This window comes from Papaver somniferum, unplaced genomic scaffold, assembly GCF_003573695.1.
Source record: "Papaver somniferum cultivar HN1 unplaced genomic scaffold, ASM357369v1 unplaced-scaffold_11, whole genome shotgun sequence".
Taxonomy (NCBI): Eukaryota; Viridiplantae; Streptophyta; class Magnoliopsida; order Ranunculales; family Papaveraceae; genus Papaver; species Papaver somniferum.
In genome coordinates this window covers 1,414,523-1,486,321 of record NW_020619936.1, presented here as the reverse complement: position 1 = coordinate 1,486,321, position 71,799 = coordinate 1,414,523, and the positions used below count along the sequence as shown (strand labels likewise).

The window sequence follows — 71,799 nt, the reverse complement described above, 5'->3', positions numbered from 1 at the left end:
AGGAAGGATCACTTTACCCTTCCTTTTATCGACCAAATGCTAGAGAGATTAGCTGGATATAGTTTCTATTGCTTTTTAGATGGCTTTTCCGGATATAATCTGATCGTTATTTCCCCAGAAGACCAAGAGAAAACCACTTTTACCTGTCCCTTCGGTACATTAGCGTATAGACGCATGCCTTTCGGGCTGTGTAATGCCCCTGCGACTTTTCATCGTTGTATGATGAGCATATTTTCTGATATGGTAGAATGGTTTTTAGAGTTCTTTACTTAGCCACACTTTCTGTATGATGAGCATATTTTATCCTTCATAAATGCGTCTATCTTCAGTTAGCCACACTTTCTGTATGATGAGCATATTTTATCCTTCATAAATGCGTCTATCTTCAGTTAGCCACACTTTCTGTAACAGTGAACTCTATAACGCCAATACACCGTTGCACATTCACTGAATCATATCATCTCTTCAAAAACCGTAAAAGACATTAGGTCATTCCTAGGGAATGCAGGTTTTTACCGTCGATTCATTAAGGATTTTAGCTTGATTTATAGACCTCTTTGCAGTTTGCTTGCAAAAGATGTTAAGTTTTTCTTTGATGATGCTTGTTTATAGGCTTTTGAGAAGCTTAAAAATTTACTCACTACCGCTCCCATAGTCCAGACACCCAACTGGAACCTACCCTTTGAGATTATGTGTGATGCTTCAGATTATGCTATAAGCGTTGTGTTAGGTCAACGAGTAGACAAATTACTTCATGTGATTTACTATGCTAGCAAAACTCTGAATGATTCCCAATTGAACTATACAACTACCGAGAAGGAACAGTTATCCATCGTGTTTGCCTTGGATAAGTTTAGATCCTACCTTTTAGGTTCTAAGATCGTAATATATACTGATCATGCTGCTTTGAAATACCTTTTGTCTAAGAAGGACACCAAACCTAGACTGATTAGGTGGATCCTATTGTTACAAGAATTTTCTCCAGACATTAGAGACAAAAAGGGTGCTGAAAATGTAGTAGCAGACCACTTATCCAGGTTAGTTGTTAGTTCCCCTAGTGATGCCCTTCCTATAAGGGATAGCTTTCCTGATGAACAATTGTTCTCTGTTTCCCAATCACCTTGGTATGCAAATATAGTGAATTATCTTGTTACTGGCCGTACCCCTCAACATTGGGGTAAACAAGATCGTTCTAGGTTTTTAGCCGAGGTTAAGCATTTCTTTTGGGACGATCCATATTTGTTTAAGTATTGTCCCGACCAGATTATTAGGAGATGTGTACCTGAGAGTGACCAGTCCAGTATTCTCTCCTTTTGTCATGAACATGCTTGTGGGGGTCATTTTAGTGCTAAGAAGACTGCTGCTAAGATATTGCAGTGTGGATTTATTGGCCTTCATTGTTTAAAGACTCCCATAGTCATTGTGTTTCTTGTGATCGTTGCCAGAGGTTAGGAACCATTTCCCGTCGAAATATGATGCCTTTGAACCCTATTTTAGTGGTTGAGGTCTTTGATGTGTGGGGCATTCATTTTATGGGTCCATTTCCTATTTCTTTGGGATATCTTTACATACTTGTCGCTGTAGACTATGTGTCTAAGTGGGTTGAGGCGGTTCCGTGTAAAAAAAATGACCATAGGGTCGTAGTTCAGTTTTTGAAAGAGAATATACTTACACGTTTTGGTACACCGCGAGCCATAATTAGTGATGGAGGTTCACACTTTTGTAATAGACCGTTTTCTCTTTTAATGAAACAATATGGTATTACCCATAAAGTAGCTACCCCATATCACCCTCAGACTAGTGGTCCGGTAGAGGTATCCAATAGGGAAATTAAGCCTATATTAGAAAAAACAGTTAATCCCAATAGGAAAAACTGGTCGTCGAGGCTTACTGATGCCTTATGGGCTTACCGTACTGCGTTTAAGACACCCATTGGAATGTCTCCTTATCGTCTAGTATTTGGCAAGGCATGTCACTTACCTGTCGAGTTAGAGCATAGAGCCTATTGGGCTGTTAAGAGCTTAAACTTTTCACTTGACGAGGCAGGAGTTCATAAAAAGCTCCAGCTCAATGAGTTGGATGAGATTCGTAGAGATGCATACGATATTGCTAAGGAGTATAAGAAAAAAATGAAACTTGTGCATGATAAGAATATTTTACGAAAGTCATTTTCTCCAGGTCAAAAAGTTCTTCTGTATGACACTCGTTTGCATCTATTCCTCGGGAAGTTGCGCTCTCGGTGGACCGGTCCTTTTGTGGTCTGTACTGTTTTTCCTCAAAGGTTAACGGTCAGCGATTGAGACACCAGATGGTAGTAGTTCTTCAAAGGTTAACGGTCAGCGATTGAAGCCCTTTTTAGAGCCTTTCCCTACAGGTGATGTTGAGGAGGTCCCTCTGGAGGACCCTGTTTACCTTGATTGACCATCAAGGCGGTTTGTATGTTGTATGTTGTATATTATTTTTGTAGGTTTTTGGTTACACTTCACCCAGGTACTATCTTTCCAACTTCTCTCTTTACAAATTCCTCATGTTATTTATAATTTATTGTGCTTTCATTAGAAACATTGAGGACAATGTTAGATTTAGGTTTGCGGGTGGGGATGAAACATTTTGTTATTTTTTTTTCGTTTTAGTTGCATTAATAAATTCCAGAGCCTAGAAATTTATGTTTATTAAGGATGGCACTAACCAATCTAAGTGGATGGAAGCATTTTGATTGTAGGAGTTGAGGAACCAATCTGATTAGATGGCAACATCTAGAAGAGTCTATTCATAAAAGCACAGAGCTCAGGTGTTAGAAATAACATGATAGTTTCACCATATCTCGTTGAGTCCTTTTCACTTCTATTTTTATTTTATTTTGTTTTAAAACTATGTTTCTCTAAGTGATAGGTGGGACCTACGATTCAAGTTGTTACCAATGCTAGGGTGAATTAGAGTGATTGAGATACCATGAAAAAAAAAGTTGAAAAAGAAAAAGAGAAAAAAAAAAGAGATAAAAAAAATGGTAATTACCAAAAAGTTGAGGAAAAAAAAAAGAAATTTTTTTTTGAGACCAGACCATTTGACCAAAAGGAAAAAATTCAATAAAATCGACCACTGGTACGTTTGTATATGCCAGTTGTGTTGACCTAGAGTTAGGTTATCGATCACTGGTTCCCTTGTATATGCCAGTGTGTTGATATTAGTCAGACTAATATCTCAATCCATTAGGATAGGTTCATTTTGGCGGAGGCCTTCAGACAGATATGGGGAAACGCCGTTCACTTAGTAAACATCAAAACCATCTATGTTTTTCTATATCCATCTTCTTGATCTATCCATGTGATTAGTTTTGACTCCGGATATTGATGTCCATAGTGCAACTATTTGAGTAGAGCTCTGTCACTTTATATGAATTTTAGTATGCTTGATTGCAAACTCGTGTACATTAATTGGAATTTCGCATCAGGGTACTTCTTCATGTAGTCAATAAGTATGCCAACCAAGGAGATTCTTTAGTGCCTTCCAAGGTTCTGCGTAGATAGCTAAGGTCTGGAGTAAAGGTTTTGGGGGTATATCTCTTGTAAGCCCTCCGGAGACAACACTCCGCCACTAGGGACACTTAGGGGTTTAAAGGCTTATTTGATGAGTGCCAAATATTGTATATATTTATCCCTTTTTGTTGGCATTTAACTCATCTTTTGCGCATTAATTCTACAATTTATCCCATATTCTGTATTTTCATTGTTTTCAAGAATAAATATTTTTCTTACTTAATTTTGCATTTTTAGGTAATAAATAAAGTCTGGATAACTTGCGGAGCGGAATAGAGCAGAAAAGCGGTGAAAAGCCGGGAAGAATTACGCAAGGAAGCCGCAAAGAATGGAGCGCACGTCCAAAAAGCTAGGAATGGGCTCAAGAAGGAAGAATTGTTCTTAAAGAAGATATGGGCTTGGCATACCCAAGGCCCAAAACCCTTACCCAAACCCATTTTCTATAACCAAAACCGCCTCCATCTTCAGCCGTCGGATTGGATCCATCTCATCATCCGATGGTCGCTCCTTCATCGCGCATCAAAATCTGAAGCTCCTATCAAACACCACAGCGCCTAAATTCCAAGCCTTCAGATTAGATTGTAGTTGAATCCAACGATCGCTTCTAGGCCTGTGCATCAAATCCCGATGATTCCGCTCAACACTACAACACCTAACCTAATCTCGCACCGTAGACTTCGTTGTATTTTACATCCTACGGTCGATACAAGCTTTTTTTTCTTAGCCGTCTGATCCACCTACCATCTCCATATCCAGCGGCTTCAGCTCGCGGTACACCCATCTTGATACACCCGCCTAACACACTAATACTCGAACCCTATACCCTTCAGCCAAACGCACCTTACCCAAATTCTCATCTTCCTCCTTCGAGCAGTCGAGCTCTGCTCCTGCCATGTCCGCCACCTTACCCTGCCCCGTTCAACCACCACCTCAACCACCACCATCTCCTCTCAAATCAACCAAACACCATAACCCATCTCCACTACCATCATTACAACCTATCTAGCCACCTAATTTCCCATTTTTATACACGTTTTTCTCAAAACCCTAACGTGTGAAAAATTGGTAAATTAGGTGAGTTAGGAGAGCAATTGGAGGTATGGGAAGCAAGAGAAGACTAATTCTAAGCATGGGTTGAAGTTTGATTGGAGTCAGAGATTAGGTAAATTTCTAATTTTAATTTCTAAAACCCTAATTTTTCTGATTTGGGAATTTTTTGGGGGAAATCAATTGAATGTTAAATTGAGGTATGGGTTAGTCTATTAGGGTTGTTATCAACATTAGGTAGGATTATTGTGCTTTAATTTTGATTTTCACCAAACCCTAATGGGGACTGTTTTGGTCCTGTTTTGGGGGAATTGATTGTAACTATAAAAAGGGGACTGTGGGTGTGATGTGAAGTTATGCTGGACTAGCCAGTGTCCAGAACTTTGTTCTGTTAATGTTCACTTTTTTGCTGTTCATATTAAGTTTTGTTCTGAGTTTCTCCATTTTGTTCTCTGTTCCTGTTAATGTGTGCTGTTAATGTTTAAATGTTCATGTATTGTTCTGTTGCCGTCTATCTTGTTGTTCACTGTGATGTTTAGTTTCTTCAATTTTCCTAGTGCATGTTCCTGTTGATGTTTGTGTTCCATGTAATGTTAATATACCTGTCATGTGATACATGTTTTGTGAAGTGATGGAATGTTAGGCTAGAAGCCTTGAAGCATTGTGTTGATTGAGCATTGGGGAGAAACTAGTGCTCACTAGTGACTGTGAGCAAACTAGTTCTCTTCCCACTCTAGTAGTATGCCTAGGCTCACCTTCACCATTTCACCTTCACCATCTCCCCTGCCCTTGGCTTAGGCCTTGGTTTACTTCCATTGTTCTTGTAGTTTCATTGTACTTTCATATTTACTTCACTGTTACATTGTGTTTACTTTTCCTCATTCCTTCACTGCCACTGTTTTACTTTCACTTGTCCTTCATTTTGTTTGCTATTTTCTCCTGCTGCTGTGCACTGCTTTTGCTGCTGCTGTGCATTGCTTCTGCTGTTGCTGCTTTCTTTCCCCTGCTGTGCAGTACTGCTGCTGCTTTCTTTTCCTTGCTGCTGCTGCTGCTACCTCAACCAGCTTTGCTACTGCAGCTGTCTGCTTCCACTGCCCTGCAACCCTGTTGCTGCTGCTGCTTTCCTTTCTCTTGCTACTGCTGCTGCTACTTCTTCTCCTGTTGCTGCTCCCAGCTCCTGTTGCCTTCACTTCTCCAGCCTTGCTGTGCTCCTGCCAGGCCCAGCCTTGTTTGCTGCTACTGCTCCAAACACAGCACAAGCCCAGTTCAGTTCACAGCTAAGCCCAAAGGCCTAGCTAAATCAAAGCTCAAGTTCAGTCCACTAAAGGCCTAGTTCTCTGTCAAGGGTACTCAAAGCCCATTGACACTCAAAGCCCAGTTTATTGTTTAAAAGTTTAGTAGGTTAAGGGCCCAGTCCACATTTACTTCTTGGGTTAGGCTAAGAGTTCATAAGCCCAACATAAGGTTTTGAGACCAATAGAACATATTTTCATGTTCTCAACCTTAAGACCATAGTCCATTTCAAGGCCCAATAGCAATTTAGAGCCCAAATAGCTAAACACTACAAAACACACCCAGTCTCTGTGGATCGACCCGTACTTGCACGAGCTACAACTGACGACCGTGCACTTGCGGTATTACTGTAGGCCCGTTTCATTTCGCTTAATTTTATACGCTTTCCCGGGCACACCATTATTGCATACGCTAAATCCAATCGACGATGCCTGCGACAGTGAGTTAGGATTTTATTTTGTAGTTTTGATTTGCTCGGGACTAGCAAATAATAAGTTTGGGGATATTTGATAGACGCATTTATGTGTCTATTTTCATCTCTATTGTGTATATTGTTAGTACCCATTTTGTACTTATTTCGGTATGTTATCTCTTTGTAGGTGTTTTTAGAGAAATAAGCTTTTGCGGCGAAATTGGCTCGAAAAGTTGTTAAAGGCACCTGGGAGGACACTTTTTATTCGGACTCTCGCTTTGGATAAGGGGTAACCCATTTCTAGACAGTTGATAAAGGGACACCGGAACTGGATAGGGGGACACCCTTCTTCTTCACGTTTAAAACGGTTTTTGGCAGGAAAAATGCATGCAGACGCTGTTGATTTTGGATTAAAGATTTGAACGAGTTTCAGGGTGATTCAACACTGGAAATCGATTGGGCTGGACTTGATAGAGCAAAACAGGTTTAATAAATGCGTTTGGATCGATCGAATTGGGCTGGAATTTCCGGAAAAAGGAAACACGGCCCCTGTCGAGTTTGTTTTTGGACATTCAGAGAGATTAAAGGCAATAAATTCGTTCCAAAAATACATATTCTATCTAAGGAGGAGTTTTATATAATGGGGAAAGCTCAGAAACACGTAAAACAATTTCTGAAAGGAATTATTGCCGTGACTGCCAATGAAGGAAAGAAGAGATTTCGAAGCGATTTGGGAGAGATTTAATCGCCCTGTGGTGTATAAATAGGTTTCCTAGGGTCTCAAGAAGGGGTGTCGAGAGTTTGGGGTCGATAGGAGAGCTCAGGAGGAGAGAATCAGAGATTACAGGAAGCCTGTCTCTGCTGCTGCTGTTGCTGCTGAAGAACAAGCGTTGCAACGAAGACAGCGTCTCAAATTCGCAACAGTGCTACAATATTCTCTCTATAACTGCTGAACAACCACATTTATCTTCAGTTAGCCACACCTCCTGTAACAGTGAACTCTGTAACGCCATCGTTGCATATTCACTGAATCATATCATCTCTTCAATAAAAACAACTTTTGAGCCATGATTTATTCTTTTGAGCCTGTTTTTGATATGAGGAGCTAAACCCCAACACTGGGATGATGGAGGAAGCCATATTTCACAATCACTTGGTAACTATAATTGATTTTTTTATGACTTTTACACTTGTTTTAATCGATTTATGATTTTTATTGATTAGTTGTGATTTTGTTTGATGTCGCATGCTGGGTTTTACGAACTTTTGATGCGTCATGCTTGTGATTTACATCTAACTTATAAAATCTACTTTTGGCAAAGAAAATAGTCAACAAAAGAGCTAGAATTGTTACGAGTCATTATATGAACCAATTGAATGTGATTAGTGGTGAAATCCTAAGTCTCAGTACCTCTCGATATTTGTGACAACCTTGTGAATATATTTTTAGTATTTTTATTCTTAGTTCTTAAATCAAACCTTTACACAATCCGAATTGAACGAACTTTACTACCACTTTCAAAACTTCATCATAGCACTGCTCGTTATAATTAGGAATATACTAGGAGTCACTTTCCTTTCAGGAATTATGAGTTTAAGTAATATTAAGGGTGGATAGTGTTCACCTTTGAATGCCAAGATGGGTTATCTCACCGTTCAACCTGGAGACTCATATAGATTTGGTCTCTTTAAGGATTAGATACTAATCATTATTCAATAAGTCGACATGAACTGAATAACACATTATTAGTTAACAAGATTCAACTCACAGAATTTTACTGATAATAGGGGTTTTGTACAACATCTAAAATAGCATCGCTAGTTTTCTTATGCAAAATGAAACTAGTTCAATAATAAATAGTACTTCCCCAGTTCCCCCTACAGTGGTAATTTTAATTTCTGCACAGCTGCATTATCTAAAACGTTCAGTACTTCAGTGCCTCCGACAGCGCCTCAGATAGGCGCTAGCCAGTATCACTTTACGGCCCTCTTTTGGGTGGGAGAATGGCCAGTAGCACTTTATGGCCCTCTTCTGGGTGGAAAAGGGCCCAAATTTTGATTTCCACCAAACAGATCATTTCTTCTGCCACCATGAGAACAGTTTAAACCACCTACGCTTCTGAAAGTTGAACCAGGATACTCAAGTTTATACCTCAAGTAAAAGATTTTAAACTCTCTAAATATTTCAACGCCAATGATTATAGGGACTATGGTTGACAATGCGCATTGCTCAACGTATGCCCAAAGTGCGGTCGTTTACAGATTGAAATGTTAATTATTAATTTACAAATAGAAATGAAGCGACTGCTAAAAAAAAGTTGGTTAACCATAAAATACCTTACGATCAATTCCTGTATTGTTCTGACCTTCAGGTCGAGACTCTTCCCCTTGTGTCGAACTTGCAGAAGAAGATATTGTTGTTGGTAAGCTAGTTTCTTGAGGACTCAGGTTTTGAGTATTAGACTCTTCTAAATTGTCTCTATCGAGGAAGATAATGTTTGCCCTGACATCAATGCATTCCTCGACAGTTGGAATTTGCTCCCTTTGTTTTTCGAAGTTGATTGGCAACGGTTTGCCAGTGCTATCATACTACAATGATTTATGAAAATAAAATCAGCAAATACATCAATATACACTTGGTGTTTTGCAACAAGTGACCAACCAGGATGATGTAATGTATGAAAATTAACGTAAAATTGGTTAAAAAGATCAAAATCAACAATTTCTTGGTGAAAAGGACATTTAGATTTTGATAACGCGTAAATGGACAAAAGTGTAAAAATAGTTAAGATGTAAACAACTTCATCCTATCATTTCAAATACTTTTTCTTATTTTTAATTTACATCAGGATGCATCTAGTTTCATCATTGCTATTTTTTAAGTTTAAGTCAAGACGAATTCAGTTTCGGAAAATTACAAATGACCCATTTTCCGGAAAATTAACTAATGTAACAGACAGGGTTTCAATCATATCCTGAGCTACGTATGGCTATTTGGTGTCTTTTTGAAATCTAAAGTCAATTCAAGAGAAGAACATTTCATATAAATCTTATTTCAAGATCTTCAAAGCACGAGGATGAACCTAAATTTACATTTAGAGAAGGGGAGAATTAAGCATTTTTCAAAGAACTCAAGGATTAGGCCTCTGTTTTTAGCTTCCGGTCCAATCCTTTCATCCGTCGCAGGACCAATAACTTAGATTTAGTGAATTAGTCTTAACAAAGTATTCTAAGTCGTGATGATTAAACTAAAACTGCAAATCATGCTTACTGTTCATAATACTCATCATATGCAAGTATATCAGATGATTGAAACACGTCAATAGTAAATGTTTGCACATCTAATCAACCTTATACTCAAAGAACAACAAAAACACATGAATACATGATGATTAACACAAAACTAATCAGTGTATATGAGATAATACTATAAACCAATATAGAAGTTTCGTAAGGAACATCGTTACCCTAGAGTTGCCACTGCCTTCTTGTTCTTGACTTACAGGACCAGACATTTCCGATGGCATGCTAACCACTTTTCCTCTTCCACTTTTTTCTTCAACTGAAACTGTGCGCTTGCTAACTCTAGGTGGTGTGGGATCAATTTTCTGCATCATAAAGTAGATGAATTCCAATTCAAGGCATATGGCGTATTAGACATTTTGCAGTGAATATCTTTACCTTAGGGATGACAACGCCGGTATCTACAGAAAGATTCAATTTAATCATATCGCTAACCACTTTTCTTTTTCCACTTTTTTCTTGAGTTGAAACTGCTTTTCCCTTACCGCGTTTGCTAATACTGGATGATGTCGGAGTTTCTGTAATATGCTGCATCAGAAACAACGCTAAGTTTCCAATTCGAACAACAAATTAACTCTATGAATATGTTTGGGTCCAGAAACCAAGAGAGGCATCATTTCTTGGTCATGTAACCTTTGGAAAAAATACGTACGTAAAACACTTAGTTCTAACTGACACTATACCATTAGTTACTGCCCTCTGCAATGCAAACAGATGCTCGGTTTGGTTACCAGAGGCTAAGGATGGTATTAATATTACATATTACATTTGACATGTATGTTACCTTTGAGGTTGCAGAGGTATTAATATTATCTGACAGTATTGCACTAATCCACCATTCATTAATGGCCATGTGTGCAAGGGAAAAACTATTGAACCAAATAATTGTCGCCTTTCGGACTAGAAGAGCCTTCAAGATGCAGTATATTTTTATGCAAATAATAAATGATGCAACAAAAATGAAGTAAGAATCTCAAAGAGACATTCAGAGTAATTTACCATATGCCAAGAGTTGCCATTTATCTTACCGTCAGTCCTTCAATCCCTTTTGGGCTAAGGCTACTCGACGTCTGCTCCTGTCTCTCTTGGTTTCTATGCTCCTGGAACCATAAGTATACATCCATAACTTTGATGTTCCCATACTTAATGAGCTGATCAGTTATCTTGTTGATTTGTATCGCGGTTGGGGAACGCAATCCACCGCTATAAAGCATTTCCAGGATTCTTGTCTGCTCCGGTGAAGGACTCCATTGGGTGCCATCAAACTGAAATTCCACCAAGAATCATGAGTAAAGTAACACTAACAGGATAAAACTGATAAACATGATGTCCCAAGATGACCAACTAGATCTCATAAGATGCAGAGATGAAAGAATATTCCTATAAGATAGCAATATTAGTACATGAAAAGACCCTCCACCAGAATCCGACACCAACAACGGGAAATGAGCCGATGGATCATTAGCCGAGTCGAGCATCTCTTGTATCCAATTAGTTGACCAAGGAAGATGGGTCTTCTTTTCTTTCTCAAGCATCTCCTTTGCATCTATCACAACCTCATGTCTTGATGGTTCCGGCTTCTGCTGATACGAACAAACATCACTACATCAGCTTTAATTATCAAAACTTTGACCTATCATAATTTCGGAAGGACAAGTTTCAGCAATTTCCTTAACAAGCTAAAATTAACAAAACTCACTTCATCAATGGGATCTTCCTCGGTTGTATATCCATCATGAGACTCTACAGTGATAAATCAAACAATTAAACTGATCGGAAATTATCAAGTACAGAACTTTCAGTACTAACAAACAAATAATGAGAATGAGAAATGATACCATCACGATCATCAGCATCACCAGAAGGAACATTTGGAGGTCCAAGCTCCGGAAACTCCATCGAATTAAATTTTTGTTGCAGTAAAACTCAAATGCTAAGTTTCATAGAAATCGTTGAACACCAAACTTCAGTGGGAGAGAGAGAATTGAGTCCTAGTGCACTTTTTTTTTTTTTTTTTTTTTTTTTTTCCTTTTTATATGTTTACGCGTGACAATTCTCCATTTCCAAAAGTCTATAAAATTTGTTGCATATTTACGCGTATGGCCATCGGGTACAAATGAAAAACCGACCGATTACAGCCAGAACACGTGATCTCCGGAAGGAGAAGGAAACTCCAAGAAGCTGCCTGCAGTTTTTAGATCATTTCTTCTCTCTTTCCCTTATCTTGTGTTTTTTTTAATCAGAAGGTTCAGAACCCAACCTTAACCATTGATTTGTGTTTTGAAGAAAGTCGGAGGAAAATCAAAAGTTTGGAATCGTATAATTTTGTAGGTTTTGTTTCTTCCACATCATCGAGAATGCGACTGAAACCAATTCAAAATCTGGGTAACTAAAAACAAAAACAATTCGGGAAATTCATTTTTTATTTATATTTTGAATCGATATAACTAGAAGACATTGTTCAGGTCTTTTTGCAAGACCTCCTCAGGACTTCAACCCAGACTGGGATTGGGTTTTACTCATTGAATCTAAGTTGACAAGCATCTTTTGGCTTACTTATATGAGCCACATTATTAGCATTCATAGGTCCAAAAGTGCATGTTCAACTATCGAAACTAACAAATAAAGCAATAGACTTTTCGCATTACTCTTCTCATTGATAGCAAACACAATTCCCTTCTAGATGAATACCCTTTTTTCAATTGTCTTTGAAGCAGCTGCAGCTTCGGCCTATTTTGCATGATCTAAATTGACCACAACTAATGAAACAAATTCAATCATCCAGATATTAGATGGGCAAATTAATAAAGTGTCCTGCTTCAAACCATATAATTAATAAACCGGCCAAACTTTTAAATTTTTTTAGAAACTGGCCTTTCTGTTAGAGTTGACACCTAGGCCCACCAGATCGGTCAGCTGCGTTGAATAAATCAAACTCGGTAGGAGAATTTACGACTGTGCCCTTGCCCATTTAAAGACCCGTGTGGTGTAATCTCTCACCACACTTTCTCTTTCTCCCTCGTTCTCTTCTCACTCGTTCTCTTCTCCCTCGTTCTGAAACTAGGGTTAGGTATTGAAGCTGTTTGAAGCTGATGTTATTGAAGTTGTTTTTGCTGAAGACATAGATGTTAGCAGAAAGACCAGAGTGTATTTGGAAGAAAAGTTATACATATTTAGGGATTCAGAGATAGTGGTGATACAGTGAAGATGAGGTACAAACCGGGATTGAAACAGTCTGAATCAAGGTAAGATTAACGAAACCCGTGACTTAATATATGATGAAAATCATTGTATTGATAGTTAATTAATTTAATTGATCGATTGATTTTTAGGGTTTCTGTTTTTTTTCCTTTGTATTTAGGGTTTATTTGAAACCAAAATTTTATTGTTTAATTGGGGTTTAATTTTCGTGATTGGGTGTTTGATTTTAAGTAATATTGCTTAATTAGGTTTTCATTGGGTTTTCATAGGTTTATATCTGATTTTGTTTCATTTGTGTTGCAGTCAGTTCAAATTTAGGAATATCAGTGTATATGCGGAGCCAAAGAATGACTTTGGTATTTCCTGATTGCCATAGAGATGAAACAGACTTGATGACACTTAAGTATATGGTGTATAAGGGTTTGTCTATGGATGTTAAAGAGAAGTTTAATTTATATTGGTTTAAGGAAGAATGTCTGCCACTGCCATTGTTAAACAATGATGATTTGATAATTTTTGGGAGGATTATTTTGTAAATGAGGATGGATGTATATGTTTGTGGATGGGGATGAAAGACACAGTGTTTGGGACTCCAAAGACTACACCAAAGAAGAAGACAGTTAGTAAGGGAACCACCCCTAGAAGATCCCCAAGGCTAAATAGTGTGGATAAATCAGTTGAAGGTGCATCAAGAAAGCTGAGTTTCATCGATGTGCCCATGTCCAAACATTCTCAGGCTAGTAGCAGTGGTTGCAGTCAGTCAAAAGCTACAAATGAAGTTAAGTTTGTTGAAGATGTGGACAATATTCAGCTGGAAAACACCAAAGAAGATGAATGTCACCCAATTGAGAATCCAGAAGCTCCTCCAGTATATGACAGTGATGAAGACATTGAGTATGGGTCAGATGAAGAAGAACAAGAAGAGAAAGAAGAAGAAGAAGAGAAGAAGAAGGAGAAAAAGAAGGCAAAGAAAAAGGTATATTTCATTTATAACTGATTTCATTTATTATAATTTGTAACTTATTATATGGTACTGATGTTGATCTTGAATGTGAAGGTAAGGATGTGGATGAAAGACCTGCTTACATGGATGACTTTGATGATGATTTTGGTCAGTACATGAAGGGTGAGCATGATGTAGATCTTTTCCCTGAAGAAGAAGTTTTTACTCCAGTAGATCCTAGCAAAATGGAGGTAAAAACTAGATTTGCAAATAAGGAAGCATTTAAGAAACATCTCAGGGGTTATTGTGTTCTTAATAAGTGTCAATATATTTTGGATAGAAGTGCTCCCTTTAGAATTAAGGCTGAGTGTAGGTTTAAAACATAACATGATTGTCCTTGGTTTGTGTATGCTAGCAAGAAAGAGGGTGAGAAGACTTTTGTTCTTAGGAAAGTGAATTTGGAACATAAGTGTGAAGGGGATCCCCAAAATAGGAATAGATCTGCTGATCCTCATTTTGTAAAGGATTTTGTTCTTGATCAGATGAAGAATAAGCCTAAAAAAGTTGTTCCAGACCCTTATAAAATCAAGGAAGACTTCTTAGCTGAAAAGAGAGTAAATATACCATATCAGTGTGCATGGAAGGCTAGGAATCTAGTTTTAGAGTCATTATATGGGTAAGACCCTCCTCACAGTAGGAAACCAGGAAGACCCAAGAGCAAGAGGGTAAGAAGTTATGATGAACCTCGTGTTGAGAAGACAAAAAGGAGGTGTGGGAAATGTGGAAATGTTACTAACCACAACAAAAGAACATGTGCTGGTGGTGAAGTGGGATCTAATCCAACTGCAAAGAGGCAAAGGACTGAATGTGATGCACAAAGCTTCACCTTCAGCAACATAGAGCCAAGTCAGACCACCGGAGTTAGGGGTGTAGCTAAGTCAAACAAGAAGAAGAGAACGGCATCATTTGTTGGTGAATGTTTTACAGGGCCTGGCAGTCAGCCTTTGGCAACACCATCTTCTACTCCAGCTTCCACAACACCTATGAGTCTGCCATCTATAGCACCATCTTCTACTCCACCCTCTACAATAAATAACCTTTATCAGAACTTCTTTGGCATTGGATCTGTATCTCAGAATATAAAACAAGGAAAGGGAAGAGGAAATGGAAAGGCTAAGAAGAAATGATTTGAGATCCGTTTTCTGATTTTTGTGTTTAAGAAGACAATATTTTTTCTTTTGTAGACTTGAATTAATGCTGAATCAAAAGTGGATGGTTGTTTATTAGTACATTTGCAGGTTACATTTTCAGATTGTTGAGTTCCTTACATATAGCATTAAGTTGTAAACTTGAATGCATAATTCTGTTTTTGCAGCAATGAAGACTTCATCTGAGACCCATTTAAAACCGTCACAATCTGTACAAGTGAGGTATGCTATGTTCTTGTTGTGTTCATTCTTGCAAAATTTCATCTCCATTTTTGATTTGCAGTGATCTTTGTTGCAGGTTTGATTTTGCAGTGGGCAGTTTTTGAAGCAATGACCAGATTCTCCGCAAGCGTAACAACCATTCTCTACTGGTAATTTCACCATCTTGCATTTGACAGGATCGATGGCATCGTCAAACCATTCAAAGTACTGACAGGTTGGAATTGAACACTTCAAAAACATTTTTTCGTTTGTTTCTTTTGCTTTTGAATACAATAGTTGCCTTATACCATTACATGGTATATATTTGCACCTGGAATAAATCCAAGGACATACCTTTGGATCATGAATTCCCTGTGCACAGATAGAACATGAAATTAGGGGTTGTTTTAATCTTAATCTTACCTTGCTGCTGCTACTGCTGCCTGGAGAGTTTACTTCATTTTGGCTCATGTCTTATTTATTTTTTTTTTTTTGATCTGTTGAGTATGACAAATACTATGGTTCTTCTCTGCAGGGCCTAATTTATATGAATGAAGCTGAATCTGACCGTTACAAATCCAACCGTTACAAATCCGACCGTTGCAATGAGTCACCGAGTTGACTCGATACTGGTTTGGTAACGAACTCAGACGAGGGTTAAGTTGTCTTTTACCTAGCAGGTTAACTGCCACGTAGCCAGTTAACTACCTAAATCCGTTTTTTGAAAAAAACGGGATGGAAAATGTCAATATCGGCCAGTTTATATAAAGATTCAAAAAAACGGCCAGTTTCTTAAATATGGTTCAAAAAGGTGGTTACTTTATTAAAAAGCCCATATTAGATTACATATCAAACATATATATCTGAATCTTTTTTGGCATGGGTCATTCTCTTTGAAGGAAAATGTCTTCAGAGTTGGTCAGGGAGAGGTTTCAGTTCCATTTTTGCAAGGTACTTTCTATACTTTTCTGTGTTTAATTGCTAATTTGAAGCTGTTCCCTTGTAGTGCCCAGCGTTTTCCCCTTGATTAAATTTCATTGTAATATCCAACTGTCAAGCATTTCTTCTCCTTTTCTTTTCCCAAAATTGTCTGCAGAAAAATCCCATCCCTCGTCCTCAAAAAATAATATTTTAGCTACTTTTCCTGTAGAAGTCCTAGACATCGAGCTCATGGTCTTAAGTAACATGTATGATATTCTTAATTGTAGACCTTTATGGACATTAATTACATATTACTCCTCTTTCTAGTTCTACTTCTCTTTACGCCGCATATAACTCATGCTGATATCCACTTTTCGAGCCCAAAACCTTTAGAACCATGTGTGCTCGTGTGACCTTGGGCTATGGTCGTCTGATTGCTAACACCATATTAAGCTGTAAAATTGTGACAACTTTTGTAGTAAATGATAGATAGCCCGTCAATTCACATTATCAATGGGATTTTCCTTGGTTTGTTTTTCAGCATCCGACTCTGTGATAAACCAAACATTAACGATCAGAAAATGACTATAAATTTTTTAAATAGCATAGAGAGATCGAGTAATGAGTGCCATTAAAATGTTCCTTTCAGTAGGAACTCAAGGAAATGTTTCATAGATTCGCTAGAATTCATCATACTGAGAGGAGAGCAATTGACGAGTAATTGAATTTGGGACTGAGATGATAATAACATTTCTGAAATTCGGCTTCCTATGATAACTGAATAGAGTCAAGACTCAAGAGACCAAAACCATGCTAAATATGATTGATGGGTTTATGTTAACTGGTAGAAGAACAAACTAGTGAAAACCTGGGCTTCACAATACTGGCTGTTCCATCATTCCTAACTAATGTTGCACATGAGCAAAAGAAAGACAATTATACTCATGCACGACTCATGAGCAAAAGATGGGGGCATTACACATTATTGGCTCACTCCTTTTTTACAGTTTTTGTTTTTTTTTTTTCCTTTCTAAATTTGCAGATAACCTACAATGAAGGACCGTAAGACAAGATGAGGACATAGTTCAGGCCTACTTCTAGAACAGAAGAAGGTTTAAAGCGAGCATGAAGTGACTGAAAGATACCAGTTACCAAAAAGAGTCGTACCCATTAGGAAAAGCTAGCTAGCATTTAAGCTCCACCTACAAAGGCGATTTTTCCGGTCAAGGTCGCCACAAAAATCTGTATCATTTAGACACAAACAAAGTACAGAGTAGACTCCTCCAGGATGTTGTAGTCAGCAAGGGTACAACCATTATCCAATTGCTTTCCAATTCCAGGAATTATCAACCTCTGCGGGTGTGGTAGGACACTTTCCTTATCCTGGATCTTTGCCTAGACAGTCGGTGGTTTAAGCATTTTTCTCAACAAAAGAAATCTGCTCTCTTTGTTTTTCAAAGTTTACTGGCGAAAGTTGGCCAATCAACTTCGAAAAACAAAGAGAGTAATTTCTTATATACTCCCAAAGTTGCTGGTGTCAACTCTGCAAAACAATAAAGAACAAACAACTATTTATTCAAGGAACTAACAAATTAACCATAGAAACTCCAAGTTGCTGTTGTTTTCATTGTTGTATTTTGCAACAAATGAACTACTTCATATGACTTATGATTTGGTTTGAAGGAACAGGTAAGCCATTTTAGGATCTATAAGAAGAAAAAAATGTTGAAGCAATTCCTACAAATAGCACAGTATTATGTAAATACTAATCTAAAAGTTATACATGGTTTCAGTTCTAAATGGCGTGCTGAGTACTGAATGGCCACCCAAGTGCTTACGTACACTATTCCGACATTTGAGGCTATACATAAGAAAATAACAAAATATAAAATTGTCAGAGTTGGTGGAAACCAGTGGGGGGTATTACAGGCAGCAAAAAAACATTCTGCTTTAGTTGCAAAGCGGGTCCCCACGTTGCTTTTTCAATGATAAAAGTATGGCAACATGCAACCAAATCATACAGAGTTATGTACATGCGCAATACCAGAGATCAATGGAAGGCCGGTTGGAATGAGTGAACAATGTTAAATCAACAATGCACTGCTACAGAAAGTCGAGTCAGATTCCTATAAGTTTTGTATATATCATCTTGGAAGAAAATATTTACTACCCTAATTAGCTCAGCCAGCATCAAGTTTAAAAGAGAAATGCTTCAACTGTAACTAACATCAAGTTATGCTTCAAAAAAAAAAAAAAAAAACTAACATCAAGTTTAAAAAAGAAATGCTTCAAATGTAACTAAATACCAACAGAGAATTTTCTTCCCAATTCTGGATAACATAAATCTATGACTAACACATCTATCACGTGATTGTAGGGCTGATATGCTTAGCACGTGGGACGCATGGGCTTCGTATTTAGAATTTCAGCCTACAATCAAGTTGTAGACAGTACAACTAGCAACACTCATAAGCCTATGTTCTAAGCAAACCCTGTGGTAGTGGTTCCTACCCCACATCCCCACATTGTAAGGAACGGGCAACCATACTTCTACACAATAGTAGTCGGCTTTTCGCTACAATGTAGGGATCTGGTGTAGCAATCGTTACCATAGTGCTTGCTTTGAAACACAGAATATTCTCAACTTCAGTGGAATCTCTAATACAGAGTTTTTTTGTGAATCAAGAGATAAAGTTTTAAAGCTTTCTAGCTACATTTCAGATACAAAACCAATAGTAACAAGTTCTACAAACAAACACATGGTCATTAGATTATCAAATCGAAGTTTGTACGCCATTGGAATTTCAAAGCAGCCTAACTGGGAATTCCGAGCCTACAACTATCGACTCAAAGAACTAACAAATCATTTATACAAAGTCCAAATTGCTGTTGTTTTTTAATGGTGTATTTCGTAACAAATGATGCTACGTCATACAAAGCCGACAAACTGGCAATTCCAAACTTTTGAAGTGTCTACATCTGCAGTCTGCACAACCATGAAGAACCTACAAACTATCGATTCAAAGAACGTAAAAATAATTCGTATAAACTTCAAGTCGCTATGTAAGATTTTGCAACAAATGAAGCTACTTTATACAACTTTACATCAAACAAAGGTTGTAACACACAGACTGGCCAGTTTTAGGTTTTACAAGTTGAATTAAATGTTTATATGATTCCTGCTATAGCTAAAAGCCCAGCAGAAAAAGAAAAAAACACTCTAGTTCCTACCAACACTCTAGTGCAAGCTTCTTAAGTTGCCAAAAAATAAATTCAAGTAAGAAAATGAAAACTCAAAACTCCCGAAAGTTTTGATCAACACTTCAAATAAGCTAGTTCTAAGAAAGAAAAAAAAATCAAAGAAGTAAATCATGAAATGGTATATAAGAAAAGGAAAAACATGAAAGAATGGTGGTGGTTGGGTGCCGCAAGTCAATCATAGTCCCTTCTAGAATTGTTAGAAGAAATGTGTGAGGACTTAGGACACAGACATTCTTCATCGCAGTGAAGCAAGACTGTACTTATCAAGGCAAACCAATAGAGAATACACTACCTGAGCACCTGCGAAGGTGGCAACAAAGTCATTACTGCCAATAGAGCAGCGACGGATTCAAAAGGAAAGAACTTTAAACTAACCAATGTCACCATATATGGTTGTGAGACAGAGTATATGGTCATTGTTGCTCAAGAAGACCCAAAATGCAATATAGCTTATAGGTTGTAATACTAGTCCTTTATAGAGAAAGAAAAAGTATATATGCTTACAAAAATTATACAAGGTTTCAGTCCTAAAGGGCAGTGTTTAAAATAGCGAAAGCTCAAAGCGATGCACTCACTTAGTAAAGCGTAAAGCGCTATTAAAAAGTGTTAGTAAAGCGCTGCACCCCAAAATAGGTGATAATATAAAGAAATAAATGTAAATGAAACTTCCTAACAGAAAAGGTGATTATCATACAAGATGATGATGACTAATGAGAAGAAAAAGGGAAAGAAGAAGATGGTGCAGTGATCAGAAGAAAAGAGGAAGAAGAAGGGTCAGCTATTGGAAGAAAAAGAGGAAGAAGAAAGGGCGATAAAATATATGGAGAAGAAGAAACGTTTTCTTCTTGTAGAAGAGAAGTTTAAGAGATTTTTTTTAGGTTTTTAATTATATAAAAGATTACAGGGCCTTTTATTTACTGGGCTATGCTCAAAAGCCCTTTTTTTAAATATGAACCAAATCTCAAAGTGCACGTTATGAAGCGTTTTGGAACTGGGGCGTTAAAAAGCGCGCCCCCAGAACGCTTTTTAAAACACTGCTAAACGGTGCACTGAGTAGTGAATAGGTATCACTACTAAAGTAAAGACAGGACGTAACGGTTATTTTTCAAGACCTTCAAAGATTAGGCAAGGCATTAAGTTTTTAGCTTTGGGTTCAAGTGTCCATTCCAATTAGGATTCTGCGCAAAGGTCTTAGCGAACAATATCTAAGCACTGGGGTTCAGCGCAACCATGAACACTGCTATTAATGCACATCAGATTCAAGTGTGCGAGATGACAGAAACACGTATAGACTAATACAATTCAGATCAACCTTATATGTTAAAAGCAGCCAAGAATGAACACTAACAAGGCACTAATAGGTAGACTAAGACAAACCTAAAGGGGAAAAGTTCGAGGAAAGAAGTTTGTAAGAAATATCGTTACCTTAGTTACTGCCCTCATGCAGTGATATGCAAACCACTTTCCTTGTCCCACTCTGCTGCATCAAAACAGCATTTATTCCCCCTGAAACATGAGATTCGAGGGATATGATAAAACTAATAATGTCAAGCATTTAAGCAAAATAGAAAATTAAATTACAAAGCTTATAATGCATAGATACAACATACAGGCACGAGGCTCAACATTAAAAAAAAAAAACACGGTGGTGAAACGCTGTGCAGAAAAAACACGTTTTGCTTAAGCTGCAAAGCGTGTCCCAACATTAGTATTTGCACGATTAAAAGTACGGCACCATGAAACCAAAGAGCCATGTACGTGTGCGATACCAGAGATCACTGGAGGGAAGTGGGTTCAAATGAATAAGTAATATCAAATAACATACCCAGCTACATGAATAGTCAAGCCGGATTCTTACAGGGTCTTCATATATCATCTTGGTACTTACTACCCTAATTGGATCAGCTACCGTGAAGTTTAAACGAGAAACGCTTTAACTATAAGTAAGAACCAATAGAGAATTTTCTTCTCAATTCTGGATAGCTTAAATCTATGACACAGAGTATTCTCAACTCGTACCTAATCAATAGCATGGTTCCTTTGTGAGTTAGGAGATACAGTTTTCAAGCTAACTAGCATGTCAGATGCAAAAACAACATAACAAGTTCAACAACCAAACACGTGGTGATTCTACAACTGCTGAATCAAAGTTTGTACCCCGTTGGATTTCAAAGACAACAAACTGGGAATTCCAAACTTTTGAAGTGGCTAACTCTCCACAACCATGACAAACCTACAACTATCGATTTAAAGAACTAACAAATTATTCATACAAACCCTAAGTTGCTGTTGTTTTTATTGATGTATTTCAACAATTGATGCAATTTCATACAGCATTGGTTTTAACGAACAGGCAAGCCAGTCTTAGGTTTAACAGGTAGAATTTAGTGCTTAAGCAATTCCTACTAAAACTCAAAAACAAAAAAGGGTTACAGTCATCTTACCTTCTTCAAGACCCACCTCAAGCGCAAGCTTCTTACAATGCCATGGCACAAAAAATAAACAAAACTCAATTACAAAAAATGACAACCCAAACTCCCAAAAAGTTCTGATTAACATCTCTAATTTAGAGAGAAAACAAAAGGAATTCCATTGAAGCAAATCATCAAACAGTTCAATTGCACGTAAGAAAAGAAAAATAAATAAAATGAAATCCCATTCTGAAGAAGAAGAAGAAGAAAATAAATCGAATCAGATCGTGAAACACTTAATAGCAGCATATAAGAAAAAACAAGTCGCAAGAGTGGTGGTGGGTGGGGTGAGCCCGCGAGTCCATCGTAGTCCCTTCAAACAATGTGTGAGGACTCAGGATGCAGACAGTCTTCATCGCAGTGAAGCAACACCGCACTTCTCAAGGCAATCCAATCGAGAAAAAGACGCTACCAGAGCACCGGAGAAGGTGGGCAACGACGGCAGCTTTTACTGAACCGCCGATTGAGAAATTTGCAGCGGCGGCTTTTTTACTGCTCAGATAAGATCAAGTACGTAGATGGATTTTGATTTTAGGGCTGTTTTCCTCGTTTTATACACCACAAGAAGAAAGATACAGAGACCCCACCAGTTGTGATAAGCGGTAATCTTAGCTGACGTGGATTTTCTTTGGTAAGCGATAAGGGGCATCCGTAGATTCTAAACTGTGACTTTTTTTTTACTAACAGGGTGTTAGTCCTCGTTGTAGTTGGGGGAGTTCGGTGTAGTTGAGTTTTTTCCCATTAGTTGTGGGGGAGTTCGAGGGAGTCTCTCAAAATCCCCGTTAGTCGTGGGAGAGTTCAGAAGAGTTTCCCAAACTCCCTAGAATGCTAGGGATTTGGTTGTCTTGGGGAGTTCTAGAGAGTTTACAAGGTATTTTCTCCTCTCTGCAAATCTCTCAAAACAGTAGAGATTTGGAGGGAGTTTGGTTAGAGAAAAACACAGGAGAAAGAAGAGGAAACACTTCACCTTCAGGTATGTTCATCTTTTTTCTTTCTTTCTTCTTTGATCGCCATGATTTGATGGGTATTTTTTATTGTGATTACCGTTATATAATAGATCTGTGTACGTGATGTATTGGTGCAGTTCTCTAATGATTTTTTTTTCCACGACCATTAGGAAAAATCTGCAGGTACAAGTTTTGATAGGATATTCTGGGTTTTTAGTAGTAGTGATTGTTTATTTTCTTTTCTTGTGTACTGCCTTTTTTACTAATTGAATCACTTATAAAAAAACAAACCAGAATCATCCTCCTATTCATCTAAACCAATGTTGCAGTGCAGTACTTCATTATTCTTTGAAAAAGTCTTCTATCAGCCAATTTCTAGTGAGCTGCAGTTCAATGTGTGTAGTAACAGTAACATTGTTAAGAAGACATGTTTTTCATTCTTATATCTTATATATACTTGCAACAGGAAGAAGAAGGTAGTGCTGGAATTATTTTTTACATCTTTCATTCTAGATAAACCATGCTGGTAATGTTAATGTAGCGAATGTCGCTGTAGTATCGGTAGAACTTGTAGTGGTGAGGAGACTTTTGGGCATGTTTAGGAACTCTGAGCTAGTTGGAGCTGTATCCTAGAGGAGAGATTAAACCAAACATCATTTTTACTGTTCACCAACTCCCTATGCTTAGCCAGGCATTATGAGATAATTTGGAGTTAACTTTATGAGATTAAATCTTCCCTATAAAGTTCACCAACTCCACGACATTCAATATATAGATGCCAGTGAACACTAAAAGGTAAAACCATGAAAAGGATGTATATACGAAACTGAAACAAAAGCAGTAAGCATGTTACAATATATAAATTCCTGGTCATGTGCATGAGATATGTGAAGTTCGCTTTTTTCTTTTAAGGGGATGATATGATATGTTCTTTTTTCGTAATGGTCCATTGCCCCTTAAATGTTTACTCATGTGGAACTTTGTGAAGCTACTCTTGAGTATTTTTATTCGATTGTTGCTGTTTTTTTTTTTTTTTTTTTTTTTTTTTTTTTTTTTTTTTTTTTTTTTTTTTTTTTTTTTTTTTTTTTTTTTTTGTAAGTCATGGAATTTTTATACTGCAGTAAGCAATGAGAATTTTTGCACCTTTGACTCTCAAATACTGCTCCACTATTATGCCAGACATTCAATTTTGTTAATTTGGAATGACTTTAATTTCTGAGTGCCTGATTCGTGTTTATAGCCTAGCTGTTCAAGTGAGCTTTCTCTTGTCGAAACATCAGATGCACAACTTGTTCACATAAAGGTATGTTTTCTATGCTACGCTGCTTAACAATGCTTATTTTTAGACTTGTTAAATAGATTTTTGTTTTTTTAGCTGGTCTTCGTGAATGTTGAAGATGAGTTAGCTGTTCTGGTACATTTCTCCGGTGCTTAACGATTTTTCTTTTTGAGTTTTTTGGAAAATATTGTTATTTTGCCTTCCAGTACTGAACCAGTTGTATATCATTCCACATTTTCTAGCTTGATCCTATCAAGTGTGCTTGAAGATAAAAGAAAATGATATGCGCAATAATTTTTCCTAGTTTTCTGTATTCTTGACGATTGCTTTTGTGCAGTAATATTTTTGTAGCACCAATTCGTGTTGCATCCATTAAGAGATTAGAAAACCATGAACTCTGGGAAAATATAATCTGTACCAAAGTTTGAAATGGCAGTGCGCATTATTTAAAAAGTTACTCAACGTACCTGTTATTTTCCAATCCAATCTGTTGCTTGTATAGTTAACTGTACATTGTATTAGGATTTAGTTTCTTACCGTTCAGATGAGCTTCCAGTCGAGGAAGAGGAAGAGGAAGATAGTCATCCATCATTGCTTGAAATTGATGACGAACTTTTGACGCAAACTCAAAAACAACAACGTCAAGAAGCTAATATATGGAGAAAGAGTATAGCGAATGACATGTGGGATAATGTTCGTGAACAAAGGGAGTTAGAATTGTATGGAGACCGTTAAAATGAAGAAAAAAAAAATCTCGTTGCACAACAATAACACACTATTGATATACAGAGATATGATCATTTTTACTTTTATTTTTTCTTTTGATTAAAGATTATTTTTATTGCAAATGAGGATTTGTTGATTCTTAAAAGAGGATCAGTTAGGAATGAACTCTCTCAAACTCCCCCAAACTCTCTCAAACTCCCTACACTCCCCCAAACTCCCTGAACTCAAAAACACCAAACTCTCTCAAATTCCGCCAACTCTCTCAAAATCCCCAAGATTCAAAATGCACCTAACTCCCCCAAAATCATTCGAGGACTAACCCCCTGTAAGAGAAAATTTTATTAGATATTGGAATCAAGTACACCATTCATGTCAGCATATAGTGCTGCTACAATAAAGTTTGGTGGACTTTGTGTCCAACTCCTACTAATTTGAAAATTATGCGAATGTCTGGCCAGCTTATCAGCTGGTTTATTATACTTCTTATTGATAAATTTGCAAGTCCATAACGAGTGCTTGCGAAAGAAACTATTGATATCTAAGATCATTGGCTGGGATTCCCATCTGACTCTCCGGTAATCTCCATTAGCTGCTGCTACTATACTGTGAGCATCAAGCTCAAAACATACTTGCTGTAGTTCCAATTCTTCTACCCATAATATAGCTCGCCTCAGCCCCTCTATCTCAGCATGCTCTGCATGTTTTTCACTTTTCTCCATCCGAACAATTTAAGAACAATGGGAGGCACGTCTTTTGTGTTTTTCACTTATCAGTTAAGTAGCCAAGTAGTTGCTCTTATCTCCTAGACATAAGGAATCTGAACAAGTAATTCAAAACAACAACTGTGAAGCTTTATTAGATCAATCCCTGCTCAATGCCTCCTAAAACATGGCCCAAATTCAGATTTCTACCCCAAAGATCATTTTTTGTTCCGCCATGGGAACAAATTGATGAACCGCTTACGCTTCTGAAAGATAAGACATAAGAGTGTAGTTTCGACCTCGAAAGAAAGAACTTTATAACTGGCTACTTATGACAACTGATTACAAGATGGTCGTTGATGCACATGACCCAAAATGCATTGGTTTAGAGATTAGAATACTAGTCCTTTAGAAGAAAGAAAAAATTTAGAAGACAAAGGAAAAAAGCTTAGTTAACGATTCATACCTTAGGATTTCTAATTTTTTTGTTGTCCTGACCTTCAGGCTGAGACTCCCCACTATGATTCAAATTTGTAGATGGAGACACGGTTGGTAAAATAGTTTCTTGCTGATTGGGGATCTGAGAATCAGACTCGTCTGAATAATCTCTGTCGAGGAAAATAATGTTGGCCCTGACTTCAATGTTTTCTTCGACAACAGGAATTTGTTTACTTTGTCTTCCAAAGTTGATTGGAAATTGTTTGCCAGTGCTATCATACTGCAGTACAAATTAGTAAATAATAAATATATTATGCTTCTGCTCTTCTGAAGGTTTCAATTCAACCAACACGAAGCAATGTATAAATATTAATCTAAAGTTAGACAGGGTTTCAGTCCTAAATTGTGTGATGAGTAACTGATTCTACTGAATACATGTCACTTCCTAAATTGTTTGATGTGCTAGGACCAAACACTAAGATATCCTCTTTGGCCATACTATGTCATTCTAAAAGCTAAAGTTTATAAAAGCACGTCCTTTCAAATAAAGCTTGTTTCAAAAATTTTGAAGCACGATGAAGCACCTAAAATTATAAAAGGGAAAAATTAAGCAATTTTCAAGAGTCAAGACCTTAATTCCCCAACAACACCAACAATTTAAATTTTGGCCTGTCTTAGCAAACAGACGGCAAGCAGTATATTATGCACTTACATAACATGAACTCTTAAAGGAACCGATAATGGTTTAACTCGAGGAAAAGCATACCTCCAAACGATTACTTCGAATGTAATCAAACTCCTAATCAGATAAGAATTCTCAGACTTTCATAATTAAGTTCATAACCATTTATTATTACATCACACACATATATATAACATCCTAGAAGAAACTACTTGCATAACTACCCATTTTCCATAACTACAAGATAACTACACATGCTTATCCACTCTACAAGAACACACAGAATAGGCACATAACATTGCAGTAGGATTGCAAGTAGTGGAGATTAAGCTCAAACTGCAAATACAAGATGATTGTAACACGTCTAGGATAAATACTAATCAATCTAATGACTTAAACCTATAAAATTTACAAAGTAACAAGACATTTTCATGATAGAAGTTTTGGAAGAGATATTATTACCATAGAGTTGTCGCTCCCTTCTTGCTTTTAAATTACAGGACCACACATTTCCGATGACATACGGTCCACTTTCCCTGTTCCAATTTTTTCTTCAACACAAACTGTTTTACCTTTATCGCGCTCGCTAACTCTAGGTGTTGTGGGAGTCTTTTTAATTTTCTGCATCAGAAACAATATTACCCTTTAATAGAAGGGATAAACTCTTATAAGTATGATGTATACATGCAGTCAAAATCCACCAGTTCTTCTTATTCTTTTTCTTCCTTTTCTTCTTTTAAGCCTTTAGTCCCAAACAAGTTGGGGTAGGCTAGAAAGGGGAATACGAGCGCAGGAACTTCCCAAGCAGTCACCCATCTTGGTACTGCTCCCGTCCTTTCCTAAGGGAATGGCTAGTTTTCAACCAAACAAAGGTACACGAGGACTTCCCAAGCGGTCACCCATCTTGGTATTTCTTTCCCCCTCTATTGGTCTATCGCTGGCTCACCAAGCCGATCGAGACTCTATTTTCATAGGGGAATGGCTGGGATTTAACTGTTGGCTCGCAAAACCCATCACCGAGCTCCTCCTTGGCTTACGACAGCTGTGCAGAAAAACTACACATGCGGAGTTTGACAGCCAGTGGTTGACAATTGACTACTCAACTATTGGTTTGACACAACCATCAATACATATCCTTACAATTGAACATCAAAAATAATGGGTTGGCAAAATAGAAATTGGGAGGATAACTATTGAAGCAGAACGCAAGAATCTAAAATGGACCAATACGAACTCAAAGAACCTTTCAAAATTCAATACTTTTCTCGAATATTCTGAACTTGAAAGCATTTTATATTGTAAAGATAATCAGAATTAGAAATTACTTTAGAGGATCCTTCTAGTCATCTATCCAGATTTAGCTTCGAGATGACCTCATTTAAAGCATTTTCAAGATCTTTGAAGCGAGATGAAGCACCTAATAATAGATAAAATGGAAATTAAGCATTTTTCAAGACCTTCAAGAAAAAGCAGTTTTCATATTGTTTTCACCTTCCCCAAAATCCAACAATTTGGATTTGGGGCAGAAGTCTTGGTGACAGAAAAACGGATTTAAGGTTGTAGAAAAATTGGAAATTCAGAAAAAATGCAAAGCATTAGCACTTCTATCAAACTTCATCACGCGCATGTATATATACAAGATGATAGAGACACGTCTAGAGTAAATATATCTTATCAACCCTATTTATCAAATAGCAGCAGCAACACATAAACATTGACACAACCAGTCGATCTATGGCATTAACCATAGAGTTAAGTAGAAGAAACACTTTCAAAACAAAAGTTCGCGATAAATATCCTTACCATAGAGTTGTCACTGTCCACTTGCTCTTGATTTACAGAATCAGACATTTTCAGCGACATGCTAACCACTTTTCTTGTTCCACTTTTCTCTTCAATTGAAACAGCTTTTCCCTTACCGGGCTCGCTAATTTTGGGTGACGTGGGAGCTTCTTCAATCTGCAGCATCAGAAACTACGTTAAATTTCCAATTCCAAGGATAAATTTCATGATCAAGACATAGGTATGCTATGAACATCTGCAACAACTAAATCAGTATTCAATCATTTGAGTACTTACCACCAATGATTTACTTTCTTTCACCTGTTCTTTTGGTTGATGTTCTTGATGGTTATGCTGCCCTCCGTAGATGATCTCAGTGACTTGGCCATTAGAAGAACGTTCAACCCGTTTCTTTACTTTAAAATTTTGATAACTACATCTGTAGTAACTACGAGGATGTTCACTGCTCTTTACTTTCTTCTGCCCATATTTCTTCCAATTGTAACCATCATCTGCAGATTTATCAACTATAGGCTGACGAGGTTGAGGAGGCTGATGGTTATGCTTCCCCTTGTAGATGATCTCAGTGCCTTGACCATCAAGAGAACGCTCAACCTTTTTATTTACTTTACAATTTTGAAAAGCACATTTGTAGTAACTATGGAGATTTTCACTGCCTTCTAATTGCTTTTTTTTGTATCTCCTCCATCTGTGACCATCACCTGTGACCATATCAACAATTGGTTGAGGTCTGTAATCTGAATGAGAAACCTCTTGCGATACTAGTGAGTTGCTTTTATGGTCTGATGTTAAAGTTGAAATCTGCTGCGGAGCAGCTGAATTGAACATAGGTGGATGTTGTCCAAATGATACTCCAGGTTGAGCTGCTGAAGATTGATATTCAGCTTCGATGTGCCTCTGGGACTGGAACTGGGAAGCTTGTGCCAGGGCTTGTTGGCCGGAAATCCCAACGAGTTCCTATGAATAGCCAGTAAGACAAAGAATCAATACAACCTAATTAAAACTTTAATTCGTCAAAGTATTTGGTTCTTGAAGACTCCGGTATACAATTGTGATATAGATGAACCAAAAATCCAAAACAATTTCATTAATTGATTAACTAAAGTATATGAAGTTAATTAAGAAAGACAGCTTATTGACAAAACGTCATCAATGGTATATTCCTCAGTTTGATTCCCATCATCCGACACTGTGATAAATCGAAAATTGATGATCTGAAATTTTCTAAAGTACAAAAATATGTGTAGAAATTGTATTTCAAAACAAAAATAAATAATATGCGCTATGCAGAGATTGAGAACGAGAAATGATACCATCAGAAGCATAAACAACGTCATCATCATCAACATCAACATCCACATCAGGAGGTCCAAGTTCTGAAGATTCCATTGAAAATGTTTCTTTTAGTAAGAATTAGTATATGAAAAGTGTTGCGCTAAAACCCTACGGAAGCGATTTGCACATCTACACAATGGTACTCCAAATATTGCAAAGAACACAAACTAAAAAAGATAAAAGAGACAAGAATTTAATGAGGTTGAATCCTCGGGAAAAACAAGAGATTTATATATTATCGTTTGGGAGAAAACATATAAACCCTAAGAGAGAAAGAAGAATTTTTGTTGGTGTATTTTTCTAGGTTCTCTACTAGGTTATTTATATAGGTACATTACTTAGCCTATAAGATTAGGGTTTCATAACTTGCTTACAAAGTTCCTAGAATTTAGGATCAAGTAAACCAATTAAGAGTTATCACAAACTCTTAATCCTAATCCTTTTGGTGACAGACTAAATTTGGGTTTATCCCAAATTAACTCCACCTACCAAGTTTTGTTTGAGTTATCTAAAACTCAAACCCACCGACCTATATCCAACAATTCTCCACCTCGGATCATGCATTCATGCATGAGACGATCAATACACGAAATATCCTTCGTCTTCCAACGTCGATTGCACCATAAGCTGCTTACGTATCCTCTGCAAGGAATCAAACCGACCGTAGTTCACTCAATGGCCCTAAGAGAGAAAGAAGAATTTTTTTGGTGTGTCTTTCTAGGTTCTCTACTAGGCTATTTATATACACATAGGTAGGGATTAGGGTTCCATAACTTAGCTAATAAGTTCCTAGTCTTTAGGATCAAGAAAGATAATTAAGAGTTATCTTAACTCTTAATCCTAATCTAACTTGGTGACCGACTAAAATTTGGTTTATCCCGAATTAGTCTCACCGACTTGGAGAGTTTTAGTTTCTCCAAACTCTTATACAGCGACCTATTCAACAATTCTCCACCTCGGATCATGCATTCATGCATGAGACGATCAATAACAAAATTACCTTCGTCTTCCAACGTCGATTGCGCCATAGGCTGCCTACGTATCCTCTGCAAGGAATCAAACTGACCGTAGTTCACTCAATGGCCTTACTAGAAGGCCTCCACCAGGTTCCTAAGAACCTCTACCCCCAAGGGTCTCACCAAACCGGAAGAATGTGGATCAATTTCGAGCAATGACGAAACTTGACCCCAGATACTACTTTCGTTAACATATCAGCTGGATTGTCTTTGGTATCGATCTTCACAAGTAGAATGTCTTCTTCTTCCATAATTTCTCTAACAAAGTGAAATCGAACATCTATATGTTTGGGTCTGGAATGATGCACTTGATTCTTAGCCAAGTAAATTGCACTAAGACTATCACAATGCACAGGCAGTAGTTCCTGCACAACACCCAAGTCATCTAGCACACCCTGTAACCATATAGTCTCCTTAAATGCTTCAGTCACTGCCATATACTCCGCTTCAGTAGTTGAGAGAGGCACAATAGACTGCAAAATCGATCTCCAACTAACCGGTGCTCCATCCAAGGTAAATACATACCCTGTAGTTGAACGCCTCTTGTCCAAATCACCAGCATAGTCAGAATCCACATAACCAACACACAGCTGATTGTTCCCATCTTCCTTCACAAACTCCAAGCCAACATCAACAGTACCATAAAGATACCTCAAAATCCATTTCACAACTTGCCAATGTCCTTTACCAGGATTATGCATATAACGGCTGATCATACTTACAGCATGTGAAATATCCGGCCTTGTACATACCATCGCATACATCAAGCTACCAACAGCACTAGCATATGGGACTTGGGCCATATACTCACGCTCTTCTTCAGTAGTGGGAGACATATCAGAACTCAACTTAAAATGAGGACCAAGGGGAGTAATTACAGATTTAGTTCCTTCGCAGATACCAAATTTCTGTAACACTTTCTTCAAGTATGCCTTTTGAGACAAACAAACTTTACCCTTCTCTCTGTCACGTTGAATCTCCATGCCAAGAATCTTCTTAGCTTCTCCCAGATCTTTCATCTCGAACTCAGTTGACAATTTTTGCGTCAAATTATCAATCTCTTTCTTGTTATTCGATGCTATCAGCATATCATCGACATACAAGAGAAAATATATGAAAGACCCATCACGTAGCTTCTTAAAGTATACACAATGGTCATAGTGACTTCTTGTGTATGTCTGGCCAATCATAAACTGATCAAATCGCTTATACCACTGTCTTGGAGACTGTTTCAGAACATACAACGATTTCTTCAGCTTGCATACACAATCTTCTCTTCTAGCAACTTTGAACCCACTCGGCTGAGTCATATAAATCTCCTCTTCTAGATCACCATGTAAGAACGCCGTCTTCACATCTAGCTGAACTAGGTCTAAATCATACTGTACTACCAAGGACAACAAAATTAGGATTGATGAGTGTTTCACAACTGGAGAGAACACCTCATTATAGTCAATACCTTCCTTTTGGGCATAACCTTTTGCAGCTAACCTTTCCTTGTAGCGTACTTGATTCATCTGAGATCCTTCTTTTTTAGCATATACCCATTTGCACCCAATGACCATTCGGAAGCTTCGTAAGAATCCATGTTTCATTCTTGTAAAGAGACTCCATCTCATCCTGCATAGCAGCTTCCCATTCTTGATGCTCTACACTGTGTATAGCTTCAAAATAGGTATTAGGAATACCTTCTTCAACAACTGGTAATGCATAAGCTATAAAATCATTCATCCAACCAGGTTTCCTGATTGATCTTCTCGGTTTGCTGGTTTCTATGGTCTCAGTGACCGTAGCTTCTGTATCTTCCACTGCTTCATGTTCCTCTTCATAAACATCGTCACTATCATTTGGAACTTCAGTAGTTACCTCCCTTGTAGACGTCACGCCTTCCGAATTAGTCGTAACAGATACATACTTAGCTGGAATTAGTGGAGTTGCATCAATATCCACCTGCTGCAAAGTCTCACTAGTATTGGTGCTTCTGTTCTCCACCTGCTGAGAACCCCAAGACTTTATCATAGACGCTTCATCAAATGTAACATCTCTACTCATGACTATCTTCTTCTCTACTGGATTACAAATTTTGAACCCTTTCACTCCTTTCTTCACACCCATAAAGATGCCTTTAACAGCACGGCTATCAAGCTTGTTTTCACTAACATGATACCAAGCAGGGAAACCAAAGATATGAATTGAGTCATAGTCATAAGATGGTTTACCATACCACTTCTCCATCGGAGTTTTACCTTCTAATGCAGCTGATGGCAACCTATTAATGAGGAAGCACGCATATGTAACTGCCTCAGCCCAAAACGCTTTACCTAATCCAGCATTAGATAACATACATCGTACCTTCTCCAGCAAAGTACGATTCATGCGTTCATCTACCCCATTTTGTTGCGGTGTCTTCTTAACTGTGAAGTGCCTCTGTATTCCCTCATCCTGACATACTTGCAAGAATGGATCACTTTTGTACTCTCCAAAATTGTCCGAACGTAGTACCTTGATCTTTCTGCCAGTTTGAGTCTCAGTTGCCTTTTTCAACTTCAAAAAAACTTCTAGGACTTCATCCTTATGCCTCATGGTGTACACCCATACTCGCCTAGAATAGTCATCAGTGAAAGATACGAACCAATGTTTCCCTCCCAATGATGCATTCTTGGAGGGACCCCAAACATCTGAGTGAACATAATCAAGAACTCCACTAGTGTTGTGGATTGTTGTGCCAAATCTTGTTCTTGTTTTCTTGCCTTTCACACAATATTCACAAGACTCTAATTTGCAGGCAATAACACCTTTCAATAAATGTTGACGAATTAAAGAGTGTAACGACTTATCACCTGGATGTGCAAGTCGCATATGCCATAACTTCGTGGTCTCCATCGCTGCAGTCTCGATGTGTTCAGAAATTGATACATCTCCTGTTATTGTACTCCCAGTTAAGTAGTACAAGTTATGATGCCTTGTGCCCTTCATGATTACCAACGATCCAGAGATTATCTTTAGAATGCCATTTTCAGCAACTAACTTGTAGCCCTTAGCTTCCAAAGTTCCGAGCGAAATCAGATTCTTCTTCACAGCAGGTACGAACCTTACTTCCTTCAGTTCTCGAACCATACCATCATGCATCTTGATTCGAACACTACCAATCCCGATCACCCTGCAGGTATGATTATTCCCCATACGTACTTCGCCATCAAACTTCTCGAAGCTTGAGAACCAGTCCCGATGAGGACATACGTGATAAGTAGCACCAGAATCTAGTACCCATGTACCGTCAGTTACGATACAAGCTGATGGTGTCACAGTCAGTGAGAAATCCGAAGCTACATCTGAATCATCACTTGCCTTAGCAATGTTCACCTCGGTCTTGTTGTTATCTCCTTCTCTATCTTTACGCTTGGTACAATCCTTAGCCCAATGGCCAAAGTCATGACACCATGCACATTCATCCTTCTGCAGACACGCTCTTGACTTTGAACACCCTTTCACTTTTCCACGATCACCATTCTTCTTTCTCCTGTCTGTTGAACGACCTCTTGCAAGAAGCAAGTCACTGTTAGCTTCACTTGACAGGTCTTCACGGTCCATCTTCCTGAACTCCTCACTACGCAATGTTTTAGTGACCTCAGCGTATGTCATCTTATCCTTGCCATGCATTAAAGCCTTAATCACGGGTTCATACCTTTCAGGAAGAGAGTTTATCAGACACAAAGCTTGTTCCTCGTCGTTGATCTTCTCATCATAGTTAACTAACTCAGCAAGAAGTTTATTATATGAATCCAGGTGCTCTGTTAGAGTTGCACCTTTCTTCATGTTATAGCGATACAAATTTATCTTAATATGTATCCTATTAGCCACGTTCTTCACAAGGTACTCCTTTTCTACCTTTTCCCAGAGATCCTTAGATGAAGTCTCGTGCTGATAATTAACTCTTACTGATGTTGCTAAACACCCACGAATCGATCCCAGGCATAATTTATTCATCTTGTTCCACTGCTTGTCAGACATCTCCGTTGGCCGACCTTCTAGAGCTTCTTCTAGGTCAAGATGAACAAGAGCATCCATTACATCTGTTCTCCATAAACCAAAGTTATTGGTTCCGGTAAACTTTTCAACCTTCAGTTGTGATCTATTAGAATGCAGTATTTCTTCTTTTGTTTCTTTATCTTTACTTGTGGACTCCGAATGTTCTCCTAAAGGATCTTTCGGATCAACTGGATCTTTCCCGTCAACCATTCTTCACAAACAACCAAATATAGATAAAAAACTAAACTTTGAGATCAGAATTACCTCAAACAACTTCAGAAAAAAATACTCCCGCTGCAATATTATGAATACCGAAAATTCCAAGAACCTAACCCGAGCTCTTGATGCCAATTGTTGCTCTAAAACCCTGCGGAAGCGATTTGCACAGCTACACAATGGTACTCTGATAGACACATTTATGTGTCTATTTTGTTCTCAATACTATATATTGTTGGCACTCGATTTTGTACTAATTTTGTTATTTTATGTATTTGTAGGTATTTTTTTGGAAATAAATATTTTAAGAAAATTTGGCTCGAAAAGTTGATTTTGGCACCCGGAGGACACGTGTTATTCGGACTCCCAAGTTTGGATAAGGGGTAACCTAATTACTAAGGGGCACCCCCAGGTCACCCCCAAGGCATCTGCTATTCGCACCCCAGTCCAGGATAAGGGGCACCTTCTTCAACAATTTGAAAACTGAAAATTGGCGGGAAAATGTTCACAGTTCAGGAGAATTTTCGATCGAAGAAATGAAGTAGTTGTAGGTCGATTCAATGGCTGAATTTTGGCAGAAAGATGTGATTTAGCCTAAGGAAGATATTTTGGGTGTCGAATTTGATCGGAATTTGCTGGAAATATCGATTTGATTCTCGAGCTCAAAACAGAGCTACACGGAGTGAACACGACCTGTACACGGTGTTTTGTGTGTTTTGGTTGTGCATGGAAGTGTTTTGGAGGAGTTGGATGACTTATGAGGCATGTATAAGGCTTACTAGAGCGTGCAGGATCGAAGTTTACGTGTGAAATTCTAAATCTGGTAAGAAAATATTCAAAAATAATGTTATTCACTGCCGAGTAAAGACGAATTATTTGGAGTTATGGCGAGGGATTTCAGCGTGTCTTTGAGTATAAATATGATCTTTGGGTCTACTAGAATGGTTGTCGAGAGTTTGGGGAGGTTTGGAGGCGAGCAGAGAGGCGCAGGAGGAGTTGCAGAGAAGTTACCTGCTGCTGCTGCCATTAACACGCCTGAAGAACACGAAGAACGGACCAGCCAGAGCAGTCGTTCTTCAACAGTGACAGACAGCGGCTCGTGGGTCGTAGTGTGGGTCTTAAAACGCTACAACGACAGTTTATCTTTTTATCGTTCTTCCTTTTGTAACGGTGAACAGTGCCTTTGCAACAGTTATTTCTGTTGCAATTTTTCTGTTCACTTGTTTTACTCCCTTTAATCAACTTTTTGAGCTTAATACATGTATTTTGAGATTATGATTAATATGAGGAGCTAAACCCCAACACTGGGGTGATGGAGAAAGCCTTATTTCACACTTGGGTAATTATATTTAATTCTTCTCATGACTTTTGCACTAATTTTAATTGAAATTATGATTTGAAAAAATTAGTTGTCATTTGATTTGATGCGGCATGCTTAGCTTAGATGATTTGATGCCTCATGCTTAACATTTACATCTAATATTTGGAGAATTTATCTTGGCAAAAATAAGAGTCAATATATTTTATATATTTACTGAGCTATAATTGTTAAAAGAATCATTATTTGAACCTTAAGAAATGAATTCGGTGGAATCCTAAACCCCAGTACCTCTTGCACCATTGTTAATATTTTTGTGTATATAATTTTTATTAAATCAAAAAAAAAATCTGCTTTCACAAGTCTGAAAAGAACCCTATTTTATAACCACTATTACTACAACCCCACAGAAAATATTTAATCAAAATGGCGCCACCGACGCGGATTTGTGCTTAGGTAGAGTTTTTAGGTTTTTTTTTTTTTTTTATTATTTGTTCCTTTTTATTTGTCTTTTTTTCTTTGATTTACAGGTTCGAAGTGGAGCACTAAGGACTTGGAGAGGAAAAAGCTTAAAGCGAAAAGCGAAAAGAGAAGAAAAAAAGGACAACCATAGGATTTAATTTTTAATTTTTAATTTTTTTTTTTAGAGTGTGTGAGGAAAACTGTCATTTTTTTTTATTTTGGACTTTGGACTTTAAACAATTGGACTTTTTTTTTAACCCTACGGAAGGGTATTATTATTAAAAAAAAAAATTATCATTATATAAACTATGTACAGGGAAGGACGACGATTACTATATCGTCTCGGCCCCTCGGGTTCGTACACGGCATAGGAGTCGTGGCCCGAGTCGACGACAACGGTTCATCGCCCGTCTGGTACGGGAGGTAAGTCCAATCGAAACACCCGCGAATCTCCTGCAAGCGGATTACTGTCTGCCTTAAGGTGATAATTGTTTGAGGACGAACCGGACTGTCTTTATTTTCCTAGTAAAGGGCAAGGCATGGCCTAAACAAGATAAGGGTTCGGATTTCATCACCGTTCTCTTCTTGCCCGCCTTAGGAAAACGAAACCGAACACGAACCTAAGCTTTAAAATTTGGAATAGAACGAGACTGATAGGGTAACGAGCTTAATAGGAAACTCGTTCGAAAAATATTGGTTGCTCTTTAAGCACACTCCAAAGTTCATGATGGTTTCTGTGAGTTGAATGCGTGACTGCGCCGCCTTGTGATAGCGGTGAGGCCTTGGGTATCAAAGCTCCACTGAGCTTCCCTCGCCTCAATTCAACTTACTTTGACTCGGATTGATTCCAGAGGGGTTTGCTCAAACTGCAACGAATTCTCTTTCGAAAGATAGAAGCTGGTCTAGAAACAATCTAAGTGGAGCCATCATGCTTTTTGTTTGCTAGAAATCTTTAGGTTTGTTTTGGTGGAGTCGAGTCGGCCTTGTTTGTGGTTGTGTAGAATTCCCTTGCAATTAAGAATGTCGAACTGGTATGATAGAAGCCAATACAATGAGTATCGACCTGAATTTGAATATGGACATCATCAGTTTTATGACCATGGTGGGAAGAGTAGTTGGGAACGCCAACCTTTTCAAGGTTATGGTTCATACCATAGTGAGCCCAATTACTATCCACACACGAATTGGTCTTACGAGCAAGAAAATCAGGAATATTATAGTACTAGTCATGCGTTTTTGGAAAATTACTTAAAAACTAGTCCTGATTATGACATTTATAAACCTGTTCAATCTCTAGAAGAAACCTACCAACAAATTCGAAGGGAGTATGAACGTGCAGATAGTTCAAGAGAAGAGAGTACACAACGGTGTAAGATATTCAATGAGACTTGTGAACATATAAGTGTTACGCTCAGTGAAATTAAAGCACGTTTAGAGGCAGAAAATGAACAGTTAGCTAATGCTGCTCGAAATAATCTAAATTTCCAAAATAGGGTTTCTAATTCTACCCTTGATATCAATAGTGAATATTTGCCTAATTTAGAGGACGAGGTTAGAATTGGTAACACTACTTGTTTTGATAAGGTTCAATCTTTTTCATGTTATTATAGTGATGATTATGATGAGGATAGTATTGATGAAGAACATGAAATATGTAGGCATAGTGATCAAGAATTTGTTACTCCGATTGAGCTTTATAATGATAGTGTTGTTTCTAATACAAATCCAAATAATTTTAATAATTATTCACCTATTCAAAAGGATGTGGATTTGACTAGAGATACCACCGTTTTAGACGATGTAGTTCATGATCCTTTACCCTGCAGTATGTTGGATAATCCATTATTTGATGTGCCTATCAGTGAATCGGAGGAGGTAACTATGATTAAAACCTTAGTTTATGAGCCTTTCTCTGATAATCCTTTATATGATTGTGATGATGGTTTAGAGGAAAGAGTTTACCCTGAGAATACTGTTTTAGAATCTAGCGATTTAGAAACACTAGTCTTAGAAGATGATAAACTCGTAGAAATGAGTGAGGATGAACCCAACTTAGAAGAATCTATTGACCATTTCCAGGAATCTGATGACCTAGAAATTAGGGAAGTTGTGACTAGTCTTTCTAGAGACACAGAAAACTCTAAGTTTGGGGGTGATTATCATTCTCCGTGTGCTTTAACTCTTAGAAAGTACCCTCTTGTAGGACTTGACATTTGTGCCTCAACCATCTTACAAGATTATCTTCATACACGTTTTCCCGAATCTAATGATGTCCAGAAAGAAGCTCAGTTGTTAGAAACCCATCCTCTGGTTGATGAGGTTAGCCCAGGCAATAATACTAAGATTGACTTTGTTTTCCCACCAAAAACTTTTCTACCAATTGTGGGACCATATAAATTTCAGATGTGTCAATTATTAAGTTTTGAGACTAAACCTAATTACTTTAGGAGATTAGGGTCGACACATCTGTTTAAGGAAGACCACCACTCTCTTTGTGGTCAGCTGTGTAAGTCAAATCTAATTGACTTTAAGGATCCCCGTTTATTCAGGTTGTTATTATTTTTAATTGAGTTTTTCCATACTTTTAAACCTGAACTGTTGGATCTTAGCTATGAGGAAGTGCATCCAATGAAAATTTTCTATCAAGATCCTTTCATAGAACCTGAACCTGAACCACAATGGGACATAGGTATCTTAATCAGGAAACTAGATAAGGGTATGCAGTACATGTTCATTTTCTTAGCTTGTTGCAGATTCTTTTTACTTGTGATAGCTCTATTTGGTTTCGATAACCCACAATTATTTCGGCTATTGCTATATGATTCGAGGAGATTAAACCTTTCTTAGTCTGGCTGAAGACTTTAAACTTAGCACTTCTTGGGAGGTAACCCAATCTCACGCAACACGGTAATATCCTTCCTTAACTCTTTTACTTCAAATAGTAACCGTTTCTCCTTGTTCATGTTTTTAATTTTATCTTTAGAACATTGAGGACAATGTTAGATTTAAGTTTGGGGGTATGGGAGAAACTTTTTAGTTGCAATAAATAAACTCCAGAGCCTAGAAATTTACGCCTATTAAGGATAGCACTAACCAATCTAAGTGGATGGAAACATTTTTGTTTTAGGAGTTGAGGAACCAATCTGACTAGATGGAAACATCTATAGAGTCTATTCATAAAAGCACAGAGCTCAGGTGTTAGAATTAACATGATAGTTTCGCCATATCTTGTCGAGTCCTTTTCACTTTCTATTTTTAGTTTTCTTTTGTTTCAAGTGATTTGGTGGGGCACACGATTCAAGTTGTTACCTTTGCTAGGGTGAAATAGAGTGACTGAGTTACCTTTTCCAAAAAAAAATAAAAATAAAAAAAAATAGACCAGACCAGTAGACCAATCGGAATAAATACTAACACTTGGATAGCAATATGCGTGTGTTCTCCCTGTTTCCGTCGCCTAAGCAAGCGTGGAATGCAGGACCCGTGGGAACTATCGTGTAATCTGCTGACAAGAAGCATGCGCTTGGATCAAAAAGATCTATTCATGCCGTTAAGTTAAAAAAAAAATGGTTATTGTTATGTGTAGTCAACTGCTGGTTCCCTTGTATTTGCCTGTTTGTTGACCTAGAGTTAGGATTATTGACCACTGGTTCCCTTGTATATGCCAGTGTGTTAATATTAGTCAGACCGGTATCTCAGTCATTTAGGTTAGGTTCACCTTGGCAGAGGCCTTCAGACAGATATGGGAAACACCGTTCACTTTTCAACCATCTACATTTTTCTTTTTCCATCTTCTTAATCTTTTCATGTGATTAGTCTGACTCCGAGTATGATGTCCATCGTGAAACTATCTTAGTAGAGCTCTGTCACTTATATGAATTTTAGTATGCTTGAGTGCAAACTCGTATACAGCAATTGGAATTTTGCGTCAGGGTACTTCCTCCTGTAATTAATAAGTATGCCAACCAAGGAGGTTCTTTAGTGCTTGCCAAGATTTTTCGTAGATAGCTAGGGTCTGGAGTATTGGTTTTTGTGGGTACACCTCTGATAAACCCACCCGAGATTAACTCGGTCACTTTTCAAGAATAAAATTTGCTCGAGGACTAGCAAATAATAAGTTTGGGGGTATTTGATAGACACATTTATGTGTCTATTTTGTTCTCAATACTATATATTGTTGGCACTCGATTTTGTACTAATTTTGTTATTTTATGTATTTGTAGGTATTTTTTTGGAAATAAATATTTTAAGAAAATTTGGCTCGAAAAGTTGATTTTGGCACCCGGAGGACACGTGTTATTTTGTTCCCACGTGTTTTTTTTGGTGTATTTTTCTAGGTTCTCTACTAGGCTATTTATATAGGTACATTACTTAGCCTATAAGATTAGGGTTTCATAACTTGTTTACAAAGTTTCTAGAATTTAGGATCAAGTAAACCAATTAAGAGTTATCACAAACTCTTAATCCTAATCCTTTTAGTGACCGATTAAATTTGGGTTTATCCCAAATTAACTCCACCTACCAAGTTTTGTTTGAGTTATCGAAAACTCAAACCCACCGACTTATATCCAACAAAAAGTTTCAGGGAAATCCTAGGAGTCAAGGACAGACAATATTCAGAATTCAAAGAGAAAAAGTTAAGAAAACTGAAGTCAAGCCAATCACTCGTCTAGTCAACTAGTGAAACCGGTGGGGTGTCACCAATTGGTCATGACCACCAATTGGTCATGACTAGGTGATGATGTATCAGACAGAACTATTGATTGAGATGGTGCAGATGGTAATGCTTCAGCATATAAAACTGGTGTAGCAGAGAATCTACTTGAACCATTAAACCTGGTTGTACCGTTAGCGTTTAATCTCCGCATATTCCTGGAGGTTGGAGATGTACAGTTTCTGGTAGAATGCCCAACTTCTTTGCAGTAGTTGCACTGTGTGGTAGGAGTATCTTGCGGTATTGCAGCAGGTGGCAGAGTGCAGTTCCTTGCTATGTGACTAGCTTTCTTGCAATTATGACAAAAAGGTTGTGAAGAATCATGCTGTGTTGCAAAACTATTCTTCTGATTATTGAAGTTTGACCGAGGTGCAGGCATAGCAATTATTCATGAGATTTCTGGCTTGATCCGTTTGCGTGTTTCTTCAGTGATCAGCTCAGATAAAACAGTTTCTACGGATGGAAGAGGTGAACGATGAAGAATAACACCTCTGACTGATTCAAACTCTTCTCGTAGAGCCACCAAGAGTTGAACCAGTCTTGTCTCTTCTCTATATTTTTCCCATATTTCCAAATCAGTTGTCCATTTTGGCTCCATAAGTGCAAGTTGATTCCAAATCACAGACATCTCAGAGTGAAAGTCAGAAATCGATTGATCTAATGGTTGCTTCATAGAACGAGTATCTTGTTCAAGTTTGTATCTTTGAGCAAAGTTAATTTGTGTGTACCTTTTTGAGAGAAAGTCCCAAGCATCTTTAGCAACTTCAAAACTTATAAGCTGCATACTGATTGAAGTAATCACTGTGTTGCCAATCCAAGTCAGGATCTTGTGATTGTTTGTCTCCCAGGTTTCAAGACTACTTGTTGTTGTTTCGGTTCCCTTATCTTTGATGATAGAATTAGATTCTTTGGGTTTTGTTTCTATCTCATCTATGTATTTCCACATGCTTTTGCCTTTGAGAAAGCTTTTCATAAGGAAAGACCAGTGAGTGTAACTAGTACCATCTAGTTTTGCAGTAATAGGCTGAAAATCTTCGCGTGACATGATTGTCAGGAGGATGAGAAAAAAAATAACTTGATTAGGGTTTAAAAACTAAAGATAAAAAGGTGTTGAGACACAAGAGTAAAAGATTCATGGCTGACTTAAGGAGATTGTTTGTTTGCAGCAGAAGGTGGCCTTTCAGATCTTACCTAGCTCTGATGCCATGATAGAACATGAGCATCAGAGGAAAACTAAACAGATTGAGAGAGAAATCTCTATTGCATTGTGTTTATTAGATTGGCAAAGTTGTAGTACACATACAGAGATTACAACGAAAAGAAAGGAAACAAAATATACAAAAGATACATACAAGGGATACGTACAATATTATGACAACACTAAATATATGTGCAGTTAAGAAGAGGATATGTAAAGATACTATAGTATCTCGTAACACCCCAACACCAAGAATTTGGATTTTGATCAAAAAGTCTTAGCTAACAAAAGTAGTAGAATCCCAAGTCGTGGAGATTAAGCTAAAACTAATGACCATACTCGTTTTTGGAGCAAACCCTATGGTGTTATAATTTCTCTACAATCTAGCTAAGCCAAGAGGACGGAAAAAAAACAACCACATGCATGACTGCTAATAGGCGGTAGATAATTGAAACACGATTAGGGGACTCAGCATGGTTATGAGAAAAAAGTTGAAGCTATCCCTTATAACTTGAACGGTTAAATACCAAAAATGCATCTAACTTCTCACTCTCCTTTCAGAGGGATATCAAGGACTTTGAAGCGGCAAGTAAACGAAAAACCCTAGGTCAGCTTAATGAAAACAAAAGAGAAGAAGATCATTACCTGGCGCAGTTGAAATACCATTAAAGCTAGGCAGTAAAACTAAAAAATGGCAATTATAGTTTCAATCACATTAGATGCATCTTGAATCTCTAGTAATTGACAATTCTTTCATCTTGATGGAAGATGGAACATTAAAATCAATTGGGCTTCCATAACCATGCCCTTACAGACTCCTTAATTGGACCTTCAGCCCCTGCGGCGCGCTAACAGAAAAACAGTTCGAATTACTCAAAGAGTCTAACGGGATCATGTCCTGAAACCAAAATTAAGTACTCTTACTTATTAACAATCTCATTTTGTTGTTGTTGCTGAAGAATATATGAAACTGATAGTGATGAATCAGTCCAATTCAACTTCAATACTATAAGAGTTGGCTGTATTTGGTGCAGCTGTTTATATTACTGCTCGAAATGAAAATGATATTGAGCAGTGCTTGCGAAACTGGAGAGAAAAAGGTGATGCTTCTGTTCCAGCTGATAGAGAGAAGTTGATGAAGACTAATTCCTCTGCTTTTGGAGACAAACTCAACATCCTTGTAAGTGTTAACTACTTCTTTTGTTGGCCAAGCCGAAAATTTGAATTTACAACTGCGTACTGACAAGGGCTGGGCTAAGTACAGGCGAGTAGTGGGTATCAATTCCACCAAAAATCCCCTACATTTGTCTTGTTTTTAATTCTTTGTTTCTCTCGTTCCGGCTACTAACGTTTACACCGGATACTATCTACCAAACAGTATATTTGAAATTTGATTATGCTGATTAGTCAATACTTATATATGCAAACCTCCTCATTGCTGTTAAAAGATTAATTTGTATTCTATTTGAATCAGGAGCTATTAATCAACTCACAAAGAACTCTGCTTGTGAGTGGGCGAAAGATAAGATCCGGGTCAATAGTGTTGCACCATGGTTTATGAAAACGAATTTCTGTAATGCTAATAAGCTTGGGGATCATTTCGCGTTTTCAGTTTTAATGAAAGCGTATGGTCGTTATTGTGTTTCTGAGGTCATCCCCTATCGAAGTGGTGCGGTTGGGTTGAAATTATTCCCCCCCCCCCCCCCCCCCCCCTAAATCACGATTCCAAAACAAATCGGTACCCCATATCAAATCTTGGGCTCGTGGCCACGAGACAAGAGTTCCAGTTCCCTACGTTAATCAGAACACCAAAAAGAGAAAACACTTGAATAATAAAATTCATGGGTGATTAGATCAAGCAAATACATTAAACCTAATTGTATCTGGAAACAGATGTTTGAGAAAAAGTAGGATAAGCGGTGATATGCCTATATAAAGAGAGCTAGAGAGACAAAAAGAATCCAAAAAGCGTTCTTTGTTCTGCCGTCCTTATACAGAAGAAGCCGTAAAACCTTCTTGTTCTCTTACTTGATCTCTTATTTGATAAACAATGAATGGAGAAAGAGTAGTAGCTGATGATGGTGCAAAACAAATAACAGAAAGAACCAAAGTCTTAGCAGCTTCTATTAAAAGCCAGCTAGATAAGTCAATTCCATGGTCTAGAGCTTCTGAATGTTCAATTTATCGAGTACCCGAAAAATTACGTAAAATAGACAGTTTTAAATACACGCCTATAAGGATCAGCATCGGGCCGTTTCATCACGCAGCCTTTAGCCTTTTCAAAGTTCAGAAGTTACGTTATGCTCGTGAGTTACTTTCTCGCAACACGCCCATAGGGACAACAACAATGTTGGAAGAGTGTGTTGAATGTATAAAACGAATCGAAGATGAAGTTCGTAAGTGTTACTCGGAACCCATAAATCTAAGTAGCGATGAATTTGTAGAATTGATAGTGATTGATGGTTTGTTCATCATTGAATTGTTTAGAAAATATGCGCACGGTGGAACGATTAAACGAGATGATCCTATTCTCGGCCAAAGTTGGGGTCTGAGAAATTCAGTTAGAAATTTGCTATTACTCGAAAACCAACTTCCTATGGTTGTTCTTGAATGTTTGTTCAATGCGCTTGCGCTAAAAAAGGAGTTTAATGGTGTTTCCTTGAATATTATTGCTTTGCAATTCTTGAATCAACATTGGATGCCTAGGGGTGAAAATTTAATCGTCACAATTTTCTCGGGTTTTCAAGGAAAGCATTTACTTGATCTCTTAGGCAAGACCTACTTCCACAATTTGCCACCTAAAGTTGGTAGCGAAAAGAAAAATTCTTGGAAATCTATACCTAGTGCAACGGAGTTAAAATGCGCGGGAGTAAAATTTGCCGTGGGTTCTACGGATGGCAGTTTCTTGGATATCAAGTTCAAGGATGGAGTTATGGAAATACCTCCCGTAACTATTAAATATGAAAATGATACGTTGCTCAGAAATTTGATTGCATATGAACAATGTTGTGATGGAGATGTTACTTATTACATGACTTCTTATGGTTTTTTAATGGATAGTCTGATTAACTCGGGAAAAGATGTTGGGGTTCTTCGTAAGCGTGGCATCATAACAAATTTGGAAGATGACGACGAAAGTGTTGCTTTTCTCTTTAGAAAAAAGCTTTGTAGCGAGGTACCCGTTGCAAACTTCTATTACTCTGAATTATGCGACGAAGTGAATAAGTATTGCAAGACTCGTTGGTATTGTTGTGGAGTTGCAGAATTGTTGTGTTCACTATTCTCATAAAGCTGTGTCCTTAGGAATTGTGTCTCTTGTGGGTGCGAGTATACTGATTGTTCTTATGCTCACATCAGTTATGATGCAATTTTTTATTTTATTTTTTCTTTAATCACAAGTCTTCGAAAATTATCTTTCAATCATTTGCGATTGCTAATATATCTGGTTACGAATGATTCTTGTCATGCTTTTTAACGGTGAATAAAATAACGAATGCTACCAATTTCAAAAAAGAAAAGAAAAGGGGGCTTGTTCATATTGCATCAAGTAGGATTGCAAAATCAAGTAGTTCCTACTTCTAACTGCATGATTTTGTTCACTTGAAGACCAAGTGAACTCAGGGGACAGTGGTCTTCAAGCATGAGTGCTAATAGGGGTACTAAAGTGATTGGGGCTGTACCATTCCAAAGATAAAAATATTCTGACTTATATGAAATTTGGTATATCCCCGAATAAATTGGTACCTCCTATTAGAAATCTTGTTACGTTAGTCAAAATAGGAAAACACTTGGTTAATGGAAATTCATGGTCCATTAGAGATTAAGTAATTACGTTAAACCTAATTGTATTTTGAAACATGTGTTTGAGAACAAATAGGATAACCCGTGATATGCCTAAAGGCTAAAGTTTATCCGACAATAAATTAACTTGGATTCTCTTCTCATTTGAATTACTCTAACTTGAATTCAAATGAAAAAGACATTATTTCATCTGAAATGGATTAACGCTTAAGTTCATGTGAAATCAAGGGACAATTCCTGAAGTACGTATGTCTCGTGGCATGGGTACCAATATGTTTAGGGTGTACCATTGCAAAGGTAAATTAATGTTTTGTCTTATATGGAACTGGTTACATCTCTCAATAAATTGGTGCCCCTATTAGCAATCTTGTGTCGCCAGACAAGAGTTTCATTTTCCTATACTAATAAGAACACCAAACGAGGAAAACACGATTGTGGTTGATTAGAGATCAAGTAGTTACGGAGATAGATGTTTGAGAATAAATAGATAACCCATGATATACATGCCTAAATAAAGAGATAAGAGACAAAAAGACCCTAAAGCTTTCTTTTTTTCTGCCGTCCTTTTACACAAGCCTTATACCCTTGTTGTTCTGCAGGAGCTCGTTTTAATAAACAATCAACAGAGAAACAAAAGCAACAGAAGGAAACAAAGTGTTAGCAGATTCTATTAAACGGAAGCTAGATAAGACAATTCCGCCGTCTATTCCTCCTGAACGTTCAATTTTTCGAGTATCTGAAAAATTCTGTGATATAGACAGGTCTGCGTTCAGGCGTAGGCTGTGGTCCATCGGCCCGTTTCATCGAGGAAAATGTAGCACTACTTTTGAAGGTCATAAGTTACGCTATGCGCGCGAGTTACTTTCTCCAATCACGCCCATATGGACAAATATGTTGGAAGAGTGTGTTGTAAGTATAAAAAGAATCGAATATGAAGCTCGGAAGTGTTATTCGGAACACATAAATCTAAGTAGCGATGGATTTGTAGATATGATGGTGATTGATGGTTTGTTCATCATTGAATATTTCATTTCGTCATGACGTTGGATATTTCATTTCCCTCGAAATCCCTCCTGTGAACTCTTTTAAGTACATTGTCATGTCTTGGAGACTTTTTGCCGCATGAATTATCGAATTACAGTTTAATTGCTGCTTTTTTTGGTCTATCTCGATCTAGTATATTGGCTGATTCTCATGAGGTAGCGGTGGTGGCACATAGCTCTTTAGGAAATGCGCGAGTTTCCCTTGGTCTATTAAGCGAAGTATAATTCGCCGAACGTTCCTGCAATCACCTGTTTGGTGCCCATGGAAGCGATGATACTTACAAAATTCATGACTCTGAAATCCTGGTGGAGGCTCTCTTCCGAAATTTGGTGGCGGCGGGATTTCCTCCGTCAACACTATTGCCTCCCACACTTTTTCCACAGTTGTGTTAAGTCGAGGGAGTTTCACATCTTCGAAGATAGGTCCATTGGGCCTCCTTTCCCCGTATCTGGGTCCCTGATTATTCCTAGATTGGTATCCCGTATTATAGCTTCGTCATTTCGTCCCCATTGCATCAGCGAAAGGGTATATTGCTTCAAGTGTTGCACTTCACTTTCCGATCCACTGAATATGCTTGCAAGCGTTGGTAACACACATTTCTCCGGGATGTCCACATGCATGATCTCATAGGTGAATGGCGACTTATCTGCTTCCTCTATCGCTTCTGCTAACTGCACTGTTCCACTCTTCGTGAGTTATTTATTAAAGCCCTCATGTCTCTCAGCTCGTTCAGAACTTCTTGTTTCAAGTTTCCTCCATCCTCCTCATGGTGACGACCTCTCATCACGCTAAGCCTCCCTTCGCCCGGTTTTCGTCTTTGCTCCTCATCTCAGATAAGGTTCGCCTGACGTTGCAGTTCGTCCTCCTGCCTCTGTTCCTCCTCATGTCTCTGCCTCTGATCTTCCCATTGTGAGATCTCCAGTGTTGTTCTCAAGTCTCTTTCTTCGTCTGCATCCGTTCGTCGTCTTCTTCTTCGTCCTCCTCCATCTTCCTCGTGGTCATATCTCCTTTGCCGTAGTTCATCTTCCTCCGAAGATATAGTGTTTCCTTCCGAATATATGGCATTCATCTCCACGTTTTCGTTCAGTTGCCGGTTTTTTCCCTCAACCTAGCATTATGCCTTACCAACAACATCTGTTGTTCTGCTAAGTCCTAGTCTCGTTCTCGTTCACGGTGAAGCGTCTCCCTTAGCTGGTCCAACGTCATATTTTCTTCTCCGATATTCTCTTCTATCTCCTGCGAGTCATCTCCTCCTCGACAACGGTGTATGTATCGGATGTGTGCACTGAACCTTCCCTGAGGCCATCTTCTTCCGTATGCCACTGGTTCTCTTCTCGTCTGTCTCCCATAGCTGATGTTCCGGCCCGTTCCATCCTTCCCCCCTTATCTGCCAATCGTTTGCTTTTCCTTATTGCTATCACATGCGCTGCTCGATCTGATATTCTAGCCATCAACCTATCCTTATTTCAATATCAACTGAACTTTTTCCAACCCTAATTATCTAGATTTCCTATTTTCACAACCTCGACTTTCTTCTAACTCTTAGATGAGGATTGACCCTCAATCTAAGCTCCCTGTTTCTGGACGCCAAAATGTGATTGCTGGAAATCCAGCAACACACCCAAATGCAAAGTAAGTAAGATCTAAGACATGATAACACAAGAACTTAAGTTTATTTATTAATATCAAACGAAAAACAAGTTACACTTGTGAGTTACTAGGAAACCCTAATCCCTTCTCCAAGCCTATGAATTACAAGGAAACCCTAATTCTCTCTCTCCTATTCTAGAACTTTCCCTCTCCAAAAGATCTCTCCCCTTTCATTGCCCCAAGGTCTCTATTTATAGCCCCCAACAACCCTAATGACATACAACCCACATTATCTCGCCGAGGTTACTTTATACTTCGCCTGGAGCATATTCCATAAAGTTTTCCCCCACCTTTCGCTGACTTCACCCGGTCTTGTCGGGACACCTGTCCTATTTCTTGCTCGAAAATTTATCTACTTTGCGGCTTGCCTTCTTCGCCAAGTAATCTCTTCGTGGCTCTGCCTTAATACCCTGGTGGTCCTCCTACTTTAGTTCGGGGCGGGGAGCTTTCTCGCGCTTGGAATTGTACTTCGCCTTTTGATAATGACTGATTTGACAAGTCACTGACGAGGATCTTTGACTAAGATTCCCTAACTCTTCTTGGTGTAACACGTGGCGATCCTATTTCGTGTACCTACAGGTTTGGGATTAAATATGATTTTTAGAAAAAAATCACTAAGATCTGGTTTCCTTGCCTGTTCTGTATCGAAGAACATCATCAGTTGTGAAAGAAGATCAAGAAAGTGGTTTAGATGCGAAGGGTATAAGGGTCTCCCAATTGCACGTGTGGTATCACATGTGTACCAATTTGACTACTTAACTGATATTTTGGATGTCTAGGATAGATCCTTTAATTTCTACCGTTATAGGATAGATCCCCAAATCAATTAGTGAAAACGGGACATATCTCCAATTTTCCCGTATTATTATTGCGAAAACTAATAATAGGTGAGATTTTGTTATACGGCCCTTATCACCCAGCTGCTCGATAACAATATTTTTCTTGCATGCCTTTATTTTGGTCAATAAAGAAACAAATTATAAAAAAAAGAACACACTGTAGAAGAGAATCGTAACAACGGGTACAAAAAACAAGAAGAATAGCATTTTTTTTTGATAATTAACCATTAGTATTTCATTCCATTAAGAAACGTTTACATGATGGTTTTCAAGAAAATTGAGTACATCATAAACATGAAACAAATACAATAAAAATGAAAAACGTAAATAAATCGCGAAGAGAAAGAGAGATCCACCACTGTAGCACCCAAATCTTGTATGGAAAGATTGGAGAAGGAACGGTACTCGAAATCACGATTCGACAATTTTGATTGATTTTCTTCTTGGAAAAGAGATACTCCAATTAAAGAGGAGTGATTTGCCCCAAAACTCATGTTTAGCGAGAAGCCCGAAAACTCTAGATCTATTATTCTGTTGAAGAAGAACTTGATCCTGCCCCCGTCAAATCGCCCGATGTACTTGTACTTGTATCTAAAAACCCGAATCACGAACAAATCTATAGAACAAAACACTATAAAAGTGTAGATAAAATCGCTCTACTAGCGAAGAAAATAATCGCCCTAATGACGAAGAAAATTATTCAAAACGTAAACTAAAACAAAAGTAAAAAATCTTTGTTCAGATATGAGATGATAAGTTTTCTTCAAGATTTTTGAGAAGAAAGAGAGTAGAGAGAGATAAGTAATTTCAATTTTTGGATTGACTAATCGAAGAAAAATAGCATTGGAAAGTGGTTATATTTATTATTAATGTGGAAATTAAGGACATACAAGTTTTTAGTGCAGGGCCTTTGTCATCCAACTAATCGATAACAACGTTCCTTTGCATGCCTCTTTTTTTTTTTTGGTCCTACAAGAAAAAAATTATTGAAGAAAAACGCACAAAAAAAGATTTTGCGGCGGGGCTTTTGTCATCCAAATCGATAACAATATCTTTTTGCATGTCTTTTAATTTGGTCCGAAAGAAAAAAAGAATCATAGAAAAAAACACACTAAAAAGATCCCAAGAAAGACTTTGCCGTAGGGACTTTGCTATCCGACTGATCAATAATAATATCTTTTTGCATGCCTTTTTCTTTTGATAGGTAAAGAAAAAATTTATAAAGAAAAATACCCTAAAAATGGAAACTTAGTAACCCGCAGAAACAAGAAGAATACCGTTGAGAAGTGGTTATATCTATTTTTTTTATTTTTTTATCGGTAAATAAGGGTTTTATTAATAGGGGCAGAAACTGTTGGGAGGTATATATTTAAAAACATAATTTTGTGATATTATATCAAACTTAGAGAGATAGTGTGGTGGTATTATTCTGGGCTCCCACATACATTTGTGTAGGTATATTATATGTTTATATATATTATTTAAAATTCCTGAAGAACGGGGTCTTGGGAGGGGTGATGATTCAGAAACTGATTTTTTGCTGATTTAACCTTTGAATTCCAAAACGGTTTTTTATACTTAAATCTCTAATTAACTCTATTAATTTTTGGTAATTAAATTGTTACCTTTTTTTGACTGTTATGGAGGATTTTCAGCGAGCACTAATTCCAGTCTTTATTTTCATTAAAAACCGTATTGATTTTTGAGATATAAAAGAACAATTTCTGGAGAAGATGTAAATATAATTTTTTCATCCATTTTTGTATTCTGAGCAAGTGTTAGAAAGAGTAATAGTTGGTTCGATAGAAATCGAACAAGAGAGAATCAGCTGTTTTATCCCATAGATTTTCGACAAGTTTTTGACTGCTACCACAATCAAGAGGCAGAGTCGCGAAATACCTTACAGATAGCGACCTAATCTGCGACTCAGTTGTTTGAGCTTCGATTTAATTATTGTTTGTGCAGTTTCCAACAGAAACCTAATGCATCGATAGATACAAGTCACAACAGGAGGACACTAAATCCATCCCAAAGAAAGACCAGCAAAGTAATACAAACTACTACACCTCAAACAAGAAACTAACATGACGGTAACTTGTTATAAGCATACAAATATCTTGAAGCTAGTTCAAAAACCACATTTTTCCAATTCAGCGTGAATTTTCTAAGAGTAGTGTTCTGGAAAGTCGGTTGAAGATACAACCAATATGCAATAGCGTGTTTGAACTTCAAAGTAATTATGACGACATTTAAGGATTTGTTATCGAATGCTCTATGGTTTCTTTCCTTCTACAAGGACCAAAGATTATTGCAGGTAAAGTTCTGATGACAAGAGATTTTCTACATTTACTTGTAGGGCACGACCAGGTGTTTAACGCAACTTCAATTGAAGAAGGAATAGCCCAGATGATCTTAAATTCAACACAAAAGAAATTCCAGATATGGCTAGCTACCTCGCAATGGAGAAGCAGATGCACAGATGTTTCAGCGTCATTTATGCACATGTAGCAATGCTTATATTTATTGTTAATGTAGAAATTAAAAAAGATTAAAATTTTACAGTAAGGCCTTTGACATCCAACTAGCCGATAACAACACTTCTTTAGATGTATTCTTTTTGGCTAGTAAAGATAAAATGCTCCAAATAAAAACACACTAACAAAAGGGCACTAGTACAATCATGAGGAGTAGCATTGGAAAGTGGTAATATTAATTATTGTTGTGGTTATATTTTACAGAATGAGCTCATTTTTTATGGGTATGTAAATATTTGTAAGATGACATATACACAAAATGTTAGTTTCAAATACGTCAACGTTTAGATCTTATTAGTCTCTCAAAGTGTAAAATAATTCGAATTTAAAAGTGTATGGAGATCTTGTTAGAGCACTGCTCGATCGAACTCACAAACATTGCTATCTAAAGTTTGTTTGTCAAGTTTAGTTGATCAAAATTATATATTTCATTTCTAGTGTACTTATAGCTATGTCTTGGATTAGGATAGAAGTGTGTAGTTGAGCTTTAGACTTCACGGAATTCACCAATTGAAGAAGAAGATCTACTGAAGAGGTTGGAGGAACTTCATCAACAAAAGGTATGTGGTGACTAAAACTTATCTATCACTCAGAAGTCTATTCTATTTTATATTCTAATGAGACTAGGTCGTATAGCTATATAGACCTTTTCATTATACCGATTTGATATTTCGAGCCGAGTTTACATCGCTTATCTATCTCTCGAAATATGTGTTGGAAGCTTTTAGCTTAAGCTAAGTTCGTCGTATTCTTGACGAGTTTAATTGGAGACAATTATTTGTTGCAAATTAAATATTAAATCAAAAGATGGGAAAGTGAAAAGTACCTTGAAAAATCTTATATGATTTGTGTGAGACAATCATTTGATGTTGACTTGGGAAGTTTCGTATTAAATGATTAATCACTTTAAAATTAATTGAAGCTAGTGGTATGTGTAAGATTACCATTGTTGTCTTCCAATGATGTTTCAATGATTAAATGAGAATTTTAGAACTACCATGTATGGATATAATACCGGTTGTATACTTTGTATACTAACTATGCAAGTCTAGTTCAGGTCACGGAACTATTGTTCGCGAACTCTGTTTGCGAACTGGTTTACATGTGAATAGGACTGAAGTTTGTGTTCACGTACCATGTTTGCGAACGGGATAGACAAGGCCAAGCCCGGAACTCCTATTCGGGTACGCTGTTTGAGAATGGCTGGACTAAGCCAAAGTCCGGAACTCTGGTTCGCGTACTCAGTTTGCGAACAGAGCGGTTATGTTCTAAAATCGATAAAGTGTGGTTTTCATACACATGAACTTAGGAGTCGTTTGCGAACTTGAAGTCCCTGGAACTTTAATTTATTAAGGTATATGTGAAATAGTTTTACAAACAATGGCATTATGTTCATGAATTTGTTCTTGTATAAGTACTTTGTATAATTACAAACCAAACCGATTTTTCTTCAAATGGTTCATATACATATTCCTATAAGAGGATGAACATTTGAATAACTATCTTGAAAAACATTTAAATTCATTTGATTATCTATCATGATTGATTGATCATCATACTTGATCTAGAAGTGTCAGATGAATATAGCTAAGTTATAAGTGTTAATATGGCTAACTTCGATTAACTATTATTGAGCCAACAAGGAATACACGTTTGGGTACGGTTCATCCATATCTAAATATAAGCATATTTCATTTGTGTGTATAAAGCTAATAACATCTAGCGGTGTAGATTGATTTCTTAGTTTGTAAGCAGACTTAGCTTGAATCTTAAATCAGGAGTTCATCTAACGGTGAATATTGGATGCTTTGTTACTAAGTTATCTTAGATTTGATTGTAAGCAACCCTGATTTGAAAGACTATATAAGGGAGAACTCTAGCATCTGGGAAACTTAATCCCGACACTTATGTGTGTCCTAGTTGCAAACTGGAGTCGATTCTCCTTTAACCTAGGTTTTCCAAAACCATTATTAGGTTAACGACTTGAAGACTTCATTTGCGATTCGTGAAGCCAGATCCAACTATGTTCTATGTAGTTGTGTATTTGATCTTACTTGTTTTATCTTATCTAAGATTTACTCGATATTCGTCTCCGATAGGTAAGATATAAAAACTAATCACAACAATTCTTCGTCTCAGACTCTTCTGATTCCGCAATAACGTCTTCTGTTAATCAGTTAGGTTACTATGAGGTGACTAATATTTCTAGGCTGCTCTTCAGGAGTATAACACCGGATTATTAGTTGAGTTTCCTTTTCACCTTGATTTATGTTATGATGGAAACAAAAACACGAATAGACTTATCTGTGGGAGACATATTTGTTTAGAAGTATACGACTTTGGGTCATAGCAACTCTCAATTGTGGGTGAGATCAACTAAGGGAATCAAATTTGCAGAATCCGGCGTGGTTCTAGAGGCATAAGGAACGCGACTGTACCTTAATCGGTGTCAGACATGGTTAGAGCTCAACTACATTCTAGTATGAAGTTACACTTGTGGAAAATGCATTTTTAACTACTTTCTGGTCTTCACGAAAACCACTGTTTCCGTGCAGCTGTAACTATAAGTACTGTGAGCCACAGTCGTTTTACTAAACCTTCTCTCTGACACAGTTGTTTTTTTAGGGGGTATATTTGTAAAAATACAAAACTCTAATTGGAGTTGAAAAACGTATGTGAGAGAAAGAAACTTCTATAATCCTATCTCTCTTATCTTATCTCTATCTCTATCTCGGTCTTACTCCTTCGGCCTCCTTCCTTCTTTCTTCCTTTAACCCTCTCTCAGAACTCTATGTTTCAGTCAATTTTCTTTCTCAATCATAACAATAAATCGCATACGAATCAATATTATGTTTTTCTTCCTCTTCTTCTTCTTCTTCTTCTTCTTCTTATTCTTCAAAGAGATCCATCACAAATGAAACTCTCATATGTATCTTGTGTGAAGAAATCTTGGGTTCTTAGAAAAATTTCTCTGTTTCGTGAGGTTAGTTCTCTATAATGAATAGGTTTTACTTATGGGTTTTATTTAGTTTCTGTTTTTGGTTCTTAGATTTGGCTTTTTGAATGGTCTTTTGAGACTGAGCTTGTTTGGGTGTTTTTCAAAACCCTAGATTTGAGAAATTTTTCTAACGAAATTGATGTAACTTTTGTATTTTGATTGATTTTGCTGGAATGTAGAAATAATTTTTTATGAAATTGATAGTGATTTTGGATTTCTGAAAGTTAATTACATCTTGTGAGTGAAATTGATATGATTTTGGATTTATGAGATTGATTATGTTTTTGGTTTTTTCTTAAAGCCCTAGAAATTGGAATTATTTTTCGATTTCTGGTAGTATGTATGGAATTTTAAGGTTTAAAGTTTGAGGCTAATGTGAATCTTTTGTAATAGTGCAGGGGGTATGTTGGAATGTACAGTTCTGGACTCAGATATTTTTATTAAAGCAGTGGTCTATTTGGGATTGAGCATATATCCAATTGATTTTTATTCACTTTATTTTCAGTAGTTTTATCACTTACATGTATTGTGTGTACGGATTTATAATTGTGTCATGTTGTGTGTTGTTTCGTTCATGTGTGTGGATACTTGGAGACTTGAAGGTTGCTCAACTAGTATATGAATCTATGAATTTTTATGTTGTGTTGGTGAAAAATTCATAGTATGAAAGATTTCGTTTGGTTCATCAGAATATCAAAACTAGGTACTAACTGAGAAGATATAAGTCTTCATGTTGTGGGACAGAGAGTTGCTTTGATCATATAATATTTTTGTTCCCATATAGTTCACGCCACAAGATCTGAAGGAAGTTTTGTGATTTAACGTAAATTAAAGAGTAATGAAGGCTTCTGGGATCTTTAGTAATCAACCTTTTATATTTTTGTTGCACTATATTTTCATAGGGATGGTAAATGTCCAGAATACAGTGGTGAGGAACAAGCTATCATATATATTTTAGTCATTTCAACTCCCCTTGAGGTTTCTCTCATATAAATATGGTTTTTCATCCCTTGTATTTATCTTGGTGTTATGTGCAGCTAAATTAAATTGTCTATATCTCTTAACTGAATAATTAAAGGCAGTTCGTATTAGATTACTTCCTCAGAACTTCAACTTTTATTCGTTTCCTTATTAGTGTGTTTAGATCTAAATAAGGCTTACTCCATGACTCCACGTATCTTTCTAGTTATAGTGACCATTTCTTTTCTTATCCGTTTGTTGTGTGATTTTGTGTTCTATACAAAGGAACAATTCCACTGTAGATAGTTTGCAGTTTAGTAGTAATACCGAGGCTTGTTTTGTGTTGTCCCATAGATAGTTTTTGTTAGTTAAAAACTTTGACTTCTTTGGTATTGTATTTCTCTTTATGGAAGAGCCTAATGCTTTGGAACTTTTGATTGTCAATCAGTTCAACATGAATGAAGCTATTTTTGGTTATGGATGTTATCTGTCAAGCAAAGTCTGGGATGGGAAAAACTATTGTCTTTGGCCTCTTGACACTGCAGCAAATTGAGCATGTGGCTGGATAAGTTGCTGTTATAATTTTGTGTTCCACGCCAGGTTGGCTTACAAGGTTTGCAACTAAACTTTATTTTGATCATTTTATGTTGATGCTTATATCTAAAGTTGAGATCTTCCATGAGTTTGAGAGGTTCAACACTTACCCCGCCTGATACTAATGTTGTTGTGTTCAATGGTAGTTTTAGCATCAAGACCCACAAGGAATTACTAAAAAAGAGTGCCTCATGTTCAGTGCAACTTCCCATCAATTTGCACCCATTCTGGAATGTCCCAGGAAGAAAGGTATACATTCTCTTTTTTCTTAGATTTTATCTAATTACATTCGTTCTTGTTGCATTGATATTTATGCATGAAGGTGCAAGTGACTAGTGAATGTGCTAGGGATTTGGTTAATGTATAAGTATACTACTGTAATTTATTTTAAAATAATCTTATGGTTAAGTCAACATAATACTGCCTTTACTGCTGAAGATTAAATCACTAAGAAAAGCGAAGGCCTACCCTGAAGGTGGATTTTTTTTACATTTCATAGGTTGACTCGCTATAAAGGTTTCAAGGATTTGGTTAATATAGGAATAGACGTTGAACGCGTCAATATTGTGATCAATTATGATATGCCTGATTGTGTTGATACTTACTTACACATGATTTGTTTCTGAGCTCTTGTTTCTTCTTCATGCCTTTAAGTTTGTACTTAAATGGGTCTCTGTTTCTACGACATTGTAGTACTTTACGAGTTCAGTATAACTTAGTAGTATCTCTTTGCAGGTTTGGCAGAGCAGTTTGATTTGGTATGAAAGGTATTGCAATTTAGTTGGTCACTTCATGTGCAGGTTCAAGAGAGGTTTGAAGTAAGAAGAATTACGCTGATATTAAAGAACATGTAGTTTATCAGTTTTATAAATATTCAATTCTCTGCATGTCTTTTTTATCGTGTTCGTTAACTAAAAAAGAGAGACTCTAGGGATTCTTCCTTGTACAAGAATGCAGGTTGACAACTTCTCATTGAAACTAAGCCACCCAATTAAAATATTTCAGCACCCCTGTTGGTTTTCAGAATGCAGTTTTAGTTTAAATGTGTATATGTTGGCAAATGGTTTACCAGATTTGCATTGTTTAAATTTAAGCATGGTCTACTAACAAATGGACTGTTGGTTCCTAGCCAGCATACCATTGGAATTGTTGTGTTATTTAATCTACCTAGAATATATCCTATCGTATCCTTAAACCTCCTTGTTGTTTCAGTGTTGGAGTTGAGCAATATCTGAACTCTGAATGGAGAGTAGTTGCAATGAGGAAAAAGGATGTTGCAGAATCGTGAACATCTTTGAACAACCACTAATTCAAAGGTAAGTTTCCATTTCTTTTTGTTCAACCCTTTACATAATATCTGTATGAAAATCTATGCATTTGAGCTCGACAAGAACTCAGGTAGATTTAACATAAAATTTGATATCTCTGCGTTTTTGGTAAGATCCATTATAACTTCAGATAAGCATTAGCAGCTAACTGTTTTACATCCCGGCCCTATGAGTTTTGATCTTTCTCCATGAACTGATATAGCTCATAAGCATATATCTTGGATTATCTCATGAACATGTATCTATGAACATTAACCTTGAAGCATTTAAACTCTGAAATTGTGTATGTTGTTCATAAATATTAAGCTGAAAATCTGCAGGTTCTGAAAATTTCCTTCTACTGAACTGAGTTGTGGAGCTACAAAAGAAAGAACGATAGAATTTGTACAGTAGTCAAAGCTTGCTGCAAGACAAGATAAAAAGAGTCATGGTGAATAGATTTTGAGCTTTTTGGCTGTCAGAGGAAAATTATGATGAACTGATTGTAGAACCTTGCTGCTTAGTTAAGCCAATTCATTATCTTAAGCTTGCAATATGAATATAGGTTAAGGTTCTCCAACTTAGTATTAGAAGTTTTCAGACTTGGAACTTGCAGTATTTTTGTTAATTGAAATTGTAAACTGAATACATATTTTAATATAAAATGAGTTTTAATGCCATTATCAATTTTATTTTTAAGTTTAAATTCAGTTTTGAATTCATTATTAATTTAATTGTGATTTTTGATTCAGTTGATTCAGCTGAATCAATATCAATTTTTTTTATAAAATATCTTCAATAAAAATTACAGAGTCTATCAGTACTTGTCGTTCAACTGTTGAAGAAAGTAGTTTTTTTAAAGAATTCAACCTTTGCCAGACACAGTCGTTTTGGAAAAAACCACTTCTAGATTACTGCTGATGGACACAGTCGTTTTTAGCGATATAACTTCTTGTCCCGACAGTGGTTTTATTTCTATTTTCCACTAGTGTTAACTTATATTAGGCTAGAGTATGTAGCGACTTAATACAATGTGGTATTCAAATCTGGACTAGGTCCCTGGTTTTTTTTTTTTTTTGCATTTGGGGTTTCCTCGTTAACGAAATTTCTAGTGTCTCTGTTATTTATTTTCCTCATTGTATTTGTTTATATAATTGAAATATCACAGGTGTGCGTAGTTTAATCACAATTTTTAAACATACCTTGTTTGTTTGGATAGAACTTGATTGGCTATTGGGCATTGGCCTTTGGTACCGTCCAATTTATTCTCACATCAATCAGGCCCACGGATTTCTATTTGTCCGAATTGTTGTTTGCATTGAGAAAGAGATAAAGCTCTTTGATATACTTCTTGATTGAACGGCTGGAGAAATCCAAAGTCCGGAACTCTGGTTCGCGTACTCAGTTTGCGAACAGAGCGGTTATGTTCTAAAATCAATAAAGTGTGGTTTTCATACACATGAACTCAGGATTCGTTTGCGAACTTAAAGTCCCTGGAACTTTAATGTATTAAGGTATGTGAACTAGTTTTACAAACAATGTCATTATGTTCATGAATTTGTTCTTGTAGAAGTACTTTGTACAATTACAAACCAAACCGATTTTGCTTCAAATGGTTCATATACATATTCCTATAAGATGATGAACATTTGAATAACTATCTTGAAAAACATTTAGATTCATTTGATTATCTATCATGATTGATTGATCATCATACTTGATATAAAAGTGTTAGATGAATATAGCTAAGTTATAAGTGTTAATATGGCTAACTTCGATTAACTATTATTGAGCCGACAAGGAATACACGTTTGGGTACGGTTCATCCATATCTAAATATAAACATATTTCATTTGTGTGTATCAAGCTAATAACATCTAACGGTAGAGATTGATTGCTTAGTTTGTAAGCAGACTTAGCTTGAATCTTAAATTAGGAGTTCATCTAACGGTGAATATTGGATGCTTTGTTACTAAGATATCATAAATTTGATTGTAATAAACCCCGATTTGAAAGACTATATAAGGGAGAACTCTAGCATCTGGGAAACTTAATCCCGACACTTCTATGTGTCCTAGTTGTAAACTAGAGTCGATTCTCCTTTAACCTAGGTTTTCCAAAATCATTATTAGGTTAACGACTTGAAGACTTCATTTGCGATTCGTGAAGCCAGATCCAACTATTTTCTCTGTAGTTGCGTATTTGATCTTACTTGTTTTATCTTCTCTAAGATTTACTCGAGATTCGTCTCCGATAGGTAAGATATAAATAGTAATCACAACTGTTCTTCGTCCCAGACTCTTCTCATTCAGCAATAACTTCTTCTGTTAATCAGTTAAGTTACTATGAGGTGACTAATATTTCTAGGAGGCTCTTCAGGAGTATAAGACCGAATTATTAGTTGAGTTTCCTGTTCACCTTGATTTATGTTAAGGCGGAAACAAAACCAAGAATAGACTTATCTGTGGGAGCCATATTTATTTAGAAGTCTTCGATTTTAGATCGTAACAACTCTCAGTTGTGGGTGAGATCAACTAAGGGAATCAAATGTGCAGAATCCGGCGTGGTTCTAGAGTCGTAAGGAACGCGACTGTACCTTAATCGGTGTCAAACATGGTTAGAGCTCAACTACATTCCAGTCCGAAATTAACATATATTAGGCTAGAGTATGTAGCGACTTAATACAATGTGGTGTTCAAATCTGGACTAGGTCCCTGGTTTTTTTTTTTTTTTGCATTTGGGGTTTCCTCGTTAACGAAATTTCTAGTGTCTATGTTATTTCTTTTTCGCATTATATATACTTTTTTTTAGGTAAGTCGAATTTTATCTTTCCAACCTAGAACGAATAATTACATCGACGAAACAGGAAAACGCGCAACAAGCTGCGCCGCAAGCCCTTTTTGAAATATCACTGGTGTGCATAGTTCAATCACAATTGTTAAACATACCTTGTTTGTTGGATAAAACTTGATTGCCTATTGGGCATTGGTCTTTGGTACCGTCCAAGTTATTCTCACATCAATCAGGCCCACGGATTTCTATCTGTCCGAATTGTAGTTTGCATTGAGAAACAGATAAAGCTCTTTGTTATACTTCTTGATTGAGTCTCACTTTTAAGTTGGTGCTCTCAGAGTTATGTTGGAGTTTAGTCCATACAGATTATCGAACGAATTATTGGATGTGGTTGTTATACCCGCTTTTTCAGATCCCGTCTCATCTAAAAAAGAAAAGAAATTGTGCAACCTCTTCCTTTAATCCCAAGTAGCCTAGTGTTGCCGGCCTAGTGAAATCCGGTTCGATAAATGAGCCTGTCCTCATATCAAGTTCTACCTATGAAATGCCTTTTGTGGGGGCATCTTTTTTTAAAAAGTTTCTCTTCGATCCCAATAAAGAATTCACATGTCTTGCAATATGCTCTATATTATCGGTGCATTCTAGATTTGTCGAAAAGATACAACAGGAATCAACAAAATCCTTAACCAATATCCCAAAAAAAAAAAAAAAAACTGTGTCCAAAATGTGACCTGCTAGCAGGAACATTAGCAGGTCTAGGATTTGACTGTACTGCTGCAAAGATTACAGCATTCATCACTATTAAAATATTCACCAAAATAAACCATTATACTGTAGGAATTATTAACATCTTCGAAGAGGGGGATATGAGGAACTGATGATAAACATAGACAACAAAATGGTCGAAAATGGTTTAGTACAATTTTGACTTCCAGAAATCTTTAGTTTATTCAAAATCAGATGCATAGACTCAAACTGGGGTCTTTTTGAGGCGTACTACTTATGGTTGTGGACCTTCGGTTCAACTCTACAAGTAGAAATTTGTTACGACTACATACTTGGCATGTTTAGCTACTGTAAGTAGAAATCAATCGTAGAAGTTGAAAACAGAATTAACTTTTTACTTCTAGAAATCATATTACTGAAATTGTGTTGTCAAACTATTAATTTCTGATAAGTAATTTCTCAAAATGCATCCAATTTTCACTCTATGCATAGTGTTCGCAAAGCATCTCAATTTTGTCTTAATTTTAGCAACTATATGTATATGTTGCAAAGATGAGATGTTTTGATTCTTTACACGAGATAGTGAGATCAGTTGGTAACAACTCAACTGATAAATGAGGATAGCATATTAACACTCAAAACTCACAAGAGTATGCACTGGATTCTCGATGATGCATGGTGTGCAGTACAAAATAAATTTGTAAAGACAGATAGTTTGAGTACAAGAGGTTTACTTGTGAGGTTTACAATGTCGCTAGACTGACCGAGGGAATTCCATGTATGATTGTAAATTATGTGAAGAGAGAGAGACACTGAAAAGAACAACACCCAAATTTACTGTGATCTTGGTACGAATTTCCATATTTACGCTAACTTTAAATCCATACAAAAAAAAAAAAAAACTTAATTAGAAAATTGTTTTCTAAATTTTACACTCCATATTATTGATAATCAAGTTTTTTTACCATATCTTGAAAAAGAATGAAAACGAAACCAGTTCAAAACTAAAGTAAGTCCAGCAACTTCTTCCTCCTACGGCGGTATAACTAGAACGTCTGCAGCTAAGAGCTAGCTAGTAGCACATTAGATCCCTCTTTTGCTTTGTCAAATGGTCCAAATTATGTCCACTGAACAACTCATTTTTTCTGCCACCATGGGAACAGATTAAACCATCTACGCTTCTGAAAGTCAAAGTAGAGTGGTCAAGGTCAGATCTCAAATGGTAGAAGTAGAACTTGACACTCCGTCAAATATTGAACCTTATAGGTCGAAATTGCTCAACAGTACCCAAAATGCATTGGTTTATAGATTGAAATACCAGGATTTCATTAGAAAAAGCGTGTTACGGCTAAATACCTTAGGATCGCTGATTTTCGTGGTGTTCTGACCTTCAGGTTGAGAGTTCCTCCCAAGATTCAAATCTGCAGAAAGAGACCCGGTTGGTGAACTAGTAGTTTCTTGCTGAATCGGGATGTGGGGTTCAGACTCTTCAGAATAATCTCTGTCGAGGTAAATAATGTTGGCCCAGATTTCAGTATTTTCCTCGACACAAGGGATTTGGTCCCTTTGTTTTTCGAGGTTGATTGGCAACAGTTTGCGAGTGCCATCATACTGCAATATTAAGGATCAACAATTACATTAGGCATGTGTCAATCTAAATAACTTATACATGGTTCCAATTCTAAGTTGTGCTCATCCCCAACAATTTGGATATTAGGCAAAGTCTAGACAAAAGTCTTAATGAACCATGCAATATGCATGATTCCTACTTGTAAAGATTAAGCTAAAACATAAGAAACACATGCCGGTTCACAAAAAACTTATTCATATGGTGCATAAACCAATAAATTCCACCAAGCAACAGAAACCACTTCCTCTACGAACTTAGTCGCCGTACCTTAAAGTTGTCACTGCATCCTTGCTCTCGACTTAAAGGACCAGGCATTTTCGATGACAGGCTAACCACTTTTCTTTTTCCCCTTTTTTCCTCGTCTGAAAGTGCTTTCCACTCGCTAATTCTTGGTGAGGCGGTCCACGCGGAGGGAGTTTCTTTGACCTGTTGCATCAAAAACAACATTAAAGAAAATTGCTGGAGCGTAATGAATAGGTTATGATCGACAAAATGCAAGCCTAACTGTCATTGACTTTGAATGCACTAGCCACGCGCCATGGCCAAGCAGAAATACATAAAACTCTGTAGTAAAACTCTGTAAACATGACCAATATGTAAGGTTACTAAGAAGGGATCCAGGACTTGTACATTTTCAGCGCTTCTTTCTTCCCTCGTTTCAGGATTGAACGGTTTGATAAATGAATCTGTCCACCAATCAAATTCTTCCTGTGAAATTCCTTTTGTAAGGGCATCCTTTTTCTTTTTTAAGACATCACCAGGAGTTCTCTGCCACACATCAACACATCAAGTTTTCTTGTTCTTCATATTTGGCAATAGTAGAAAGCTAAAGAATATGCAATCTTCGAAAACAAAGTAACAATTAAGAGTATTTAGGAAGTATCTCTTAAATCCCTGACAATTCACATGTGTACTAGATTTATAGGAAGATATACACCATTGATCCAACCAATATGCCAGAAGTTTAACTTGTTACTAAACGGATATAATCCTTAATTAGTCCTTGTGCAATAAAATGCTAACAATCGAACAAATGGACCAATTTATAATACCGAATCCGAAAACATGTTTAGACCTGAACTTTATAAAATTTGCCAACACCCAAAACAATTTCAATAAGTTGGACACAGAATGACCACCCAAAATAAGCATGATTAAGCAATCAGACAGAAATTAAGTAAACAAACCTTATTGATTAAGAACTCACGTGAATCCTCCTTAATATGATTTCCATCATCCGAGTCTGCAGTGATAAACAAAACAAAAATTAATAAAAGTACAATTAAAGATCGAGAACAAAAAATGATGATAACATTATTACCGTAACCATCAGAAGCATGAACACCAATAGGAGGAATATAATCAAGACTACAACAACAGGGATCTAATACTGCGTAGATTACAGCAGTGATCACTATTAAAAATTTCACCAAAACACCGTAGGAATTATTAACCATCTTGAGAGAGGAGGATGTGAGGAACTGATGATAATCAAAATGATCGAAAATGAAAGTTATCAATTTTGACTTCTGGTGAACTTTTTATAAACTTTCATGTTTAATTTATTTGACGAGCGTTAAATGCATTGACTCCAAGTCTCGAACTGGGGTCTTTTGAGGGTGTAGTATTTATATTTATGGTTGCCGACCTTTGGTACAACTGTACAAGTCGATAATTGTGATTTTGTTCCAATTTATTTCCAATGTCAGTATCCTCACATTAAATCGTAAGAGAATAAAATTCAAAAAAAAATGTATATAAGTTTTATTTTCTAGTCTTTCTCTAGATACACATATTACAGATAATCAGGGTTTTGTACCATATCTTGAAGAATGAAATAGAAACCAGTTCAAAAATAAAGTAACTCCATCTACTTCCTCCTCCCACTGTGGTATAACTAGAATTTCTATGCATCTGCAGCAAAAATGCTCATTGATTCCTAAAAGCTAGCTAGCTAATAGCACTTTTTAGGGGCCTCTGTTGCTTCTCAAATGGTCCAAATTGTGTCCACCGCATAACTCATTTCTTCTGCCACAATGGGAACAGATTAAACCATCTACACTTCTGGAAGTCAAAGTAGAATAGTCAAGGTTAGACCTCAAATGGTAGAAGTAGAACTTGAAATTTTCCGAATGTGGATAATCGAAATTGCTCAACAGGACCCAAAATGCATTGGTTTATAAATTTAACAAAAGTGTGCAAATGACAAGTACCTTAGGATCGCCAGTTTTCGTGTTGTTTTGACCTTCAGGTTGAGAGTTCCTCCCTTGATTCAAATCTGCAGAAAGAGGCCTTGTTGGTGAACTAGTTTCTTGCTGACTGGGGATGTGTGCATCAGACTCTTGTGAACAATCTCTGTCGAGGTAAATAATGTTCGCCCAGACTGCAGTGTTTTCCTCAACAGAAGGAATTCGCTCCATTTGTTTTTCGAGGTTGATTGGCAACAGTTTGCCAGTGTTATCTTACTGCAATATAAATCAGTAATTGTATCATGCATCTACTCTTTGGAAGAAAAAAACCAGAATGATGTTATGTATAAATGCTATATCATCTTCACACTAAAACTGCAAATCACGCTCGTGCTTACAATTCATAGTACTCATTGGACGCAAGCATACTAGATTACTGAAACCGCGTAAATGCATGTCATACACTCAGAGGACAGCAAACACATTCAATCTAATGTCTAAAACCTATAAAGTCAACTAAGAAACGGATACCATGATTTCAAGATATATGTAAGTTTCTTAGAAATACCGTTACCGTAAATTTGTCACTGCCTTCTTGCTCTTGACTTACAGGACCAGATATTTCCGATGACATACCACTAACAACTTTTTCTATTCCACTTATTTCTTCAACTGAAATTGTTTTTCCTTTGTTGCGCTCGATAAATCTGGCATACGCGGGATGAACTTCAATCTGTCACGTCAGAAATGACATTAAATTTCCAATCCAGGGATATACTACAACAACACCAATATGCTAACAATATAAACCAGAACGTTTTAGCAACATTGTAACCGGAATAAGTAGGGAATCAGCTATAAGCTATACAGTTTTGGGGACTCAATCCTCTGGGAGGTAGAGAGAAAATGCATCGTCCTTCCTATCCTTCCTTTCTTTCTTGCGACGTTGATGTATCGACCAGATAAGGCTCGAGAGATTCTCTTCCCTATGATTCTCTCCATGACGGAGATTAGATGAACCCGGATATTGCAGCGACATCTAATCATCACCAACTTTTTTGGAAGCACTCTCTACTTCCATAATCTACACAAACACTCAAAAAACGAAATAAAACTTCGGAATTTCTTTGCGTCTGCAAATTAATGTGCATGCAGCTGAAGCATATGGATATGGTATAGGGTTTATAATTGTTTTACGTGAAACAGAACATTTCTAAAAAGACAAAAATCAGGCTGCACGATTACTAAACTCACGTGATCGGTCGGATATTCCTCAGTTTGATTTCCATCATCTGACACTGATTATAAAAAAACGTTAATGATCAGAAATTTACTTGAGTGTGAAACTTTTGACAAACACATGCAAAGATTAGGAACCAGAAATAAAGATGCCATTTCGGGCAATAGAGGGAACGTTAGGAGTTGCATGCCCCGATGACTCTATTGAAATAAAAATGTTTTCGTATTAGTGCAGCAGCTGCCAGGTACTCTATTGAAATATAAATGTTTGTTTTTGCTGATTCGGAGTCTATAACACGACTCAAATGTGAGATCTATTTTCGAGTTTGAGTTAGATCTAACTCACAATCTGATTCGAACGTGTTTAAATCAGGAAATAAAATATTCCTTACTTAAGATCAAACCACTAATTCACAAATTTTTAAATCAGTTGAATTAAATCTGACTCAGTAAATAAATACATTGAGTGGGGTGATTTCATCCAAGACTGCTAATGGGGTGCCAGGTTTAGTGGGGATGTACCAAACCAAGGCAAAATCTGTTTTGTTTTATATGAAAATCTGTATTGTCTTATTAAAATTTTGGTACACCCCCATTTAATTTGGTACCCTATTAGCAACGTTGATTTCACTGGCGTACCCTAATAAACAGAAGAAAATGTCTTTTTCATATGAATCACTTTCCACTAATAAGCCACTAATCATCATTAATTAATCCAATTATACACCAACTAAAATCTAACGATCACGTGAAATTTCACGTGATCCCCCCGAAAGGAGAGGGAAGCTTCAAAGAAAGAGCTCCAGTTTTGTTACTACCTTTCCCCTACTCTTAAAATTTCTTCTTCAATTCAATTCATTTCTTTTCTTTATTCTCCTGCATTCTCTCTCCTCATCTCATTGATTATCTGTTTTTATAATCAGAACCCAATCTTTGATTTGTGTAATGAACAAAGTCCAAGGAAAATCAATCAAAATCTGGGTCCTTTTCCATATCCATAGATAGACATATTCATGTCGGAATTCTCTACTTCTCATCATCAACTTGTATATTTCAGACTCTGAATCATCCAAGGTGAAGTTTTTCTCTCTGGGTTCTTTCTTATATTCATCATTGTGTTACGATTCGGTCAAAATTTGTGAATAAATATTTTGATCTTCTAAGTGTTTGATTTTATTCCTCAATGAAAAATGGTTAGCAAGATCTGATCAATTGCAATTATATGTGTTGTTGATCTGGTGAATTAATCTAATTTTGAAGAGATTAGCAAAGGGTTTTCTTGGATTTTTTAATTCTATTTTGAATTCTGAATTCTGAATTTGGGGGTGTGGAAGTGTTATTATGGAGCTTGAAATGGAGGATCAGAATGTAGAAGAGGTCGAGACAATAGATACATTGGATAGAGATACCTCTACTGAATTTCCTCTTAGGGAGACTCGGCTTTATCGGACTCGATTTCCTGGTGCTGTTAGACAAAAGGCTTATAGATTTGATGGTGTAGGAGGTTATTTTAACAAAGAATGGGATTTAACAGAAGGTAGTGGTAGAGAGTTTAATTGGTATCATGTTGAATTACCAAGAGGGAATCAGAAACTTTCAGTCTTGGCACAATACTTAATCGATGTGCTTTGTCCGCCTTTGAAACTACAGGATATACTATCGCTTGTCACGAATGGGCCGTTTTGTGGTCATGTTGATGGGGCGTTTGTATTTAGAGTGAATTCACCTGGTCCAGGGTCGAGTAATTTTACACTTAGGATTGCTGCTAGAGTAACAGAGAATTCGTTGATCACTGTGTCGTTGGGGCGTGTTCCTAGATTGGGGTTCTCACCGACGGGGCAATCTCTACTTTCGGAGATTCCTAGTGTTGAGAGTCCTAGCAGTAGGCGTAAGGAGGAAGAGATAGAAAATGGTGGTGCAATTGTCATTAGGGAACATGTTCTTGAGTTTCTATTGACAATGAATCATTCCGAAGAAGCTGATAATCCTGTACCTAAGACTATCGCGAATCTTGTGGTGCATGTTATTGACACACACATGGACCACCTTCAGGATATAGTTACCAAGCTTGAGATGGAGTTGGACTCAGTTGAGATCGAACTAGACAAAGGTAATTTTTCTTTTTAATAATACTTTTTAAATTTTTATCTTTCTCTGTTGTTGTTTGCATTACTACGTTCATGTTAATTGAGTGAGTCATGCATTGCGGTATATTAGTGTCAGATAGTAGTTGAGAGAGGTTTATCATGTTTAGCTATCTAATTTACTTTGTCACTACAAATGCATTATCAACTCTCTCATGGGCCGTTATGTATCCTTTATTGTTATATGATGGCATCTACCCTCAAATGATGATTTGAAGCTTAAAATCCTATTACCCTCTCAATCTTGCCCGTTCTCGGTTCTCCAGAAAGTTTCAAAGCCGAAGATATCCCCCTCTTTCCTGAACTCCCATGGTTCTTAGAAATGACTTTCTATCAAGGACAACTCTAAGTTTTATTTTTCATCTTATTGAATCACTGGGCAAGTAAACGAATATACCTATTTCTGAATCATTGTTGCACGATCAGTTGCTTTTTTTTCCCTGTATGTTTTTGTATTTTTCTGGTGCTCTGGAATACTGGTCAGAGAAAATGAGTTCGCCAATGGGAAACCGTTGGTCGATCTTATTCTTAATAGAATCACACCTAATCAATCCATAGTTCTCGCCTTATATTTCTGTTGGATGTAGGTGGTTTTGCATTGAAAAAGCAAATGCTGGATGACAGAAGATTCCCCAAAATGCACCTGAATATACAGCGCCTCCTACAGGTACTTTCAAGTTTCAATCTGTGTCAACAATGATGAATGGTCTCTTGTGGTGTTATTTATATTTGATCCAGAATGAGGCAGTCTTAAGGTTCAGTGATTCACAAGCTGCTACATATTCAGCTTTCACAGTATGACGTTAGCTTTTAATTTTTGTTACTATCTAAGGTGATCCAGCATTTGCTTTTTCAGGTGCATTTTGGGGAATCTTGTGTCATCCAGCATTTGCTTTTGCAAAACTGCTGGATGACAGAAGGTTACCCAAAATGCACCTGAATATACAACGACTCTTACAGGTACTCTCAACCTGTACGTGTGAACAGTGATGAATGGTGTCTTGTGGTGTTATGATCCTAAAATGAGACGAATATTTTCTGAATGTTTAATGAACTCATAAGCTGATATTCTGCTTTTATAGTATGACGTTAGTTTTTACTTTTTGTTATCATCAAGGTCATTGCACATGGGGAGCAAGTGTTTCCACGTGTTAAAGAAAAATGTGCGACGAAGAGTTGGTTTGCGGGTGAAGATATTGTTTCACTAGAAGAGTTAGTCGGACGTCTTAGGAGGCTAAAAGAGAATGTTGGATTTATAGCTAATCGTGTTACAGCAATCCAGGCTGGTCTTGATAGTTGGCAAGCAGAGCAAATAAACAGAAAGCTTTACTATCTTTCCTTCCTGTCGATCATTTTCCTTCCTTTATCCATCATAACCGGAGGTACATTATTCTCGTAGTTCCTTATTGTCTTAGATACATTATTCTGCTTTATCTTTGTGTTGTAATTTCGTAATGCTGAATCTCATGAAAATCTAAATTTGATTGTCTCCAACGGTTTCTCTTAATTAACAGTGTTCGGAATGAATGTCGGAGGTGTTCCATGGACGGAGCAGAAAAATCCTAAACTGAAAGATGGGTTCCTCAATGTGATGCTTATATGTGTAGTAACACTCTTTTTAGTATTTCTCTGCTTCATGTTCCCAACTGTCTATGTCTATATATCTACCTGGAGAAGGCGAAGAGCACTTAAAAGGAGTTGGTCCTTGAATAGAAAGTCGTTTCTAAGAAGAACCATGGGAGTTCCGGAAAGAGGGGGATATCTTCGGATTTGAAAATTTCTGGTAAGCATATCCTTGGTTACCATAACCTTCTGAACTCTAGCTGGGAGAACCTATGTTAATGAGACAGAACTTTATGAGGAAAACTTGCATATCCTGTCATCGAATATCTCTGATGGTTCTCATGCAATATTCCTTGAACGAGCATGTAAACTGTTGTACAGATGAGAAGGTAGGGGTAGTATATTAGCCGTGAGATGTGAAATATAAGAGAAGTTTTAGCTAATACATCAATACCTGTTCAATTTCGGACATCAAACGGGAGTAGGCAGTGTTCAGTTGATTGTAAAAACCCTCATTCCCCATTGAAGTTTCATTTTATCTCAATCTATTCCTTGTGGAAATTTCTGGTTTGGGATGTTGTAGAGCCAGCACCCTTTGTAAACATCAACTTTATAAATCATTGAAGTCCGAGTGTAATTTAGATTTCAAATGTCAATGTTTTTGACAAATATTGAATTGGTTTGTTTTTCGCGTTTCTTGCCGGTTTTAGTTCCTTTTGTTCATCTTTTGACAGAAATTATATTCTGCGGCGCAAACAGTGTATGAAATATGACTTCAATTGGCTCTGTCAGTATGAAATATGCCTTCAGTTTGTTTGCTCCGTCAGGTCCTCGTAATTCTCTGAAGAAGAGAACAAGAGAGTTGAACCCATGACTGGTATTACTGAACACACTGCGAAAGCGATTTCAGAAACTAGTCTCATCTGATCAAAGACAGTTTCTCTGGTTTGTGGCAGTGCAACATGATTTTGAGAACTTGAAGATATACATCGAGTCATGTCTATTAAAGATTTTTCTTATTTTTTCTAGAGAAACAAAAATAGAAAAGGTTAATAAATTTAAATGTATGAGTGGCCAAGAATTTTGGAGATAATGGATGAAATTGGATAGGCATTGTGTGGCTTGTTTTT

The 71,799-nt window shown here is 37.1% G+C and overlaps 5 protein-coding genes and 2 long non-coding RNA genes across 8 annotated transcripts; 3 read left to right on the top strand and 4 right to left on the bottom strand.

Annotated features, from left to right (window-relative positions):
• Window positions 1-8,040: 8,040 nt before the first annotated feature.
• LOC113328496 lies at window positions 8,041-11,580 on the bottom strand. Of its 2 annotated transcripts, none has more exons than XM_026575577.1 (8): window positions 11,430-11,580; window positions 11,291-11,334; window positions 10,995-11,174; window positions 10,620-10,856; window positions 9,970-10,119; window positions 9,756-9,896; window positions 8,626-8,877; window positions 8,041-8,407 (listed from the first exon to the last, which is right to left on the bottom strand). In XM_026575577.1, exons 1-8 carry the CDS (start codon window positions 11,488-11,490, stop codon window positions 8,363-8,365), a joined length of 1,110 nt encoding a protein of 369 aa, XP_026431362.1. In that variant the 5' UTR covers window positions 11,491-11,580; the 3' UTR covers window positions 8,041-8,362. The 2 variants fall into 2 exon arrangements, with proteins under 2 accessions (XP_026431362.1, XP_026431363.1); XM_026575578.1 differs by having other exon boundaries at window positions 10,995-11,171.
• Window positions 11,581-13,736: 2,156 nt separating this feature from the next.
• On the top strand, window positions 13,737-15,782 carry LOC113328519. Its single transcript, XR_003349453.1, has 5 exons — window positions 13,737-13,768; window positions 13,850-13,986; window positions 15,111-15,165; window positions 15,242-15,379; window positions 15,680-15,782. It is a non-coding gene; the product is annotated as an uncharacterized LOC113328519 (long non-coding RNA).
• A 3-nt stretch (window positions 15,783-15,785) lies between these two features.
• Window positions 15,786-22,297, bottom strand: LOC113328520. The gene is made up of 4 exons (XR_003349454.1): window positions 21,771-22,297; window positions 20,752-20,832; window positions 17,233-17,608; window positions 15,786-16,615 (listed from the first exon to the last, which is right to left on the bottom strand). It is a non-coding gene; the product is annotated as an uncharacterized LOC113328520 (long non-coding RNA).
• Window positions 22,298-41,443: 19,146 nt separating this feature from the next.
• On the bottom strand, window positions 41,444-41,839 carry LOC113328558. Its single transcript, XM_026575637.1, has one exon. It carries the CDS (start codon window positions 41,837-41,839, stop codon window positions 41,444-41,446), a length of 396 nt encoding a protein of 131 aa, XP_026431422.1.
• Window positions 41,840-44,708: 2,869 nt separating this feature from the next.
• On the top strand, window positions 44,709-45,947 carry LOC113328557 (putative UPF0481 protein At3g02645). The gene has a single exon (XM_026575636.1). The coding sequence runs from the start codon at window positions 44,709-44,711 to the stop codon at window positions 45,945-45,947; it is 1,239 nt and encodes a 412-aa protein (XP_026431421.1).
• A 17,061-nt stretch (window positions 45,948-63,008) lies between these two features.
• LOC113328574 lies at window positions 63,009-65,100 on the bottom strand. The gene is made up of 6 exons (XM_026575652.1): window positions 64,856-65,100; window positions 64,722-64,777; window positions 64,165-64,302; window positions 63,802-63,960; window positions 63,261-63,515; window positions 63,009-63,085 (listed from the first exon to the last, which is right to left on the bottom strand). The coding sequence occupies exons 1-6, from the start codon at window positions 64,989-64,991 to the stop codon at window positions 63,041-63,043; spliced, it is 789 nt and encodes a 262-aa protein (XP_026431437.1). The 5' UTR covers window positions 64,992-65,100; the 3' UTR covers window positions 63,009-63,040.
• Window positions 65,101-67,787: 2,687 nt separating this feature from the next.
• Window positions 67,788-71,378, top strand: LOC113328518. Its single transcript, XM_026575600.1, has 4 exons — window positions 67,788-69,072; window positions 69,694-69,773; window positions 70,224-70,488; window positions 70,621-71,378. Exons 1-4 carry the CDS (start codon window positions 68,304-68,306, stop codon window positions 70,878-70,880), a joined length of 1,374 nt encoding a protein of 457 aa, XP_026431385.1. The 5' UTR covers window positions 67,788-68,303; the 3' UTR covers window positions 70,881-71,378.
• Window positions 71,379-71,799: the final 421 nt, after the last annotated feature.

Coding starts and splice junctions, on each gene's coding strand:
- LOC113328496 (XM_026575577.1), bottom strand. CDS start 11,490: ATGGAGTTTCCGGAGCTTGGACCTCCAAATGTTCCTTCTGGTGATGCT. Junction 9,897..9,969: donor CCGGCGTTGTCATCCCTAAG/GTAAAGATATTC, acceptor TTTATGATGCAG/AAAATTGATCCCACACCACC. Junction 8,878..9,755: donor AAGGCAGTGGCAACTCTAGG/GTAACGATGTTC, acceptor AAATCATTGTAG/TATGATAGCACTGGCAAACC.
- LOC113328574 (XM_026575652.1), bottom strand. CDS start 64,991: ATGGTTAATAATTCCTACGGTGTTTTGGTGAAATTTTTAATAGTGATC. Junction 63,961..64,164: donor AAGAAAGAAGCGCTGAAAAT/GTACAAGTCCTG, acceptor TTGATGCAACAG/GTCAAAGAAACTCCCTCCGC. Junction 63,516..63,801: donor GATGCAGTGACAACTTTAAG/GTACGGCGACTA, acceptor TTAATATTGCAG/TATGATGGCACTCGCAAACT.
- LOC113328557 (XM_026575636.1), top strand. CDS start 44,709: ATGAATGGAGAAAGAGTAGTAGCTGATGATGGTGCAAAACAAATAACA.
- LOC113328558 (XM_026575637.1), bottom strand. CDS start 41,839: ATGCCTGCACCTCGGTCAAACTTCAATAATCAGAAGAATAGTTTTGCA.
- LOC113328518 (XM_026575600.1), top strand. CDS start 68,304: ATGGAGCTTGAAATGGAGGATCAGAATGTAGAAGAGGTCGAGACAATA. Junction 69,073..69,693: donor TGAGATCGAACTAGACAAAG/GTAATTTTTCTT, acceptor TGTTGGATGTAG/GTGGTTTTGCATTGAAAAAG. Junction 70,489..70,620: donor TTTATCCATCATAACCGGAG/GTACATTATTCT, acceptor CTTAATTAACAG/TGTTCGGAATGAATGTCGGA.